This window comes from Lolium perenne, chromosome 3 (assembly GCF_019359855.2).
Source record: "Lolium perenne isolate Kyuss_39 chromosome 3, Kyuss_2.0, whole genome shotgun sequence".
Classification (NCBI taxonomy): domain Eukaryota; kingdom Viridiplantae; phylum Streptophyta; class Magnoliopsida; order Poales; family Poaceae; genus Lolium; species Lolium perenne.
The window spans coordinates 45,945,837-46,017,925 of NC_067246.2; the positions used below are offsets into that span (position 1 = coordinate 45,945,837).

General features: G+C 47.5%; 2 protein-coding genes across 3 annotated transcripts; both read left to right on the top strand.

Moving 5' to 3' along the window:
- Positions 1 to 24,290: 24,290 nt before the first annotated feature.
- LOC127341390 (uncharacterized) lies at positions 24,291 to 27,608 on the top strand. Its single transcript, XM_051367224.2, has 3 exons — positions 24,291 to 25,738; positions 26,603 to 26,697; positions 27,242 to 27,608. The coding sequence occupies exons 1-2, from the start codon at positions 24,400 to 24,402 to the stop codon at positions 26,653 to 26,655; spliced, it is 1,392 nt and encodes a 463-aa protein (XP_051223184.1). The 5' UTR covers positions 24,291 to 24,399; the 3' UTR covers positions 26,656 to 26,697; positions 27,242 to 27,608.
- Positions 27,609 to 29,134: 1,526 nt separating this feature from the next.
- LOC127341388 (disease resistance protein RPM1-like) lies at positions 29,135 to 34,505 on the top strand. 2 transcript variants are annotated; one of them, XM_051367223.2, is made up of 2 exons: positions 29,135 to 29,337; positions 31,577 to 34,505. In XM_051367223.2, the coding sequence occupies exon 2, from the start codon at positions 31,660 to 31,662 to the stop codon at positions 34,411 to 34,413; it is 2,754 nt and encodes a 917-aa protein (XP_051223183.1). In that variant the 5' UTR covers positions 29,135 to 29,337; positions 31,577 to 31,659; the 3' UTR covers positions 34,414 to 34,505. The 2 variants fall into 2 exon arrangements, with proteins under 2 accessions (XP_051223183.1, XP_051223182.1); XM_051367222.2 differs by lacking the exon at positions 29,135 to 29,337 and adding an exon at positions 30,090 to 30,272.
- The last annotated feature ends 37,584 nt before the right edge of the window (positions 34,506 to 72,089 follow it).

Consider the following 72,089-nt stretch of genomic DNA (forward strand, 5'->3'; position numbering starts at 1 on the left):
GGCCAGTAAAAAAAAACACATCAACATAGTGGGTATACAGCCGATGCATGGCCATCGACTCAAGATGTACAGCTGATGTAAGCAGTTGTTGAGTTACAAGGAGAGGCCCTATTGGATGAATTCCTTCTCAAAACCTCCAACTCCTTCTGCAAGTCTTCAAGATCAACTGCATCAGTCTGCCAAAGATGATGAACTAAGAGGAATCGGAAAGCCGTTTGAGGTTTCTTAGTTCAAGGGACGGATTTGTTGGTCTTTCCGAGCCCTTTCAGTGCGTCGGTCCTTTGGGCGTGAGCTTTCCGGCCATGTTTTGATGGGAGCTGAAGAGGCTCGGGGGGCAGCTCGCCCTAAAAAATCCTTGCTTTGGAGTGCCGATTTTATTGGAATCGGCTGGTTATGCATTATAACTTGGAAGCCGATGGTGACACATTTGGCTGATTCATTACTATTCTCGCCTTGATTAAGGCTCGGGGGGCAACTAACTTGGTAGATGCTCTGTTTTTGGAGCCAATTGGAGTTGCATCGGCTGACACTGCACCGTAATCTTCTCCGAATGCGGTGAGGCGTTGCAGAAGAAGGCTGCTAAAGCTACGAAGAGGAGCCGGAAAAGGGAGCCGTCGGCTTTTACGGGGTTTGGACCGTCCTGTTGCTGCGAGAAAAGGAAAGAGACTGGATTCTCAAAATAGCCGATGAATAGTCATTGGCTATGGGATTGCGAAATTTTATGGTCAGGTATCAAATCGCAGTCTGAATTTGAGAAGTGCTTGACTGATGGTCTAAGCGATATTTGAGTCCGGCTTCATGGGCGTCTAAGGAAAAAGAATCCGATACGTTGCTATCGGTCTTGGTGTGGCAAGCGGAAGGGTTGGAATTGGATTAATTGAAAGATGAATTGGAAGAACAATTTTCATTAATTCAAAGGAGCGGCTTTACAGGAAAGAGCCGATGGCTCTCAAAAGGGGGATCTGGTGCCTAGTGCACTGCTACTACTAGTCCTACTCTACTAGTTGTCGCTGTCCTCATCGTCGCCGTCGTCGATGTCGTCGGCGCTGCTCCCAGGAAGTTCCTCGTCGCTGCTGCCCCAGCCCTCGGCCGGAGCTTTGTCTTCCTCGTCATCATCATCATCCTCGCTGTCCGCCCAAGAGCGGAAGCGCTTTGTCGGTGGGTACCCGATGGAGGAGGAGGATTCATCCTCCTCCTCCTCCTCCTCCTCCTCGTCATCATCATCGTCTTCGCTGTCCGCCCAAGCGCGAAATCGCTTTGCCGGCGGAAGCTTAGCGGGGGAGGAGGGGCCGCCCTCCTCCTTTTCCTCTTCTTCCTCTACTTCTTCTTCTTCCCCCTTCCCGTCGGAGGAGGTGGGGTTTACCCAGGGATGAAGGTCGTCCTCACTTTCGCTTATCAGCTCCCCTTCGATGAGGAACTTGAGGTCGTCTTCCCCATCGGTCAGAGGCAGGTCGCCGTCTGGTCCGTAATCGGAGTTCCACTCCGGCTCGCTCGAGGAAAAAGATTGGAGGGAGAGGCTGGAGGAGACGGAGGAAGAGGAAGACATTGCTACAGGGGAAGAGGGTTTTTTGGTGCCGATAGCTAGAACAGAGGAAGGGGATGAAGAGGGCTAATCGAGCGGCACGGTTAAATAATGAGGAGCCTGGTGGAGATTTAATGCCATTGCAGTTTCCGAGGAGGTGATGCTAAAGCTATCGAATTTTGCAGAGAAGCTGAGAAGACAGGGCATCATGATGAAGGATACTGCAACGGTTCTGCTCTGCCACGACATGACCCTTCGAAGGAAAAACAGAGTGGTTTTAAAATTATCATTACCAAAACCAGGGGGGCATGTGTTATCACCAGAATTTGACCGAGTCAGAGGTGGGCCGCGATCAAGATGGGCTTAAAGATTATACATGGAAGAATATACGTGAATCGGCCTTATGCACAACGTTTGGGCTAGCGTGCCCGTGTATCTGTAATATAGTAGATCGCATCTTAGATTAAGAGATAGAGTTTTACCCGTGCACGGTTAGGTGCACGCCTAAATTAGAAAGTCCCCTGGACTATAAATATGTATCTAGGGTTTATGGAATAAACAACAACCAACGTTCAACCACAAATCAATCTCGGTGCATCGCCAACTCCTTCGTCTCGAGGGTTTCTACCGGTAAGCATCATGCTGCCTAGATCGCATCTTGCGATCTAGGCAGCACAAGCTTATGCTCGTTGTTCATGCGTTGCTCGTACTGAAGCCTTTTTGATGGCGAGCAACATAGTTATCTTAGATATGTTAGGGTTAGCATTGTTCTTCATATCATATGCTATCGTAGTGCAACCCTTGCATATCTAGCCGCCCTTACACCTATCTTAGGTGTAGGGGCGGCACCCCGCTTGATCATTATTTAGTAGATCCGATCTGTTACGGTTGCTCCTTGTTCTTCAAGGATTAGTTTAATATATGCAATAGTTAGGCCTTACAAAGGGTTGGAGGATCCAGCGGCACGTAGGGTGTCGTTTGCTAGTCCTAGACAGGATGTTCCGGGGATCAACCTCGTGTTGGTTTTTAGGCCTTGTCTAGGATCGGCTTACGATCACCGTGCGTGGCCGCGAGGCCCAATCGTGAGTAGGATGATCCGATTATGTGGTGAAAACCCTAAATCGTCGTAGATCGCTTTAGCTTTATCTTGATCAAGCAGGACCACCATATATTCGTGCACCTCGTACGAATCATGGGTGGATCGGCTCCTTGAGCCGATTCACAGGATAACCTGAGAGCCGATCGAGGCTCGTATTTAATGTTTACGTGTATGCCATGCAGGAAACTAAGCGAGGCATCTCCATCACCTTCCTGACCAGGTATAGGTCAGGTGGCACGCCCTTGCACCAGCATCGGACGTGTGTACCAGAGGCTTTGCGGGCCGTCGCTCGGAGGGACCAGGGCCAGCCGCAGCCCTAAGTTGTTCCCGGCTCTACTGTGTTGCCCGTCGCTGCCCGCCGGGTGTGTTATCACCAGAATTTGACCGAGTCAGAGGTGGGCCGCGATCAAGATGGGCTTAACGATTATACATGGAAGAATATACGTGAATCGGCCTTATGCACAACGTTTGGGCTAGCGTGCCAGTGTATCTGTAATATAGTAGATCGCATCTTAGATTAAGAGATAGAGTTTTACCCGTGCACGGTTAGGTGCACGCCTAAATTAGAAAGTCCCCTGGACTATAAATATGTATCTAGGGTTTATGGAATAAACAACAACCAACGTTCAACCACAAATCAATCTCGGCGCATCGCCAACTCCTTCGTCTCGAGGGTTTCTACTGGTAAGCATCATGCTGCCTAGATCGCATCTTGCGATCTAGGCAGCACAGGCTTATTTACGTTGTTCATGCGTTGCTCGTACTGAAGCCTTTTTGATGGCAAGCAACGTAGTTATCTTAGATATGTTAGGGTTAGCATTGTTCTTCATATCATATGCTATCGTAGTGCAACCCTTGCATGTCTAGCCGCCCTTACACCTATCTTAGGTGTAGGGGCGGCACCCCGCTTGATCATTATTTAGTAGATCCGATCCGTTACGGTTGCTCCTTGTTCTTCAAGGATTAGTTTAATATCTGCAATAGTTAGGCCTTACAAAGGGTTGGAGGATCCAGCGGCACGTAGGGTGTCGTTTGCTAGTCCTAGACAGGATGTTTCGGGGATCAACCTCGTGTTGGTTTTTAGGCCTTGTCTAGGATCGGCTTACGATCACCGTGCGTGGCCGCGAGGCCCAATCGTGAGTAGGATGATCCGATTATGCGGTGAAAACCCTAAATCGTCGTAGATCGCTTTAGCTTTATCTTGATCAAGCAGGACCACCATATATTCGTGCACCTCGTACGAATCATGGGTGGATCGGCTCCTTGAGCCGATTCACAGGATAACCTGAGAGCCGATCGAGGCTCGTATTTAATGTTTACGTGTATGCCATGCAGGAAACTAAGCGAGGCATCTCCATCACCTTCCTGACCAGGTATAGGTCAGGTGGCACGCCCTTGCACCAGCATCGGACGTGTGAACCAGAGGCTTTGCGGGCCGTCGCTCGGAGGGACCAGGGCCAGCCGCAGCCCTAAGTTGTTCCCGGCTCTACTGTGTTGCCCGTCGCTGCCCGCCGGTGGGTTTTGACCACAACACATTCTGGCACGCTCGGTGGGAAATATGTATCTAGGGTTTATGGAATAAACAACAACCAACGTTCAACCACAAATCAATCTCGGCGCATCGCCAACTCCTTCGTCTTGAGGGTTTCTACCGGTAAGCATCATGCTGCCTAGATCGCATCTTGCGATCTAGGCAGCACAAGCTTATGCTCGTTGTTCATGCGTTGCTCGTACTGAAGCCTTTTTGATGGCGAGCAACGTAGTTATCTTAGATATGTTAGGGTTAGCATTGTTCTTCGTATCATATGCTATCGTAGTGCAACCCTTGCATATCTAGCCGCCCTTACACCTATCTTAGGTGTAGGGGCGGCACCCCACTTGATCATTATTTAGTAGATCCGATCTGTTACGGTTGCTCCTTGTTCTTCAAGGATTAGTTTAATATCTGCAATAGTTAGGCCTTACAAAGGGTTCGAGGATCCAGCGGCACGTAGGGTGTCGTTTGCTAGTCCTAGACAGGATGTTCCGGGGATCAACCTCGTGTTGGTTTTTAGGCCTTGTCTAGGATCGGCTTACGATCACCGTGCGTGGCCGCGAGGCCCAATCGTGAGTAGGATGATCCGATTATGCGGTGAAAACCCTAAATCGTCGTAGATCGCTTTAGCTTTATCTTGATCAAGCAGGACCACCATATATTCGTGCACCTCGTACGAATCATGGGTGGATCGGCTCCTTGAGCCAATTCACAGGATAACCTGAGAGCCGATCGAGGCTCGTATTTAATGTTTACGTGTATGCCATGCAGGAAACTAAGCGAGGCATCTCCATCACCTTCCTGACCAGGTATAGGTCAGGTGGCACGCCCTTGCACCAGCATCGGACGTGTGTACCAGAGGCTTTGCGGGCCGTCGCTCGGAGGGACCAGGGCCAGCCGCAGCCCTAAGTTGTTCCCGGCTCTACTGTGTTGCCCGTCGCTGCCCGCCGGTGGGTTTTGACCGCAACAACTATATGCAAAAAGAAAAGTTTTTGTTGGTTTGAAATTTTGCTTTCTGGAATTCTCTAACTTTCTTTTTATTGAAATTTGGGGTGTTACAAACCCTTCCCCCTTACAAAAGATCTCGTCCCGAGATCGAAAAGAAAGTTAGGTACTAAAGAGATCTGGGTACTCCTTCTTCATGAAGTCTTCGCGTTCCCATGTGGCTTCATCCTCGGTATGATTGCTCCATTGGATCTTCAGAAACTTGATGCTTCGGGTGCGGGTGGTTCGGTAAGCTTCTTCCAGGATGCGAATCGGCACTTCGCGGTAAGTCAGATCCTTGTTGATATCCACCGATCGGTGATCGATGTTATTGAACACTTCGGTCTTCTCCGGGACTTCAAGGCACTTCCGGAGAAGTGAGATGTGAAACACGTCGTGCACCGCCGACATTTCTTCAGGCAACTCCAGTTGATAAGATACTTCACCTCGGTGGCTGAGGACTTTGAAAGGTCCGACATAGCGGGGTGCAAGCTTTCCCTTCAGTTGAAACCTCTACATTCCTTTCAAGGGGGATACCTTGAGATAGACGAAGTCTCCGATCTCAAAGGTCATCTCCCGACGTCTTTTGTCGGCATAGCTTTTCTGTCGGGATTGCGCCGTCTTGAGGTACTCGCGAATCTTGTGTACTTTTTCTTCGGCTTCACGAAGGACATCTGGGCCAAAAACTTGGCTCTCTCCGACTTCCGACCAGTTCAGGGGGGTACGGCACTTCCTTCCATACAAGGCTTCAAAGGGGGCCATCTGTAGGCTGGCTTGATAGCTATTGTTGTAAGAGAATTCTGCGTAAGGTAGGCAGTCTTCCCACTTGGATCCGTATTCCAGTACGCGTGCTCTAAGCATGTCTTCCAGTATCTGGTTTACTCTCTCAGTCTGTCCGTCGGTCTGAGGGTGATAGGCGGTGCTGAAATTTAGGCGAGTGCCTAGTCCTTCATGCACTTTCTGCCAGAACCTTGAGGTGAACTGTGAGCCTCTATCTGATACTATCGATTTGGGGGTTCCGTGCAGAGCGACTATTCTGGAGATGTAAAGTTCAGCTAGCTTTGGGCCTTGATAGGTGGTTTTGACGGCGATGAAATGGGCGACTTTGGTCAATCTATCGACAACTACCCATATTGAATCATTGCCTTTGCTGGATTTGGGCAGTCCGGTGATAAAGTCCATTCCTACGGAGTCCCATTTCCATTCCAGAATCTGGAGGGGTTGTAACAGTCCGGTGGGTCGTTGATGTTCTGCCTTGACTCTCTGACAGATGTCACACTTAGCGATATAGCTACCGATCTCTCTCTTCATTCTGTGCCACCAAAATTGTTCTTTTAGGTCTTGGTACATCTTGGTACCTCCGGGGTGGATTGAATAAAGGGTGTCATGGGCTTCTTGCAGGATGACTTGTTTCAAGTCAGAGTCCGATGGTACGCAGAGACGTTCTTTGTACCAAAGAACTCCGGCTTCGTCTACGGTGAATCCGGGGGCTTTTCCTGCGGCTATCTGTTTCTTGATTCCGTCAATGCTAGCGTTGTCCTTCTGGGCTTCCTTGATCTGACCAACCAAGGTGGGTTGCAGTTCTATGCTGGCTAGGAATCCTTCACTAACAAGTTCAAGTCTGAACTGTTCAAACTCTTGATGCAAGCTGGGCTGTTCAGTTGCGAGCATGGAGTTCAACTGGCACGGCAGTCGACTCAAAGCATCCGCTACCACATTGGCCTTGCCGGGGTGGTAGTGAATCTCCATGTGGACATGGAAATAATCAATTCGATCCATCGGCGTTGTCTCATGTTCAACTCTTTCTGGGTGAATATGTATTTGAGGCTTTTGTGGTCGGAGTAGATCTCGCATCGATTACCCATTAGGTAATGACGCCAAACTTTCAGGGCTAAGACCACGGCTGCAAGCTCGAGGTCATGGGTTGGGTAGTTCTGTTCATGTTGCTTGAGTTGTCTTGAAAGGTAGGATACAACCTTGCCTTCTTGCATAAGCACGCATCCAAGTCCAGTCTTGGAGGCGTCGCAATATACGTCAAAGGGCTTTGCGATATCTGGCATGATCAGGATTGGGGCTGTTGTCAGTCTACTCTTGAGCTGTTGAAAGCTCTCTTCGCATTTGTCGGTCCACTCAAACTTTCTGTCCTTTTTCAGCAGTTGGGTCATTGGTCGAGCGATGCTCGAAAAACCTTCTACAAATCTGCGGTAGTATCCGGCTAATCCAAGAAAAGCGCGGACCTCGGTTTGTGTGGTTGGGGCTTGCCATTCCATAACAGTTTTGATTTTGGCGGGATCTACGGCAATTCCTCCTGCAGACAAGATGTGTCCCAGGAACCCAACTTCTTCCAGCCAAAACTCACATTTGCTAAACTTGGCATACAACTTGTGTTGTCTAAGGGTTTCTAGGACAATCTCCAAATGTTGTTCATGTTCCTCTTCGGACTTGGAGTAGACGAGGATGTCGTCGATGAATACAACGACAAACTTGTCCAAAAAGTTCATGAAGATCTTATTCATGAGATTCATGAAATAAGCGGGGGCATTGGTTAATCCAAACGACATGACGTTGTACTCATACAACCCATATCTGGTGGTAAAGGCAGTTTTTGGAATGTCGGTGGCTCGGATCTTCAGTTGGTGGTATCCAGTTCTAAGATCTATCTTGGAGAAAACTCTGGATCCGGTGAGTTGGTCAAACAAGTCTTCTATCTTGGGTAGGGGGTATTTGTTTTTGATGGTGACGTCGTTAAGCTTACGATAGTCCATGCATAAACGATTTGCACCATCTTTCTTGTCGACAAACAAGACGGGGGATCTCCAGGGGGATGCACTTGGTCTAATCAAACCTTTGGCCAACATGTCATCTATTTGCTTCTTCAGTTCCACAAGCTCCGTTGCGTTCATGCTGTAGGCTCTCTGGGCTATGGGTCCAGTTCCGGGGATTAACTCGATGATAAACTCAATATCCCGATCCGGGGGCATACCAGGTAGATCATCCGGAAACACATCAGGGTAGCGACAAACGACCCTGATTTGATCCAGAGTCGGCTTGGATACACTTTGGTTGCAGGTAAATTTTCTGGGTAGTTTTTCAGAGACGTGCTCAACTACGATACCGGTGCTGCTAGTCATGGTTATGGCTTTCTTGGCCCAGTCTATCAATCCATTGTGCTTGGACATCCAGTCCATTCCTAGGACAACTTCCAAACCTTTGGTTCCAAGTATGATTAGATTTGCACAGAAATCTACATCATGGATTTTGATTGGCACATTTTTGCAAAATTTTCTAGCTTTGGTGGTTGATCCGGGGATTTGGACTATCATAACATGCTTCAAACTGAGGGGTTGAATTTTACTTGTTGATGCAAAGTCTTCGGTGACAAAAGAATGAGATGCTCCGGAATCAAACAACACTCTGGCAGGGATGTGGTTGACAGAAAACATACCCAGTACAACATCTGGTGCTTCCTGGGCTTCTTCAGCGTTCATGTGGTAGAGGCGGCCGTTGCTTTTGTTGGGGTTGTTGGGGGCGAACTTCTTGCCGGTGGAGACACGGCGTTGCTGCTGAGCAGGTGCAGCGGTGTTGCCGGCGAGCTTGGCAAGACGCTTGGGACACTCGTTGGAGTAGTGCCCCACTACACCACACTCATAACAAGTGATAGTGGTCTTGTCCTGCTTGTTCGCAACGGGCACGGCATTGCTTCCAGTTCTGGGAGCGGTGTTGGTGTTGTTGTTGTTGTTGTTGTTAGGGGCTCGGGGTGGAGCGCGGTTGTAGTAGTAGTTGTTGTTGTTGTAGCCTCCTGGCTTGGAGTTTCCTCCACTCCGGTTCTGATAACCGGGGCGAGAGTTCTGCATCGGGGGTTTGTTGTTTCTCGGAGTGAAACCTCCGCTTGAGCTAGGGCGAAACTTCTGGGGGCGGCTTGATCCACTCTGATTTGCCATGCGACGCTTGCGGTTCTCATTGGCTTGGTTTAACTTGCCTTCCATCTGGATGGTGGAGTCAACAAGGGCTTCGAGGTCGGCGAAGGGAATGTTGACGAGGACAGTCTGCATCTCATCATGCAGTCCGTTCAGGAATCTCTCCTTCCTCTTCTCAATGGTGTCGGTCTCATCAGGGGCATACGTCGACAGTGTGAGAAACTTGTCGCGGTATTCAACCACCGTCAAGCGACCTTGTTTCAGTTCACGGAACTCATCCCTCATCTTCTTGATAAGACCCGGGGGTACATGGTACTTGCTGAACTTGAGTTTGAAATCTTCCCAAGTCATGAATTGACCCCCGTTCATGGCACGGGTGCTTGTCCACCAAGCGCGGGCTGGTCCAGCGAGATAGTGAGTGGCGAACAAAACTTTCTCGTTGGCTTCCACTCCGGCTACCTCCAGATTGTTCTCCATTGTCTGGAGCCAATCGTCGGCGTCGAGGGGCTCCTCGGTCTTGCTAAACACCGGAGGGTTGGTGTTTTGGAAGTTCTTGAGCTTGGATCCGGGGTGGTCATGATTTCCATGGCCTTGGTTGGCGATGTTCTGCAGGGCGATGAGGTTGGCTTGGCGTTCGGCTCTTTCGGTTTCCCGATCTGCAAGCATGGTTTGCAGCAGTTGCAGCATCGCATCGTTGGTGCGATTGGGAGGGGCCATCTGAAGATATAGAAGATCATGAGATGAGAGGGAACATTCTAGGGTTCATTTTGGTTAAGTTTGAAAAACATTTGAAAACTTGTAATCTTTTCATGACAAACATAACATTCATTCATTCATGCAACACATAGTACAAACTACACACATACTCCAATGGTTTTAAGAACCATTCACATGCTACGATACAAGGGACGGGATACAACTCACACCTACTATAAGTGGAACTAGTGCAACTACTCCTCATCATCGACATCGATCGGGACGTAGTCGTCGGGTCCTGCCTCCAGGAACTCGTAGTCCTCCTCCTCGGTGTTCTCGTCCTCCTCAAAGTCGTTGTCGTCGCTCAGGAAGGCGTCTCCTCCCTGAATGTCGATGCCTCCATCGTCATCCTCCAGCTGACGAATCTGATCCTCCTGGGCCTTGACAGTGGCCTCAAGTGACGCGATCCGGGCGCGAAGGCGACGAATCGTAGCATCCTTCTTGGCACGCTGCTGGCGAAGGCTCTTGCGGTCGTTGTTGAGTAACTTTATCGCCTCACCCTGCTCGGTGATGTGAGCATGGGTCTGGTTCGCGTAAGCGCGAGTGGCGTCGAGGTCCCTCTGAGTCTGGTAGAGCATGAAGTCCAGGTGCTCAGCATGGTGCCTCAACTCCGGGTGCGGCTGCAGCTCCATGGGCACTCCCGCAGCATCACGCCTCACAAGGTGGGCGTAGCGAGAGGCGAGGATGCGCACCACGTTCTGTCCACAGAGGCGTGCAAGTGCCTCCTGTAGGCCACGTGCGAGTCCGTCGAGCCAGTTGCTCTCGCGGAAGGAGAAGAGGATCCTCTCCGAGGTGGGAGGCTCCATCTTGCCCCTCAAGTCAGCAGTGATCACCCACTGCAACTCTCCTCCGGGCGTGTCGTCCAACTGAATCCCGTGGAACTCGGGGTGTGGGCGCCCAAGGAAGTCAGAGACGGTGTTGAGGTCGTGCTCGAAGATCAAGCTCCCTCCGTTCCGAGGCTGATAAAACTTGGTGTTGATGGGTTCATTCGGCTCCATCTGAAAGAGAATTGGATGAGTAAGTTCGAGAGTGCAAAGTGTGGCAAAATTTTAAGTTGATTCAAATAAGATAGAACATGATTCATCAAATTTTGGCAAAGTCTCAAAGACCAGAGTGTAGGAACTTTTCACAAATATTTTCTTTCATTTGATTTCAAAGTTTAAGTTTTTCAGAACGCCCATTCTAACTAAGGTCTTCTAAGGTCAAACAATGGCTCTGATACCAACTTGTCAACACCCGGATTTTTAAGTCCGAATGCCTATTATGTCATACATCGCAATCCCAGGAATATTGTTGTTGCGAGGCATAATAGTTAAGTATCACAGTCATCATTCATTACAAACCATAAGTCTTACAAATTTGGAATCACATGATCCATATTACACGAATAGTTGATCTATCGATCAACGAACAAACACAAGTTCATAGTTCAACATAGCGGAAGCGTAAGTTACACGGACTTTCTAGTCCACAGGCCAACGCTTGACGTCGGAAGGCGCTTAGTTGTCGTAGGCATCCTGCTGGTCATCTCCTTGTTCATCTTCATACTCTGGCCATTTGAATAGCCAGGGACACAGCCGTGAGTACTTTAAGTACTCGCAAACTAATACTAATGTAAGTGCTAGACATTCTAGTATGGTTTGCTAAGCTCTAGTTTATTTGCATAAAGCTAGTTTTAGTTCACACCAACATCATTCAAACCAACATCATTGTTTATCAAAAATCACCATCTTCTCTTGGTCACATTCACCTTCAAAAATCATTCAATGGAATGTATCTTTATTCCAAGGTTTCAAATCCATTTCAAAATCACATTGTTCCCATCTAGAGTAGTCAAGTTTTATTTCATTAGCACTAGCTCTAAATCATGAGGGGTGCTACCTTGATTTGCTTGGAAGAGACTAACTCATTACTCTAGTAACCAACTTGTACTTTGACCAAAGTTAACTATAAAAGTAACTCATTTAGAAAACAAGTTAAAACTTGTAATGTAAAAACTTGGGATAGGCTCATGTAAGAAAAGGTAAGAATCATGGTGCCTTGCCCCAAGGGGCTTTGCACTTTGCAAGAATATTAGCTTGCCTTGGTAGTTCTCAAACTGTTCCTCCTCTTCCTCTTGGTAGCAACCTTCTTCTTCGGCGTACTCTCCGGTGCTACCGTCTAAATTTGAATACGAGTATAATTACTCACTAATTTAATGGCTATTCCATACATCACATATAAACACACAAACTATTCTATGCACACAAAATAATCTACTTAGGTGCATGGGTGGTGTTGTTTGAAAAGAATTCACATCTTTGTATTTCATATGTAAATGATAGTTTCCATAGGGTTCTTGAGAAATAATTTCCTCTCATTGAAATCTTCTTAAGATTTAATTTCTCAAACAATCATTTATGAACTCATATTGACCTGGGTCAAATGTTCATCATCATCATTTGTGAAAATGATTTAAATGAGGTAGATCACCTCATACTATTTAAAATAACACTATATTTGATTTAAATCTCAAGTAATTCATATAAGAGAGTTTGGGACTAGGGGTCCAAACATACCATGAACTCATGTGAGACAAGTTTAAGTGAAGTATAAGACTTCACATAATTTACTTTAATAGTTTTGGACAATATCAACTAGTTAAACTAGCCATAATATCCATTTATTGAACTATGGCATGATCATACAAAGTGACCACACCATTTTATTGCAGAAACAATTAGTGTAAGTCAAATGTGAGCTATTAGAGTTGGAACTAACTTAATATCTATTTTGGTTGATTTTTAAGAATTATTTGAATAGGGAAAAGTCCCTGTCTTGTTATTTTTATCACATTTATTCTACAAAGAATCTGGCCATGAGGCCAGTGATATTGGCTAGATAATTTCTCTAGCTTTCCAACCATATAAAGTTCATCAAATTTGGTTTAGCCAATTTGATTCTATTGAAATTCAAAGTGGCAGCAGTATTCAAAATTATTTGAAATAATTAAACCCAGTTTGAATTAAAAGGCCGGCGGGAAAAGCTAGTTGGGCTCAAAGGTTTAAAAACGGCCCAAGGCAGCCCAGCCACGGTCCAGTGCCGCGCGGGCTGCCTGACAGAGGGTCCCGCCTGTCAGCGAGTGTTAAACGCCGAAGCGGTATGGGCGAGTCTGAGGCGTTGGATTAGAACGCGATCAAACGGCTGTGGTTCATCGTCCCGCCGGCGAGAGGGGAGTTCACCGGCGGCTCAGGTAGGGGGTCGGAGAGCTCACCGTGGCTCCAGCTAGGGTTGGCAATGTGCGCGGTGAAGGTGTGGACGACGGCGAGTCGACTGGTAGCGGTGGCTCGTCCTGGGGTGGCTCCAATCGACGGCGGCGTCCACCAGGTACTGGCGGCTCCGATCTCCAAATTGGAGCAGCTCCGGTGACGATCGAGTGAGTGGAGTGGTGGTGGCGAAGCAGTGAGAGGTGGGGAGTGAGATGGTGTGGTTGGTTTGGTCCAGGAAACTCCCTATTTATAGAATCGCATGAGGGTTGCGGGGCAGTGAGGTGGTCGACATGGGCGCGGCGTCTCCGGCGGCTGGTCGAGCTAGGCGAGGCTATGGCGATGCTCTACGGGTCCTGGCGGTGCTACTGGCAGCGACAGCGTGGTCGGGGAGCATCGGAATCGTGCGCGTTGCTTCCGCGTCTGTCGCGCCCGCGGCGGAGCAGGGTCTCCTTCTCCGGCGGCGGTGGGCGCGGGTCGTGGTCTTGGCCGTGTCTGGCGGTGTCCAGGTGGCGAGTGCGTGCTCAAGGCGTTGCAAGCGGGGCCAGGGCGAGTGCAGGTTGGCGGCGCGGCGCGTGTACTGAGCGTGTCCGCGCGCATGCATGTGCGACGCGAGCGGCGTCCAGGGCGTGTGCTGGCGCGTGTCGTCCGGCGTGTGGTCGCCGTTCCTTCGACCATGGCGGTGCTAGGGCATGCTAGGGGATGCGTTGGCGCACGGTGGCGAGGTGGTCCTGGCAGAGAAGCAAGGGGAGAGAGGGGAGGTCGACGAGCTCGGGGACATGGCCGGCATGGCCATGCCCTAGCTTTCTCTCTCTCTTCCTTAGCCTCACTATGCTTCACTTATGGTTTAAGGGAACCAGGGAACATAATGTGGTAGGTTAGGGTAGATTAGGTGAGGTAGATTCACTATTTGCAATAGTTGCAAATAGTGCCCGAATTTGGAAAATGCAAAAATAACCAAATTTGAAATAATTCAAATGGTGAAAGTTTTTGAAATGTGAGTGTTTATATAAGTTGTAAATGACCAGAGAGGTTTTGAGGTGGTGGTGGAAAAATTAGAAATCAAGAATTGGCCAAAATGGCTAAGTGTAGAATGTTGCATATGTGAAAAAGTTGGAAATTTGGATGAGCCTTGCTCATGATCAAAGATGAATTTGACATGATGATCTTCACCAAAGTTGTTCACCTTGATGTTGACTTTGAAATGGTACAAAGAGTTAGCAAGAGTTGGTTTGAGAAAATTGAATGGCAAGGGCTCAAAGTGGTGACCAGACTAGAATTGTCAAAATTGACCATTATCATATGTGAATTGGATTTGTGTTTGAATTTCATTTGAATTGTGAATCTTTGATTCCAAAAGTTGTAGTAAGTGTTTAATAACTTTACTCAACTAATGGTGAAGACCAAATAGGTCTAGGGTCAAAATTTATAAAAATGCCATAGGGCATATGTGAGGGTTTTTAGGGTTTTGTATTTTATGGAATTTCTTCCTTTTTGATTTATTTGGTTGGTGATCTTCATATGATCACACTAGGGTTTTAGAGCATATCAAATACAAGTAATAACAATCATCATGGCATATCACTCAAATGCACAAGTCCTATGCATGGTACTATATGCAAAAAGAAAAGTTTTTGTTGGTTTGAAATTTTGCTTTCTGGAATTCTCTAACTTTCTTTTTATTGAAATTTGGGGTGTTACATCCTCTGAGGTCTCCGGCCTCATGTCGGTGGCGCTCTTGGAGATCTTAAGCGCAGGCCTAAAAAGATGAAAAAAGTTCAGAAGAAGCAACCAGAAAAAGAGAATCACGAAACAAAAGGAAAGTGGAAACGGAAACTTACCCGGAAGCAACCGGCATCTCCCGCTTCTGGTAGTGCTTCGAGGTGACCTTCTTCCCGCCGATCTCCATCCGGGAGCGTTTGGCAGGAGGAGCACCACTTGAACCGGCTTCAGGAGTGGGCGCCTTGTTCTTTCGGCCCTGGGAGGCAAGTTTTTCAAGAAATTCATCCCCGGCCTCGGCTTGCAGCGGGGTGGCGCGCTCCACAACCTGTGGGTTGGTGCTGGCTGAGGGAGCGTCTACAGAAAGATGATAGATGAGAAAGCGAAAGAGCAAAGTACCTCAAAAATAGTGACCTCATCATCGGAACCGGAGTCGTTGGTAGAAAAGTTACCGGGGCGCGGAGTGTGGGTGCGGCCCATCTTGTTCTTGGTCCAAACCACGTACGGGTCCGGGTCCACCTCGTCCAAATCGCGCTTGCGGCAAGGGCCTCGGGCCTCTGCAGCAATGCGAGGAAAGCGCTCGCAGGCCTGAAAGAGAGATAAGTCAGTTAGTTATGCATTGAAAAGCTACCGGAAAAACAATCCGGGTTGCTTAAGTTCTTACAGCAGCAGATGGAGGATTCATGGAGCTGAGGGGAAGATGGCCCCACTCCCAATCCGGTGGCATATCAGTATTGCAGATTTGCCTGGCCTTGAGGGCTATGTCCTTTTTGCTTGGGGCCAAGCCGGTGATTTTGGTGGGATCACGAGGGCCGCACATCTGGCTCATCTTGTGAGCTCGACGCTGGAGGGGAAGCACCCGACGTGAGATGAACGCACGGATAATATCGTCGGAGCAGATGTTCATCTCCTTCTTGAGATTCTCCAAGAACCGAACTATCCGGTTGGTCTCGATATGGTCTGTTCCCGGATAGTAGCCCCAGTTGGCCTTCGTGGGCGTCGCCGGATTGTAGGCCGGCAGGTTGATAAAATCCGAGGAACCCTTGTTCCTCACGTAAAAGAAAGTCTCCTGCCAGGCCCGGCATGAATCCAGGCCGGAGAATTTAAAGAAGGGGCTCCCCTGGCGGGAGCCCACGATGCAAGATCCGCACTGCACCGGAGGTTTGGGCTTGGGGATGTCTTTGCCTTGGACCGAGTTGATCCGAAGGCTGAAGAAGCGAGCGAAAGCTTCTTTTGTGGGAAGGAGGCCAACATAGGCCTCCATGAAAGAAACATAACAAGAAAGATAGAAGATGGCGTTGCCAGGAAGGTGATGGGGTTGAGGTTTGTAGAAATCAAGAAATTGGCGGAAGAAATCGGAGGCAGGGAGGCCGAAGCCGCGCTCGAAGTGAGCGATAAAAACAACGAACTCACCGGGTTCGGGCGCGGGTTCCACCTCGTCACGTGGAATCCGGCAAGATACCTGTGCCGGTATCCTCCGGGAGCGGTACAGCCAATCGATGTCCGGCTGCGTAACATCTGAGCCCTTCCAGGCTCCGCGGGTGATGTTAGCCAGGTCCATTCCGGAACCTTGGCGGAACTGCTGGCCTCCTGGCCCCTCCTGGAACCGGCATCCAGAGCGGATGAGGAAACTTCCATCCGGTCCAGTTCGGCTTCGAGCCCGTCAGAGGCCTGGCTGTGATGGCTGCTGGCGGCTGGCTCGGAAAGATACTCTTCGGTAGACATGCAAGTCAAAAGATGCCGGAATCTACCTAAAAACAGGTTTCCCAAGATCTAGCCCCGCGCGAAGATCTACGAGCAAGAGAAAAACCAAAAGAAAAAGGGAGGGTAAATCCCCAACCGGCCAAAGAACTGAGAAGCAAAAGAGAAGAGGGAAAAGAGGCATTGAGGCTAACCTGAGGCGGCGGAAGATGCTGAGGACGACGGTCGCTGGAGACGCGGCGAGCTCATGGTCGTCGACAAGGACTGACGAGGAAGAAGAGCGGAGGTTGCCGACGGGCGCCCGATGCAGCAACAGCGGAAGCACGGCGGAGATTCTTTGCGGGGCGGAGACTCTCTGCTCAGCGGGAGTAGATGCGGAAGTTCGTCGGGGAGCAGTGCACTGGCGACGAACGGCGGCGATGGGAGCGCAAGGGGCGAGGAGCTCTGAGCGTGTGCGAAGAGGCGAATGCGGAGAAGAAGAGGAGAAGGAACTGCCCCGCCCTTAAATAGGGAGGAGGAGTAATGGGCTGGCAACCGCTGGGCCACGGCGGTTCATTTCGTGGGTCGCCACGTGGCGCAAGGATACACGCGTAGAAAACAAAAAGACACAGGGAGGCCACACGGATCCGGAACGGCAGCGCGGATCCGGTGCGGCGCCATAAATGCTAACGCAGAAGTCCAAGGGAAGTGACCCCTGACACTGTCGCGCCAGGCACAGTGCGCATGTCACTGACATGCGCTGTACCCGAGATATTCTCGACTTCGTCGAGGAGAGGTTTAATGACAAAGATACCGGAGGAAATCGGTAAGATGATATAAGTTTGGCAAAGACGCCGAAGAATTTGAGCTGATTGCCGGAAGGATTAAACCGGTACCTTGAGTAAAGAGAACCTGGCATGGTCCGTTGGATAGGATCCACCGGACTATACCAGCTTCGGGGACTAATGTTGGGGGGATGACCCCCCGGTATGCCAAAGGCATGCCAAACCGGATGGTTTGAGCCATCGAAGTACCGGTTTAAAGGTTATTACGGATAACGAAGGTTGGTTCTGTGAATCATATCGGTATCCCAGGAGGGGGATACCGGAACCGGCTAAGAAGGTACCGTAGTACCGGTACAGGCTACACTATAGAACGTCGGCAAGACTGGTCAAAGATGCTCTCAGAGCTAGAAGACAAAGATGAGCAAAGCACTTCAGCTTTAATCGAAGTCCTGACGCCAAAAGAAAGTGGTGACGTAAAAGGTACCGGAGGATGTCACCGCTCCAGATTAAAGACATACCGGCGTCACCGGTAGCCAAAGTGGCTTTGTAAAGTAGTTTGTCTAGTCAAAGATCCCATTAGGGTTTCCTAGGGTTTCTTCCCCTGTAAGCCACCCTCTCCCCTATATAAGGAGAGGGGGCACACCCCATCGCGGGCATGTTGGAGAAGCTACCTTGTATCCAGAAACCTGTAATCTTACATGATCAAGAAATAGAGAGATCTAGAGGTGACATTGTCCTTGTGTTCTTCTTCTTCTACCTCTGGCCAAGGCCAAGTTCTTGAGGAATCCATCCGGAAACATCTTCATCCATACCAAAACCCTCCCCGAATCCTCTAGCGCACATTCGGCCCCAAGATAAGCCATCCCATGGCATCTGTCTGTTCACCACGATGACAACTGTGGTAACCGTGCGCATTTAATTTATGCACGAGTGATCCTTGTGGCCATCCGTGTGGCCGGATATTGACATGTATCTGAGCGCCACGTGTAAGGTTTTTGGGATCGTGGGTTGGCTAAGACCTCTTCAGCAGTTAAGCCACCGTTGATCGAAAATTCCATGATTGGCTTCACCCAAGATGGTGCTTCCCAAACAACGAAAACCGGCATGTCAATCTCTATGCAATCCACCAACATAGCTTCCTCTGGCTTCGACTGCGAAGTCCCCAGGTTTGCTTGGTCAACGTCCATCAGAACAATATGTGATTCCGGAACAAAGGTTGATTCCGATTCTAGACTTGGCTTGATTGAGGGCTTCCGGAGATGAGCCAAAGCTATTCCGGGGGGAATTTCTTGCCAGGATGAGCCTAACTTGGACAAAGTGACGGCTGCTTCATTTTTTGCCCGTGGTACATGATGGAACTCACAACCTTCAAAGAATCCGGCAACTTGCTGTACGTGAAACCAGTATAATGCCATGTTGGTATCCTTTGCGTCCCAATCACTGGAACACTGTTGTACCACGAGAACCGACTCACCATAACATACGATCCGGCGTACACCAACCTCCTTTGCCACCTTGAGCCCGTGTACAAGTGCTTCGTACTCAGTGACATTATTTAATACCCTGAAATGGATCTGTAGCACATATCTAAGATGATCTCCTCTTGGTGAGGCGAGAACTACTCCGGCACCAAGAACTTCCTTGAGCTTTGAGCCATCAAACTGCATCCTCCAATAATCGGTCTTCAGTTTAGGTGGCTTGTACTGCATCTCGGCCCAATCCACAAGGAAATATGCCAGTGCTTGTGATTTGATGACATCTCTTCTTTCGTAGCGCGACACATAAGGAGATAGCTCGATCGCCCATTTGGCTATCCTGCCACTGGCATCCTTGTTGCCGATGATCTCCAAGATAGGAGCTTTGCATACCACCGTCATTGGGTGCTCTTCGAAGTAGCGCTTCAGCTTCCTGGCGGACATGAACATGCCATAGGTCATCTTTTGGTAATGAGGATAATTATTTTTTGAGAGGGAAAGCACTTCGCTCAGGTAGTATACCGGTCTCTACACGGTTTTTCCTTCCTCTTCACTTTCCACCACTACCACAACACTTACAACTCGGTTTGTGGCTGCTATGTAAAGCAACATTGGTTCTTTGGGCAATGGCGATGCCAATATTGGTGCCATGGCCAACATTTTCTTCAGTTCCTTGAATGTCGCATCAGCTTGTGAAGTCCAGATGAATTTGTCGGTTTTCTTCATCAATACGTACAAGGGCAAAGCTTTTTCGCCCAACCGGTTTACAAACCAGCTCAAAGATGCTAAACATCGGGTAAACTTTTGTACATCATTAATAGTTTGGGGCAACTCCATTCTTTCAATTGCCCGGATTTTAACTGGATTGACTTCTATGCCGTGGCTCGAAACAAGGAACCGAGTAACTTCCCAGCCGGAATGCCGAATGTGCATTTTGCTGGATTAAGTTTCATCCGGAATCTTCTTAAGTTATCAAATGTTTCTCTCAGATCCTCGATTAATGTGTCTTTTTCTTTTGTTTTTATGACAACATCATCCACATATACTTGCACATTTTTACCGATTTGGTTATGTAAGTATTTTTGCATACATCGCTGATATGTCGCGCCGGCATTTCTCAAACCGAATAGCAAAGTGATATAGCAATAAGCCCCATGAGGGGTGATAAATGTTGTCTTTATTTGGTCTTCCTTTTCAGGGGAATCTAGTGGAAACCAGAGTAAGCATTAGGAAAAGATAACAACTCACACCTAGTAGTGGAATCGATCACTTGATCAATCCGAGGTAACGGAAACGGATCTTTGGATCAAGCCTTGTTCGGATGGGTGTAGTCAATACACATGCACCAAGCTTTCGAAGCTTTGGGGGTCTTCCCTTCTTCTTCTCGACCAGGATTGGATTAGCCAGCCATTCGGTATGCATAACTTCCACAATGAAGCCAGATACAAACAGTTTGGTGACTTCTTCACCGGTGATCTTCCTTCTGTCTTCAGCAAAACGACGCAAGTGCTACTTCACTAGCTTAGCGTATTTCCAACAAATATCATTCAACTTTAAAACCCTAACTCCATTAAGCAACGATGATGGGGCGATCGGTCACGATGCCATCTCATTAAAAACCTTCTTGTTTAAAAGAGCATGCATTGTTATGCAGCCTAAGGCTCTTTGGCCACCATCCCTAGCCACCTAACTCTACACCGTACCCTATGATACCCCTAGAAGCATGGATTCTTATATTCCGACCTCCAAAAGCCTGTGATTTAATAAGTCTCATTTTTTCATGCTGAACTTTTATACTTAATGATTTTTTTGTTCTAATATTTTATATTAATTTCATGATGTTCCATGTCAAATCCTTATTTTCAAATATAACTACCATGGTGAATGTGATCACTCATTATATCAAAAAAACGTAATTTGCATTGATCTCTCATACACAACATTAAAAATACATTTTCTCATTAATGTGAAACTATGTTTTTTTTTGTCATACAAGGATTCATTTTTTTGTTTTCATTTCGGATACTTAAGGAAATGTCTTATTACGCGTGGTTATCTATCGATCCTTGAGATATTTACATAACTTGGTAAAGCGAATGAAACTACTTATCAAGATTTCTAAACCGCGATATTACTCGTAGGTGTAACTAAATAGAAAACTCTAGAGCTTTGAAGTTTTAACAATTACTACTTTTGTCCTCGAATCCCCTCCTCCATCGTCACTAGTTGCCGTGCCTTTGTCGAAATTTTTATTTTGTTCTTCGAGGGAATCATAGTTAGTTATCACCATATATATGCACACTTCATACATTTTAGGCGAAAGCAATGGGTGATACGCATTACACGATGGAGATGAAGGCCTGGCGGATGGGATGCAGCAAGTTCTATGGGGGCACATCATGATGAAAGTCTGGTTCGGAATATGGAGGGAGCTTCCACCGAGGTGAAAAACTTGTTCTACGGCCGCCAAGACCTTGATGATGGGCTCTATTGCTCCGGATTTTGTCATTGCAGCCGACATCTGTTGCTATTTCTTGTAAGTAAGTTAGAAGCACGTTCCAAAATGCTCCACCACAGCAGATAAATACAGTGATTTATAGACACCATCTTAACTTCTAGCCACAGAATCTTTTTTAAACAGAAGGCTCCACGAGCCCGATTTTGAATTAACAAAGCCATCAACCGGCCAGGCGTACAACGATACAGCGAAACAATCGAAGGAAAGAAAAAGAAAACAAAACTGGGGTTACCAGCTAACGATACAAGCACAAGTGATGCAAAGCTATAGCCTAAACCAAGATACAAGGGCGCCCAAGACTACAGCTAAACATCGGCAGCTCGGCTGGAACTTCAAGCAACGAGCCGCCACGGAATCTCGACTGGGTCTTCCTAATTGTGTGACATACTATGAAGATCCATGTTGCAAAAGATGGCTTGAAGCTGTCGTTAGTAGTAGAGGTGTAAATGGATAGGATAATTTTCGCGCTAAAATTGACCTCGAATCCGTTTTAAGGTGTTAATATCCGATTTTAAAGAATCCGACGGATAAGGATATCCGATTTCGTGGTGGTGCTCCGGATACGATATAGCATATGGTATAGCAAATAGGATGAGAATATGTATTATCTAAAATTTAATTAGGATAATTTGAAGGTTTTAAACTGGATAATCCATTTTTGAGTCAAAAGCCAATGCCAAAATTCAGAAGGTTAGTAGTTGTTGAGTTACCGAATTTATTTGGAAAGCATATTTAGCTCAAATTCTATCAATTCTTGAGTTTTTACGTAAATTATGTCTTTTTTTTTAACTACACAAGATTAAAAATTTAAATCCCTCTCAAGATTTATAGTACTATAACTATCTATCGATAAGAGCATATATCCAATTATGTTTGTTTCCGGTCCGGCTCCGTCTAATTTTCGATTCGAATCCGCTGTCCAATATATCCGCATTCGAATCCGAAACCGGTCAATATCCGCTCCAATCTCCAATAAAAATATATGATATGAGTAAAATTCGATATGATCCATTTACATCCTTAGTTGTTAGAATGCTCTATCCGAAAGACCGAAACTGAAAACCCGTGCATGCTGCAAAAGTTGGCTTGAAGGACGAACGAGCTCAATACCGGTTTGTAAGAGCATCTCCACCGGCGCGACCCATAGCGGCCCCGTTTTGGGGGCCGGCAGCGAAAATGGGCTCACACCGGCACGCCTCAAATATCGCCGGCGCTTTTTCGAACCCAATAGAAGCGCCGGCAACCTCGTGCCCACCCCTTCGCGAAGGGCGCGAATCAGACGCGCCGGCCTCGCGAGACGAAATTTTTTGGGCATGGGAGCCGCCTGTCAGCCACATATCTCAAAAGTATACATTTTTCCTACCAAAACCCTATTCCCTCCGCCGCTCATTTCTCCCGCCTGCCGCTCTATCTCCCATCTAGCCTCCAACCCGAAAAACTCTCACAGCCGCTATGCCACCGAAGATAAAGGCTCCGGCGAAGGCAACGACGACGCCGATGAAGGCGCCGCCAAAGCCGCGCACCGTCGCGCCGAAGGAGAAGCCAGCGAACATGTCACAGGAGGAGTGGGAGGACGAGAAACGCCGTTGCTCCTTTGCGACGGCCGACCGCAGGAGGCGCCGCCTCGCAGCTCTAAGCTGCGAAAGCGGCGTCTGCTGCGGAAGTGTTCCTCAACTTGGGTGGCGGCCAGCCCGAAGGGAGCCAGCAGCCCGTCGGCCGCAACTTTTCGAGCTCACTATCGTCGCCGGGGCACTACGCGGGGTACTACGCGGAGGGGTCGCCGATCTCGCAGATGCGGCTGTCGCAGATGGACGGTCGCACCCACTACTCCCCCGAGTACGCGGACATCGACATGACCTTTAACCCCAACACGTCGTTCTCGCCAAATTTGGCGCCGAGGGGCAGCGGCGAGCTTGGATCCTGTTGCAGCGTTGAAGCTGCCGCCGGGGCTCACCGACACTGAGGAAGTCGTCGAGGTTGAGCCGCCCATGACCCCGTTCATTTGATTAGTTGGCTTGGAAGCCGAAGTTGTTTTTTGCAGCCGAAAACGGCGATTCGGTGGACGTATGTTGGCCCAAACTTCACATTTGAAGGCCGTGTGTTGGCTAAAACTTTAAATTCGAAAACTTATTTGAATTTCTATACTTTTGTTTGAGTTATTAATTCAAATCAATCGGGCTGTCGTATATAGCGCACCGGTGTAGGAGCAGGTCCCCTAAATGAAGGATGTGGTGCCGACGCTCCTTCCATACGAAAGTGCTGGCGCTTTTGCCCGACAACTATTTGGTGCGAGATGCTTAGAGCATCTCCACTCGTTGGAGCTCCCCGGGGCGAAATTTCCATCCGGATGAACCTAATCCAGATGAATTTTTGCACCGGGGAAGAGGGTTTTCCCAGCCGTGCCTCGCCCAAGCCTCCTCTTCGCCGCCACGCGTCGTCCTTCTCCGAGCTCACCTCGACGCCACGCGCATGGACCTGCCGGGCTCGCGCTTCTTTGACTCCTGGGACGATGCCGTCGCCACTCCGTGCGCCTACGCCGATGTCGTGTGCGCGCCCGACGAGGAGGACCCGTCTGTCCTCACGCTCGGCAGCGGCAGCGCGCGGGGCAAGGGGCAGCGGTGGCGCGCAGGACCAAGGCCGGCGGCGCACAGGTGGCTCCGGCGACGGCGCACCAGGCAAGGGGCGGGCGGCGGCGCACCGGGGCCGTGGCGGGAGTTGGAGCGCGGGGGCCGTGGGCGGCGGCGCGCGGGGCAAGGGGCAGCAGCGGAGTGCGGCCCCGGCGGCGAGCGTGGGCGTGGCAATTATTTTGCTAATGGCCACTGACGATGGGCCAGACGACTTGGTTTCGTCCATCCGGAGTCCCCGAGAGACCCCCGGGAAACCGAGGATGGCATGGGGAATCCGGACGAAAATAGGCTCAAATCCGGACTAAAACGAGGAAGCGGGAGCCTGACTGGGCCGTTTTTCGCCGGGATGAAAAAAAGGTGATCGTGGGGGACTTCTCGCGGAGATGGCTGGGATGCTCTTAGGGGCCCAATGGTATGAATGAACAAACAGGTAGCAGAAAGAAAGAGGATCTCGTTCCCTCCCCTCTGTGACTGTGAGTGTCCTCTAGCTAGGTCTTGGCTCCGTTCCCAAATCCACGCGAGCGAGGAGTTCGCCGGAATGGCCCGCCGCCGCAGCACGGGCCTCCGTTCCCAAATCCACGCGAGCGAGGAGTTCGCCGTCGGAATGGCTCGCCGCCGCAGCCTGCGGCTCCATCCCCAAATCCAGCCGAGCGAGGAGGGTGCCGGAGTGACACCACGCCGCAGCCCGCGCCTCCATCCCCAAATCCAGCCGAGCGAGGACTGCGCCGGATTGACACCACGCCGCAGCCGTCGCCGCCGAGCCACCTCGCCGGCGGAGCCTGCCGGCCTGCCGGACGACGACGACATGCTCCGGGAGATCCTCATCCGCCTTCCCCCGGAGCCGTCCTCCCTCCCGCGCGCCTCCGCCGTCTGCAGGCGCTGGCGAGGGCTCGTCACCGACCCCAAGTTCCACCGCCAGTTCCTTGCGCACCATCGGAAGCCGCCCCACCTCGGCGTCATCTTGTGGTTCAGAAACCAGGGGATCGTGTTCAACTCCATACTTGACCCTCCTGACCGCATCCCTCCTGCGCGCTTCTCCCTTGGGCGCTACAGCAGCCGCGGCGACGATTGCAGTTTGCTCGATTGCCGCCACGGCCTCGTCCTCATTTCCGACTGGGCACGGCATGAGGTCGCTGTGTGCGACCCCTTCACCGGCGAGCAGCGCTGCGTGGCTGTTCCGTCCGAGATGAGGATTGGCTACCTCGAAGGGGCGGTGCTCTGCGCTGCCGGTGACCATGGACACGTGCACGGCAGCTGCCGCTTCAACTCCTGCAAGCTGGTCTTGATGTCCGGGGGAAACCGTACTCCATGCATTTTCTGTGTTTACTCCTTGGAGACCGGCGTATGGGGCAATCTCATCTCAACAGAGTCTTCATGGGATCTTTTTGATGGTATCCCTGGAAACCTTGCTGTTCCTGCAACCCTTGTTGGTGATTGCCTTTACTGGTTACTGGGTTATGACATACTAGAGTTTGATTTCGATAAAGAGAACCTAGCTGTGTTCATGGGGCCTCCATGTCCTCCTATTATATTCCACGGAAACCATCAGATCATCCAGGCTGCGGATGGCGCTGTTGGCTACGCCGCATTGTCGTATCCTCGCCTCGAAATGTGGCAGAGGAACATCGATTGTCATGGTATTGCCACATGGGCGCCGTGGAAGACCGTCGAATTGAACACCATTCTCCAGCTCCCTTATCTGCATTTGGGAAAGGGGGTACAGCTGCTGGGGTATGATGGGGATGATGCTGTATTTTTATGGCATGCCTCAAGTGTCTACTTGGTTCAACTTGAACCGATGCAGGCCAGGAAACTTAATGGAATCTCTTGTCCCATCATGACTCGCTATCATCTTTTCAAGAGTTTCTTTCTGCCAGGTGATTCTCATTCTTAGCCCTTGTAGTGTAGGAATAACCTAATCTAGCTACCTTTGTCACATGATTGCTCGAATACCTTATTTCTGTTTTTTAAGTGTTTACCAACAACTTCAACTTACCAATTGCCCTTTTGACGATAGATAGGCAAACTTATAGCTGTATTCCTTAGCATATGTTATCATTAAATATAGTTTTCAGCACTATCCTTATATACCAAATGAAGTATCAAATGAGTAACTCTCTTGGCACATTTGTAACATCAGAGCTAGTTATGTTCTTCTATCCCAGAATGTTTATGGTTCTGATCTTGTTATTAAATAACTCCATATGAACTGCTTTTGTTGAGTACATACTTTATGAATAAATGTGTTTTTGGTCCCTTGTTGATGACTCCTCCTGTAGGTGACTAGTACATTTGTAGCGCACAAAAATAAACTGCATTTCTTGACTGTCAAGCTCCAGTTATTTAGAAGTGAATACCCAATATCACTTTTGTTGTTACAATAATTTATTACTTTTGTCATATTTTAGTTTTGTATGCTTGACAGTTCGTGGGATGAGTTTAACATGAGATAAAGTAGATACCATGTCTTGGTTCTTATCAGCTAAATTCTCAATGATTAAATATCTAAGTATATTGCTCTTAGGACTATTCTTTGCATTTTACAACAGATGGGTATATTTGTTTGTCTATTGCTAGTAATAGTATCAAAAGTGAGCTATAAATCATCTATACAAATGAAGCTATTTTGCTCAAGTTATATATGTCAGCTCATCTGTGTAATTGACTCACCGTTATCTCCTCTTATGCATTTGTCTTTCCCTCTGTATTGTTATTAATTGCATTACTTCTTGTGCTTCTAGGCACAGCCATTGCTGGTGGATTTAATGCAGCTGAATTGTCGCACATAGGATGACTATCTTGTTTGATGTTCTAATGTGCTGAAATAGTTCAACAGGTAAGAAGATCTTGTTGATGTAGTTTGTGAGATCTGATTTCTAGACTGTTTGAGTATGGATAGCATACACCCACAAGGCCACAAAGTAATTTTTCATTGACTGTTGGGATTCACTTATGTAGATAGCACGGAGAACAATTAAAATGATGGTTATGCTGAGATAAATGGATCCTTTTTTAGATTGTAAGTGATATACAGATGATCGAAATGCTGAATATGGTTCTGGTGTTCTTGTGAGTACCTATCTGGACATGTGTAGATCTTTCCTCCGGCTTAGCTGTTTCATAGCCTGTAAGCTCAAAGCAATAGACTGCCCCTTTCTTTTGGCTTCAGCTTGTGCAGAAACTAGCTTCAGAGCTCTGGTGGGAGACGCCCTAAAAAAAATAGTTGTTTATTTTGTTATTAGTTTACTACAACAAATTATATTGTAAACATGCATCAAGGATTTACATTTTGTTGTCATCAGCATTCCTAGGAGATATCAGTAGTGAATTGCAGAGCTCTTTTTTATGTTGATTAGCTGATAATGAGTTCATTTCTCCAGGTGAAGGGATGGCGGCTGCTGCAGTTGTCACCAGTCGGTCGCATTGATCAATGTAGTCGGCAGTGTCTACATGTTATGTGAACAAAAAAAAGTCACTGTGCCATAGTCTAGCTTGATGTCTGGTGTAGCAAGATGCTTTTGAGTACCTAATCTAGGGTCTAGTGTAGCAAGATGCTTTTGAGTACCTAATATAGGGAATTTCAGCTTCCCCAAGTATTATTTCAAGTCGGATTCCGCCCTATCTTGCCCGTTTTACATGGTTGTGTTTGGCCAGCTCCTCATCAGCCATGAGAGTTTCAGCCCCTAGTACATCTGAACTTACATTTCCGTGTGTTCTTCTCGGCTCGCAATACCATCTGAACTTACATTTCAGTGGGTCTAATGTGGTCGTTAACTCATGATTCACCGATACTCCTTTTTTCCCCTGAGATTAATAGCGGACAACTGTAGGTCGACCGAAACAAACTACAATACTCCACTGCAGGTTGTAAACTATCTGAATGCCAGGACATTGCTCCATACTGTTTACTGCAAATCAGCATGTTAGGTGGGCAAAGGTAGCCAAAACATGGTTTGTATGTGTAACATAATTAGATACACAATCTGCATACCATAGCTCGACTAAATGGTGTTGTTGTATATAATCTCGCCTATCTGGACGACTGAACCTGGTTTTAGCCTACAGCTCATTCAACCGAAACTAATCAGAAGCACGCTGGTCTATCCTTTTCTATCCACACGATCATCCAAATAGATAAAGTCGAATCTTGGTGGGCGCGTTAGATATGGCCTAACATTATTCGCCCTGGCCCAATAAAATCAGATCTCATTGTGTATCAGTAAGAGCATGTCTAACAGGCCCCTTACTTTTCTGCCCCGTATAACGCTAGAATTTCGCCCCGTATAAAAAAAATGGTCGATCAGACACCGCTCCGTCTAGCAGAACCCGTATTTGATCCCGTATATTTGTAAATTTAAAACCCCGGGAAACTTTCATTCATCATAGTTCGTCGATCATACATAGGAATCGACGTACCTACATACAAAATGCGCGATCATGGATCGCGACTTCTAGTCGGAGAGGTAGACGATGGTCGCCGCCTGCGCCTGCGCCTCCCGCGCCTCCGCCTCCTGCACGGCGGCGATGGCCGCCGCCTTTTCTTCCTCCTCCGCCGCTTCCTTCTCGGCGGCGTCCTTGAGGGAGTCTTGGATCGCCTTCTCGAAGGCGGCGTCCTCGTCTTCCTCCTCCTCCTCCCCGGCGAGAGGGGCACCTCCGCCGCTGGTGCTCCCGATGGTCGCCCTCCACGCCTCGCTCACCTGGCGCTGGCGCTCCCACTCGGCGAGCCACGCCGAGAACTTCTGCCCGCTCATCGGCTTGAGCGGCGGGTCCTCGTAATACCAGCGGCCGCCCCGCGCGAAGTCGATGAGCTTCTCCGGGACGTACGAGGCGCCGTCGTACTTGCAGGCCGCGCGACGGCTGCCGGCGGCGGATCTTTTGCATTGCCGCCGCCACGCTTCCTCTACGGTGTCCGGCGAGCGGGATCGCTTCGATCCGCTCGCCGGCGAGGCGCTACTGCGGCGGCGGGAGTCCATGCAGTCTTGGGGGTGGAATGCGGCGCGGGGGAGCGGCTAATTGCTCGCCGGAGCAGGAGGAGGAGGCGGCGGCGCACGGCGGAGCTAGGGTTGCGAGTGAGGGGTTAACCCCTCACTCGCACCTGCGCCCACTATATGTACGGGGCGACGGGGCCGATTTCCTGGGCCCCGTATTCCGCCGAAACGGGGCGGCCCGAATACGGGGCCTGCTAGACGGCCCAAACCGCGCCTGCCCCGTATGTCGCCGAAATTTTACGGGGTGGGCGGGTTATACGGGGCCTGTTACACATGCTCTAAGTCTGGTGACCAAAAGAGGCCCAACCAGACGGTTCACCGCCGGCGAGGTTTAGGATCGGGAGAGTGCTTCGTCTCCGCCGCCTCCCTCAACCTTCACCGTCTGGAGGTGCGGCGACGGGGCCTCCCTGACCGTGCAAGTCTCCCCTATCTCGCCGTGGCCGCAGCGGAGTAGACCTTGGGCCGGTGGTGGCGGCGGCGACGACGAGGTAACTCAGCCAGCCAACTTCCCTGCTAGCGAAATCGTCCTTTCAGATATTCACGCCTTCTTGCGTGTCCGTAGGAGTGGAAATTGATGAAATTTGAACTTACAATATCAATAAATCGAAACCGAATCAAGCCTCATTTGCTCTTAGTATCCAGGAGCTCGACCTTAATTAAGCACCGTACAAAGCATTCCATCTTGAGTTGTAAGCGAAGGGCATTCTTTTTGTTGGTTGCGACGAGTTAGCCAAGGACATTGGATTTGATGTTGCTTCCACTGACAAAACGAAATGCCTCATATGGTGGCCAAACCGAATGCTATCTTCAGGAAATGCGCAGATACTGGCACAGAGATTCCAGGCAAAACAATGGATGAAGAACTATTTATTAATGATAGCCGGCCCCGAGTTATGAACCAAATTCAACATTCCTAGTTGCTCAATTTGTATTGCTTTAACTGTTATTAACATGTCTCCATGAGGTCAAGTTGACCATATCAAACTGCTAGCCAGCACCAACTATCATTATTAATTGTTGTCAAGGACATATGGCAACAATTCTAGTGCTGACTTGTGAGCAGATATCTAATACATTATAGGACGGGGACGGCCAGTCGGCCACATTTAATACTAAAGATTCTCTCTACTGCTCAGCTTATTTTGCACACTGATTGGCACACCATGTTTTTCGAAGTTTGCATTAACAAAACTCAATGTTTGGTCATAGCTATTGTGTTGCTAAGAGAAGCAAGAGCAATGTTAAGTTCTTAGAGACAAATGATGAGTTCAAGAGCTTGGGCTGGTTCTTGTAGGCTTTAACAGGACTAGTGTTCCCCACTCACCAAGCCATGACAAATGTTTTGATGAGTTTAGACTCTGAAGTGCACAAGGAGGTCACCAGAGATCCAAGTCTGGCCAGATCTGCATCGGTTTCAAGCTAGGTGGGTTTCCCGTAATTTGGTTTTGTCTCTACTTCCTAGCTCTTTTGGCAATATCCTAGATTGTACCACCAGAACTATCACCCTAGCAGATCAAAAGTAAGCAGTTTTCCTTGTCATTACAAGCCGGGTATGTGGCTGCTCTCCGGTTTTAATGGGTAAAAGGAACAAGGAGGACACCTCAAGTTGAAGATCAAATCTAGCTGCTTGTCATCAGCAAGCTAGCACACTCAGTCATACCCATGACTCCATGAAAGTTTAGGATCTCTATGAGACTATTCTAAGGGTTTCAGATTCTGAAATGCACAAGGTGTTCATCAAGATTGATCAGATCTAAGCCATCACAAGACTGGTGGTCCATGCTTCCCTAGTTTTCTGCCAATCTATTCTTACGTTGTACTTAGAACAATCTCCCTCAGTGCAAACTTTTTTTTTTGCGGGGAACCCTCAGTGCAAACTAAAATCACTACTGATGTATATCTTTTGAAGTTGGTAAGCCTACTATACTTTGAAAGCAATGCATATACATTTTTCTTCCTCCACCACAAGCACACTAAAGATTTTTCCGGGAAAAGAACCAGATTGTTAAATTATGACGGCGCTAAGGTTTTCCAAGCTGGTAGTATGTTCAGCTTTTAGTTGTCGCCCATCGTTTCTCTTGGATTAACAAAATATCTTGAATCATTCCTTAGTGTAGTTGCTGGTAATGATTGTTACTTACGATATACTTAACCCATGATGGACATATGTTCTTGCACTGTAAATTTTAGCTAGATGAAAAATATATTGGTTTTGCCTAATGACTCCTGTGACATTATTATAGCTTTGCCTTCTTACTTATTTTGTTGTTTGCGGTACTTCTTGCAGCTTAACGAACAACTCTAGTCATTTGTATCTCCATACATCTGGCGATACTATTAGATGGATATTGAGAAAAAATGGAATTTAAGGCCCGAACTGTCAATTGACCAACTGTCTGAAAGTAGTATATTCACATCCGTGAGCTGGCAGTTTGTCAGATTTGCTTCCCTCTTTCTTTTACTTAGTTTGCCGCGGTTGACTATAGCACATTCTCAAGTGTTTTGAAATTCTCATGGACCTGCCTGTCATAAGTACTGTTATTTTTTATTATGTAAGTTCGAGTTAGACAGGTCAACACTATAAACTAAGATTTTAGGACTATACTTTCAAAGATTCTGCCCGTTTAATTTTACATTCTGGTTCGAGAGTTTTGAACTGTTTTGGCAAGTGCTTGCTACTAGCACAATGCATTAATAGTCTAATTTATACATGAATTCATTTTGCAGTCGCCACTCTCATGATATTGAGGAAATTATACAACTAGGCGGCCACCACCCAACAATGAGACAGTAGCAATTCTTAGAATGCAATGGCAGAGATTGTGATTCTTCTAGCCATTAAAAAGATAGGAATCGCCTTGGCAAATGGAGCAGCAGACCAGGCTAGCGCACAGTTTGCGAAGTACGGGACACAATTACTAGAGCTACAGGGCAGCACAAGACGCGTTGCCCGGGAGCTTCGAGTAATGCATGATGTTCTTTGTCAAATGGACATTCGAAACCGCAACAATCAAGTATATGAGGGCTGGTTGCAGGAGGTACAGAAAGTAGCACATGTGATGGAGGACATGGTCGATGAGTACATGTATCTTGTTGGTTGGGAACATAATACAGGTCTTATCTTTTACCTGAAGAAAGGGTTCAGAAAACCAAGATCTCTGCTCTCTTTGAAACGGATAGCTTTCAAGGTGAAGGAAATAGAGAAAGACCTTTTACACCTCTCAGAGGCAAAACACCGTTGGGTTCCCATGATAAACATCGGGGATACTGGCAGTTCAAATTACATTGTCAAGATGTCCCAAGATCTAGCAAATATTTCACGTTCCCTTGACGAAGAAGATCTAGTGGGGGTGGATAAAAACAGAGAAAAACTTGAGCAGTGGTTGGCAGGTGATGATTTGGAATGCTCTGTGATAGCGCTGGTTGGAATGGGAGGGCTTGGTAAGACAGCTTTAGCTGCAAATGTCTACAAGAAGGAAAGAGATAAATTCCAATGCCACGCCTGGGTATCCATCTCCCAAACTTATTCTAGAGAAGATGTTTTGAGGGATATAGTCAAGGAACTTTTCAAAGATAAAGTCAGTGATCTATCTAACACTGTGGCTATGGATGTCACATGCCTTGAAGAAACATTGAAGAAATATTTGGAGAAACAGAAGTATTTGGTCATATTAGATGATGTTTGGAGTCCCGAAGCATTTGATGACTTGGCTAGGGCACTTATTCATAATGATAAGGGCAGTAGACTGATAATCACAACAAGGGAAGGTGGTGTGGCTACACTTGCCTCTCAAGGACATATCTTAACACTGGAAGCTTTACCAGAAGACAAGGCCTGGGACCTATTTTGTATTAAAGCCTTTCCAAAAGATACAAATCATCAATGTCCTGCAGAGTTGAAGCCTTTGTCTGAGAAAATAGTTAGCAAGTGCAAAGGGTTGCCTCTTGTTATTGTGTTAGTTGGTAGCCTCTTGCGTGCGCGTGAGAGAAGCGTGGAAGAATGGAGAAGAATAAAGGACCAACTGAGTTGGGAACTAAAGAACAATTCGAGGCTCGATCACCTAAGGAATGTTTTACATCTGAGCTTCATCTACCTTCCAACACATTTGAAAAGTTGTTTCCTGTACTGCAGCTTATTTCCGGAAGACTATCTTTTCAGAAGGAAACAACTTGTGCGGTTATGGATAGCAGAGGGTTTCATCGAGGAGAGGGGTGAGAGCACATTAGAAGAAGTCGCAGAAGGCTATCTAAAGGAGTTGATTGACAGAAACATGCTACAACTTGTTGAGAGGAATTCATTTGGTAGGATGAAGAAATTCAGAATGCATGACATCTTACGTGAATTGGCACTTGGTTTGTGCCAGAAGAACTGTTTTGGTGCTACACATGAGGCCAAATGTAGGGGTTTGATCGAGACTGATTGTCGTCGATTGGTACTGCACAAACTAGAAAAAGATATTCAACAGTCATTTTCTAGTATACACCGACTTCGAACTGTCATTACACTGGCCAATGACATATCATCATTCACTGTACTACCTCTGTTATGTAAGAAATCAAGATATATGACAGTGCTAGAATTAAGTGGTCTGCTGGCTGAGAAGATTCCAGATGCTATTGGAGATCTTTTTAATCTCCGCCATTTGGGTTTGCGTAATTCAAAAGTGAAGATGCTCCCGAGGTCTGTTGATAAGCTTTCAAATTTGTTGACACTAGACCTTTATAGATCTGAAATAAATGAGCTGCCTAGTGGGATTGGGAATCTGAAGAAGCTTAGGCACTTATTTGCTGAGAAAGTAATTGATCCAGATTGGAGAGAGATTCAATGTTCCAGGGGTATGCGTATCCCCAATGGGCTTGGAAATCTAACAAACCTGCAGACACTACATGCATTGGAAGCAGATGATGAGTCTGTTAGACATTTAGGTGAACTGAGGCAACTGACAAGCTTGAGTTTGCGGAATGTGAAGGGAATCTACTGTCGACGCATCAGTGAGTATCTACTTCAGATGCGGCATTTGTCCAAACTAGATGTGAATGCAAGTGACGAGAATGAGGTTCTGTTGTTGAGTGTCGTCCCACCAAACCTGCGAAAGCTACGTTTGAGAGGACGATTAGCGGAAGGGGCATTGGACGATTCTCCTCTTTTCCAAGCTGTTGTGGGGCAGAATTTGTATTCATTGGCTCTATTTTGGTCACAGCTGAGAGAAGACCCCCTGCCTTCCCTTTCCCGTTTGTCGAACTTGACGCGTCTGCATTTCAGCAGAGCATACAATGGACAGCAGCTTGCATTTCTCACGGGGTGGTTTCCCAAGCTAAAGATTCTCTATCTAAGAGACCTTCCTAATCTGAATCGGCTAGAAGTTCAGCAAGGTGCCATGGCGAGCCTGGAAACATTCTACTTAGTCAACCTGAACAGCATGACGGAGGTCCCACATGGCATTGAGTTCCTCATGCCCCTCGAGTATCTAGGCTTCCACGAAATCTCTAGTTACTTCTTGATGTTGCTACGCCAGTGTTCTGCACTTCGAGGGACACAGTTGCGCTATACTCTTCGAGATTGACCTGCCACACTGGTCGGGAAATGTGTAAGTATGTAAGCTATAGACACTCGCTTCTAGTACCACTACTTGTTTCCTCCTTCATCTCCAATCTTACTTCCTTAACATGTTCAGATACAATATTGGTTATGTAGGTCATATGGAAAAGGAAGTGTTTGATTCAGTGAGTTATGGCGTCAGTGCATCTGAAGAAGTGAAGATGCATATCCAGTGTTCGTATACGTTCCTGCAGCAGCTGATGGACTACATCCCGTCGAGGTTTCCTCTGTTTTTCAAAGATGTACAACTGCACCATTTTGCTGACCTCCACCTACGATACTCTTCACTTCTGCTGCTCCTGCTACATGTGGCTGTGTTTACTGCTCCTGCTACCTCTGTTCATGTCCTTTTTCTTGTCACATGTGATTATAATTGCCTATGGATTCTGGCTGTTGCCTTTAAATAGCACATCACTTACTGTTGTTTCTGTAATCTGCTAGTTGGGGGACCCTTGAAATGATGTCGACCAGATAGCACATCCGTTTTAGAAATCTCTCTTATTCTGGAACATGCATGTACATGACTTTTTCCTTCTGGATTATGTTCCTTGTGAGCAATACATATGTGCAAGGAAGAGAGGGGCCTATAGATTATCATTACAGTGTTTTATGAGTGCTGAGGTAGAAACGAATGGCTAGCATACACCCACACAAGGCCACAAACTACTTTCCATTTGGCTGTAGGCATTCACTCATGTAAATAACACGGAAAACAATCAAAGTGATGGTTATGCCAAGTATCATTTGAAGCCGGGTTCTGCTGTATCCTGCCCTTTTTACCTGGTTGTGCTCGGCAGCCCCTCATCAGCCATGAGTTTCAGCCCCTAGTACCATGATACCATCTGATTCTGAACTTACATTTCTGTGTGTTCTTCTCGGCTCTCAATACCATCTGAACTTACGTTTGGTCGTTAACTTATGATTCACCGCTGGGTGCTCCTCCATCGAGATTAATAGCGGACAACTTAGGCTGGCCGAAATAAACTAGTACACTGCAGGTTGTAAACTACCTGAATGGGCATTGCTCCATACTGTTTACTGCAAAGCAGCATGTTAGGTGGGCAAAGGTAGCCAGAACGTGGTTTGTATTGAACATAATTAGATCCACAATCTGCGTACCAAATGGTGTTGTTCTATATAACCTCGCCTATCTGGACGACTGAACCTGGTTCCAGTCTACAGACTATAGGTCATTCATAGTCCTACATGACTGTAAAGATCGGAACGCAGAGGCAGCAAACTCGCCTATCTGGATGTCTTTGTAATGGTCACCAGAGTAGACGGCTCGTGGTTCTCAGGGCCATTTAATGCTGGTGAATGGTGATACGTGACCGGCGGGCCCGCCATCTCAAGAACACGGCAGAAGAGAGTAGCACTCCTAGTTGGAAACTCTGAATTGCTCCACTGAATCTGTCTGGTACCTGCAAACTCTTTTTCGAGCCGTGTAACTGTCGACATGGCACAAAACCTCGTGGCATGTACGCCTAAGAGATGAACGCACCGACAATAAAAAAGTGCAGTGGACAGTAATATCAGAATTTGTTTTGGACAATATTACACTGCCACGCAGTTTCTGAAGGAGGCTAGTCTATATTTCTTAGATCATGCAATATTCATGCAATCTCTACAGAAGTTGAAAATATCAATCCAGCTTTACACAAGCTACTAGGGCAACTCCAAGTCTAAGGAGTCTAAGGAGTAAGAAGGCGACCCATTTCTAACCCAAATTGTGTTCGTTTATGTCCGTTTTGGTGGGTGGAGCACACGTATCATTTTGCGTCTCATGCATATTGTAGTTGTTGTGGGTATACTTCATGGGTGTACCATCGACAGTGCTTAGGTCCGGCAAGCCCGGGTGGCCCACAGATGGTGATGAGGCATGTGGCCCATCGGGCGGCCCAGTTGCTGTTGATATTGACGGATGATGTCCGGCCCAGGAACAGGGAGCCGGATCCGACCGACCTTGAGGAGGAACCCGGATCTACAACGGCCCATTAAGAAACCCGGATCCGGTACGACGAACAGAGGAGGGCGGATCCTTGACGTGCACGGCAAGACATTGTACCGTAGTTAGGAAACCTGTATCCAGGTAGGACTCTCCATGTAAACCCTAGATCCGTGCGCCTTTATAAGCCGGATCCTGGGAGCCCTAGAGGCGGAACCTCAACTCATTGTAACATCGCGAAAGCGCCCAGATAATTCCAGACAAGCAGCAGTAGGCCCTGTCATCGTGCAGGTGTTCCGAAGCTGGGTAAATCGCGTACCACCGTCCCGTGTGCACTCCGCCCTATGGCCCCTACTTCTTCTCCCCCTCGTGAGGATCCCTCCTCCGAGGTACCGTCGATTAGGCAACGACAGTTGGCGCCCACCGTGGGGCCTGCGGCGTCTGGAGGCCGGAACCGGGAGGGTTCCGCCATGGGAAGCTACGACGACACCATCGCTGTGGGGCGCGTCCTTTACGCCGGAAATCTGCCGTTCGTTCCTCCGGATGAGTGTTGGATTCCGGCTAAGACAAACCCCGTCAAGCTCTCCATCGTCCCAGTTGGCGGCATACACATCTTCATCGGGGAAACCGTCGATTCCGACGGAAACCCACTGGTAAGTAACGCAGACGCGACCGCCGCCGAGCTGGACGCAGTCGCGAAGATCCGATCTGAGATGCAGGAGCTTCCCAAGGAAGATTCCGCCTTGGATCTAGAATTTTCAAAACCCACCCAATCCGCCCCTGAGCAGGAAATAACGGTGGAAGACCAATGCAGATCCGCCTGGGTCTCCCAGGTGTTAGAAAAGCAGAGGTGCCACTTCGTACACTTCTTGGCCCACACCGCCGGAACCGCCCCTCAAGAAGACGGAGCTGGTCCCGAGCAGGTCGAGGCACCGGAAAACGACACTGTTCCGGATCAGACCGAGCCTGTCGGAGAAAGCGGAACTCCGGCTGAAGAGTCGATTTTGGGCAATCTGAGCCCAATTTCCGGGGATACCCCCTCCATGGATACTGACGAGTTCAGCCGCAAGCTAGGGGAATACGGTTTCGGTGATCAGCCTGAAGTTGAATCCGCCCAGCCTAAGCAGGTACTTGCGACTGTAGCGGCGCTGGGAGAACCTGGATCAGAAGGGACAAACACCCAGTCCGACCCTCAGCCATCCCGTCAGGGATCTCCAATGTCGCGGGAGCGACCCCGTAAGGATTCTTCCTCGGAGGACCTCCTATCGCCTGAAGAGATGGTTGCACAAGCAGGCATGGATGCAGTTTATCGCTCGGATATTCTCAACAAACCCATCACCCCCGAAGACGTAGAAGCGTTAGAAGCTAAGAGACTGGAGATGCTGGCCACAGCCAAGAAGTTTAAGGACACTGCAGCCGCCATGCTGGAGGAAAGGAAGCACGCCGCAGTTTTTGTGGAAGACTTCATCCAGCGTGAGCAGGAGGTAGACGAAGGACTGGCAAAGGTCAAGGAACTCCGAAAGCATTGGGAGGACAAGATCGTTGAAGCTCATCACAAGGTCGAAAGGGTCCGGCGTGAGTTGATAGCTCCCCGCAGGATCACCTTCGCAACTCCAACGGAGCAGCAGCCGTTCGCAACCCCAAAGGACAATATGACAAAGGCTGCAGAGATCTTGAAGAAAAAGAACGAGGAGATCGACATCGACTACGTTCGCACGCTCGTCGCTTCAGCAATGAGGCAGCAGAGCAAGGCAGACACTTCGCGCAAGTTGGAATCTAACCCGGAGCATTGCGTCTCCACTGCGCAGAAGGACGCCTACGACAATCGCCATCGAGATGACGAATCGCGAACCGGATCCTCGGAGCGTAGAAGGAAAGCCAGAGAACACCCAAATCCAATCCCCGTCCCATCAAGGACGCCTCCGTCAGATCCAAGAAAGGGAAAGGATGCAATGTACTCTGGACGGGACAAGTACCGCAACCCCTCTCCTCCGCCCAACGGTTACCCGCGTCCCCCTCGCCGCCGTAGTCCAGCCGGAAACACCAGGCCCCAGGGGCATGATGGAATTGTTATCCGCGACAACGTGCTGCCCTCAAGAAACAGAAACAGGGAGCGCACGCCGGAACCTCGCCGGAACCAGAACAACGATCGTGAGCCCGAGCCTAGGAGGAGCCGGAATGAGGAGTGCGACCCAGAGCCTCGCCGGAGCCGGAACGACCAGGGCAGCCAGCACCAAGGCGAAGGTGGCCACAGGAGCCGGAGCCAGCACCGGGAAGGCCGAGGAGAATCAGAAGGAGGAAGCAAGAAGTCGGATCGACCCCCTCGCAGGTCTCCCTCACCACCACCTAGCGGTGGCGGCAGAGGTGGAGGCGGAGGCGGCGGCCGGAGATCTCGCTCTCGCTCACAATCTCCTCGCCACGGCCCGCGCGACGCGCGGGAACGCCTCAACGAATACAGAACCGACTACATCGGTCCGAAGTGCTTTGGCAGGATGATTCGAGAGGAACCAAAGCCAAGGATGAACCTCAAGCTACCCGGAAACCTGAAGCATTACGATGGCACCGAAAGGTCGGATACCTGGATAGAGGATTACTATAATGCAGTAACCTTTGCCGGAGGAACCCCTAATATCGCCTGCCGCATGATCCAGTTGTACCTTGTAGGTCCAGCCAGGATCTGGCTCAGCGACCTCGAGAAGAACTCCATCTTTTGCTGGTTTGACCTGAAGACTGCTTTCGAGAAACACTTCAGAGGCACCTACAAAAGACCTGCCACAGCAAGCGACTTACAAGCTTGTATCTAGAAGAAGGGAGAATCCTCAAGACACTTCCTCACACGATGGTTGGCATGCAGGAACGAGTGCGAAAATGTCGACCACACCACTGCCATGTACGCCTTCATTGGTGGACTGTAGAGAGGAGGATTGCTGAGGCATAAGCTCACTTGTTTGGCTAACGCAAATAAACTGACTTTGGATGAAATGATCTCCATTGCCAGTGATCATACTGCCGCCGATGATGACGCAGGCGGTGACCTCGCAGCTACAGCAATCCCCCTACATCAACAAAAGAAGAACCGTGATAACGGCAACAGCAGCAGCCATAAACGCAAGAACCCTGATGACCAGAAGAGTGGCGGATCCGAGATGGTCGCCATGGTGTTCCAACGCGGAGGTCCAGGAGGCGGAAGAGGACGCGGCCGTGGAGGCGGAGCCGGCAGGGGCCAGCAGCACGGCACTAAGGTCACAGCTGGCGGATCCCGCGCCCCGCAAACCTACGAAGAGTACAGAGACATGCCCTGCCTGGTCCACCTGGATCCGGTTACAGGGAAGTCCACTCACACCAACCGCAACTGCAAGTGGGTCAATGATTTGAAAAACGACCCGGAGGCAGGATACAAGCGAGCCCGGAAGCACCGCCCACGCGGCAAGGGAGGCAAGGGCAAGAACAAGGACAAAGAGGAGGACAGTTCCGAGGCGATGGATGAGGATGATAACTCGCCGGATCCCAAGGCAGGGTCCGTAGGTAAATCCAACCCATTCGAGAAAAAGAGCGTGGGGGCTTACCACACTTTCCTCGGAACCCCAACAGTCCGTGCTACCAAATCAGCTATCCGGATCCTGAACGCCACAGTTCCGGCTGTGCCGCAGTATGTCAGGTGGTCGGAAGTCCCGTGCACATTTGACAGGGAGGATCATTCTACCATTGTGCCAAAAGAATGCTACGCCTTGGTTGTAAGTCCCCGCATAGACGGGTATGACTTCTCCAAGTGCCTCATGGATGGCGGAGCCAGTTTGAACATCATGTACCTGGAGACTCTAGAGCGGATGAACCTCACCAAGGAACAGCTCAAACACAGCAACACTGAGTTTCATGGCGTGGTTCCGGGTAAGAAGGCGAATTCCCTCGGCAGCATCACACTTCCCGTGGACTTCGGCGATGTTCACAATTTCCGCGAAGAGAAGATCACGTTTGAAGTTGTGCCCTTCAAGAGCTCCTACCACGTCATCTTCGGCAGGCCCACCTACCACAAGTTCCACGCAAGAGCGTGCTACATCTACAACAAGCTCAAGATTCCGGGTCCTAAGGTATGATTACCGTATCCGGAGACTACAAAAAGGCTCATGAGTGCGAGTTGGGCGAAGCCGCCTTCGTAGAGTCTGTGATATCTGGAGAAGAGCTGAAAGGCTACAGAGCCGCGGTGGATCCGACTGAAATGCAGACCACCAAGAAGCAGATCTCCGAGCACAAAAACTCCTTCAAGGCCGCGATAGAGACCAAGAAAGTCAACTTCAAGGAAGGCGACGATTCCAAGCAGGTCTCAGTCGGAGCCAACATGGACCCCAAATAGGAAGACGCGCTCGTCGAGTTCCTCCGCGCTAACATGGATATCTTCGCATGGAAGCCTTCTGACATGTCCGGAGTACCAAGGGAACTCGCCGAGCACTACCTCAACATAAACCTGGGGGCCAAACCGGTGAAGCAAGCTATGCGACGCTTTGGAGACAAGAAGCGCCGCGCCATAGGAATGGAGTTAGCAAAGTTACTAGAGGCAGGTTTTGTAATAGAAGTTATCCACACTGATTGGATCGCAAATCCCGTCCTTGTACCCAAAAAGAATTCTGAAATACTAAGAATGTGCATCGATTACTCTGGCTTGAACAAACATTGCCCGAAAGATCCGTTTTCCCTGCCGCGCATTGACCAAGTCATTGATTCGACGGCAGGGGCGGAACTTCTGTGTTTTCTTGATGCGTATTCCGGGTATCACCAGATCCGGATGAAGAAGTCCGACCAAAAGGCGACCTCGTTCATCACCCCATTTGGCACTTACTGCTATGTTACTATGCCTTTTGGCTTGAAAAACGCAGGTGCCACCTACCAACGTACGATGCAGCGGTGCTTGAAGGACCAGATTGGTCGGAACGTACACGCCTACGTCGACGACATCGCGGTCATGACCCAGAAAGGATCCGACTTGATCAGCGATCTCACAGAAACCTTTGAGAATCTCCGTCGGTACAAGATGATGTTGAATCCGCTAAAGTGCGTCTTTGGCGTACCAGCTGGAAAACTCCTTGGCTTCATTGTCTCTAACAGGGGCATTGAAGTTAACCCGGAAAAAATCAAGGCAATTTTGTGCATAAAAAGGCCAACTTGTCTCAAAGATGTGCAACGGCTCACAGGTTGTGTCGCAGCAATCAGCAGGTTTGTTAGCCGTCTTGGCGAGAAGGCACTTCCCCTGTACAAGCTATTAAAGAAAACAGACAAGTTTGTCTGGGACGAGGCAGCGGATGCAACTCTTCAAGGGTTGAAGGACATACTCACCTCCCCACCTATCCTACCAGCTCCAGGAGAGTCAGAGCCTATGCTCCTTTACCTGGCAGCTACCAACAGGGTCATCAGCCTCGTCATCGTGGTGGAGCGACAGGAAGAAGGTCACGAGTATGGAGTCCAAAGGCCAGTTTACTATATTAGCGAAGTCCTTACGGAGTCCAAACAGCGCTACCCTCACTTTCAGAAGTTAGCCTACAGAGTATTTCTAGGCAGCAGGAAGCTGAGACACTACTTCCAAGAACATCCAGTAAAAGTCGTGAGCAAGGCTCCGCTGTCAACCATTCTCAACAACGCTGACGCAACAGGACGCACATCAAAATGGGGCATCAAATTATCCGCCTTCGACATCAACTACAAAGCCAGGACCGCGGTCAAATCTCAGGTCTTGGCAGATTTCATCGCAGATTGGACAGAAGCTCCGGATATGAATTTGGAGCCGGAACCTGAGACATGGGTCATGCACTTCGATGGATCCAAGCAGCATCAAGGCTCAGGAGCCGGAGTCACCCTGAAGTCCCCTACCGGGGAAGAACTGCAGTATGTTCTGCAGATACACTTCGAAGCTACAAACAATATGGCGGAATACGAGGCTCTACTACACGGATTGCGCATCACCAAGGAGATAGGGATCAAGCACATTATATGTTGCGGAGATTCAGACCTGGTGGCACAGCAAGTAGCCGGAACCTGGAACGCCAGAAATTCCGTCATGGCGGCCTACAGAGACGAAGTTGACGAGATCGCTAAACATTTCTTCGGATACAAAGTCAAGTACGTCAGGCGAGATGACAACACATCGGCAGATATGCTATCCAAGCTCGGATCCGGCAGGAAGCCAATTCCGCCTGGTATTTTCCTGGAGCATCTACGGATACCCTCGGTGAAGGGCGCTAACCCGGAATGTAGGGATTCGTTGCATAGAAAACAAAAAATTTCCTACCGCGAGAACGCAATCCAAGCCAAGATGCAATCTAGAAGATGGGAGCAACGAGGGGATGAACGAGACTAACCCTTGAAGATTTCCAAAGCCTATAAGAGTAGGCTCTTATTTCTGCGGCAGACGATCACTTGCCGCTTGCAAAAGCGCGTAGAAGATCTTGATCATGGTGCCACAATCGGGCAGCACCTCCATACTCGGTCACACGTTCGGTGTTGATGAAGACGACGTCCTTCTCCCCGTTCCAGCGGGCAGCGGAAGTAGTAGATCCTCCTTGGAATCCCGACAGCACGACGGCGTGGTGGCGGTGTCGATGGAGATCTCCGGCGGAGCTTCGCTAAGCATATGCGGGAGAGGTGGTGGAGGAGAGGTAGCTAGGGTTTGGGGAGAGGGGGCTTGGGCGCCGGCCCTCAAAGGGCTGCGGCCAAGGCTGAGCCAAGAGTGGCCGGCCACCCTCCCCTTGTCCCTCATTATATAGGTGGAAGCCCCAAGAGTTGGAGTCCAAGTCTTCGAATAAGACCCCAACACCAAAACTTCCCAAAGGTGGGAAACCTACTCAAGGGGGAAATCCCACTCAAGGTGGGATTCCCACCCCTTCCTTGGGGGGTTGGCCGGCCACCCTTGGGGAGTCCACCTTGGACTCCTCCCCTCTAGGGTTGGCTGGCCATGCAAGGTGGAGTCCCTCCGGGACTCCACTTTCCATGGTGATTTCTTCCGGACTTTTCTAGAACCTTCTAGAACCTGCCATAAATGCACCGGATCATTTCCAAACTTGGAATATGACTTCCTATATATGAATCTTATTCTCCGGACCATTCCGGACCTCCTCGTGATGTCCTGGATCCCATCCGAGACTCCGAACAAAAATTCGAACTCCATTCCATATTCCATATCTACTTAAACGACATCAAACCTTAAGCGTGTCACCCTACGGTTCGCGAACTATGTAGACATGGTTGAGACTTCTCTCCGACCAATAACCAATAGCGGGATCTGGAGATCCATAATGGCTCCCACATATTCAATGATGACTTACTGATCGAATGAACCATTCACATACGATACCAATTCCCTTTGTCACGTGATATTTTACTTGTCCGAGGTTTGATCATCGGTATCACTCTATACCTTGTTCAACCTCGTCTCCTGACAAGTACTCTTTACTCGTACCGTGGTATGTGGTCTCTTATGAACTTATTCATATGCTTGCAAGACATTAGACGACATTCCACCGAGAGGGCCCAGAGTATATCTATCTGTCATTGGGATGGACAAATCCCACTGTTGATCCATATGCCTCAACTCATACTTTCCGGATACTTAATCCCACCTTTATAACCACCCATTTACGCAGTGGCGTTTGATGTAATCAAAGTACCTTTCCGGTATAAGTGATTTACATGATATCATGGTCATAAGGACTAGGTAACTATGTATCGAAAGCTTATAGCAAATAACTTAATGACGTGATCTTATGCTACGCTTAATTGGGTGTGTCCATTACATCATTCATACAATGATATAACCTTGTTATTAATAACATCCAATGTTCATGATTATGAAACTAATCATCCATTAATCAACAAGCTAGTTAAGAGGCATACTAGGGACTCTTTGTTGTTTACATATCACACATGTATCAATGTTTCGGTTAATACAATTATAGCATGGTATATAAACATTTATCATAAACATAAAGATATATAATAACCACTTTTATTATTGCCTCTTGGGCATATCTCCTTCAGTCTCCCACTTGCACTAGAGTCAATAATCTAGATTACGTTGTAAAGATATAACACCTTGGCCTTCCGATGTTTTATCATGTTTTGCTCACGGGAGAGGTTTTAGTCAACGGATCTGACACTCTCAGAAACGTATGTATTTTGTAATTCATTTGCGTCTCAACGCATCACTCATTTCCAAATGAGTCGGTATTAAATATGTTTGGTCTTTTGGTGGAACCTTAATTCCGCGGTCTGAAATATGTCACTAATATTGTCACACACAATATAGCTTCAAAGTTTTGACTCTGTCGGAACTACACCAAGTTCTCAAAGAACCTCTTGACTTTAACATCCTTTGTCATTGTCAAAACAATGACATACTCTACCTTATTTTGCAGAATCCGTCACAATATTTAGAACTCTTCTAAATCTAGCATAGACAACTTCTAGCTCATTGTGCTACCTTTTAAATAACACTTAGTCTAATTTGAGATTGAATTTTATTTTCATATGTGACAAAACAAATATCGGTGCAACATCTTACAGCGATTTGTTTGTCATTTCTCCATACAAAATATATATATATATACTTGGTTCTTCTTAAGTACTCAAGAATATTCTTACTGTTTTTCAATGATCATCACATGAATCATTCTGGTACATGCTCATAACACTTTTAGAGCATAGGACATCTAATTGTGTACAGATTATTCGTGATCTATAATCACTCATGTGTTTTTACTCATTGAGTGTCAGATACACTCAAGTCTTGTTAAACCTTCACATGACAAGAATATTTTCTTAATATTTCTATATTGAACTACTTCAATATCCATCCTATGTACTTTGACTTAAACTTATTTATGTGTTTCAATCTATCTTCATAGATCTTGGCACTAAATTTGTTTCAGTCCATATCCTTTCATTGAAGTTAATTCTCAATGAAATCTTTTAATCAAGTATATAATTACATCATTTATAACCAACTATATGTCATCTACATAAAGTATTATAAATATGTCTCAGCGCTCCCACTTAATTTCTTGCAAATGCAAGCCTCTTCATCATCTCTGATGAAATCAAAAACTCTTTGAAGATTTCATCTGGTGAAGATTCCAACTCCGTGATACTTACTTCATCAAATTGAAGTTCGTATACCTATCTAGTATTCCACGGACTAGCAAAACAATTGGTTGTATCTTGTATACACCTTTAATACACACTTCTGTTAAGTAGTGTATTTTTCCATCCTAATAGCATATCTCATAAAAGAAATATGTAGTGATTACTAGAATAATCCACATAGACTATAAGCATTGCTACGGAAGATCTAATCTTATCGTAGTCAACTCTTTGAACTTTGTCGTAAACAACTTTTCGACAAGTTGAGCTTCTTCAAGGATATTTCATCCAAGTCCATCAATTTCATAGATCCATTTACTTTCAAAAAGTATTCATCTATCTTGGATTTCATGGCGTATAGCCATTTTAACGGAGTCAGGGCCCATCATAACTTCTTTGTTTGTAGTTGGTTTATTATTGTTCAAAATCAATCCTTTATCCACAAATCATTTATTTGATCACAAAGTAAACCATACCTACAAGGTTCAATATGTACTTCGATCTCCATGGCTAAAACACTTTGTAGTCATGGGAGCCATGATCGTCGTGGCCGCTTCCGAAACCAATTCCGATGATGCTCTACTCTGATCATTATGCTCAGGTTCATAAGCCTTATCAAATTATATTGTCCTCCCACTCAAATACTTCACTAGAAACAATTTCTCGGAAATAAGAAACATTGACAAACACTTTTGTTTTTGTCTCGTGGGAAGAATTCCCAATTAAATCTCTGGGATAACCAACAAAGACATTCATCCGATTTTGGTTGTAAACTCTTAGACCAAAATTTAAAGAAAAGACTATTAGGGTTTATACTCATACCATAACTTGTATGGTGTCATTTCAACGGATCATGATGATGCTCTATTTAGTGTAAAAGCGGTAGTCTCTAAAGCATAATCCACAAAAATTATAATGGCATTAATATTTTATCTCATCATTGACCCAACAAGGTTTGGATACATCTCTTGGATACTTCATCATCACTATGATACTTCAAGAAATATGAGTTGTAGAACAATTTCATAACTCTCTTAGATGTTCGCTAAAACTTGTAATTCAAATATTTCCACTATGATCCAATCATAGATATTTGACTTTTCTATTACGATAATTTCCACTTCATGCTGAAATTTATTTGAATCCATTCAAATGTTTCAAATTTCTTCCTTATCGAATATATCCACATATATATACTCAATTCATTGTTTGAAGTTTTCATGAAGTAGAAGAATCTCCCGCACACAACTATGCCCAGTGAACCATATACATCATCATGTATGTTTCCACTAAGTTAGTTGCCCGTTCAAAACTTGGCCTATGAACGGTATTTCAGTCATTCCTTTTAGAAGAGATTTGCAAGCGCCAAATGATTCATAAATCAAATGACTCCAATAATCCATTTGCATGGAGTTTCTTCATGCGTTCCTTTCCAACATGACCTAAATGGCGGTTCCACAAATAAGTGAATTCAAATCATTTGCCTTACGGTATTTTAGCGTCAGTGTTATGTATGTGTGTTTCACCATTAACATTTATAATAACTTATCCATCGTACATGGAGTAATGTCATAATTTGAACAACTCATTGTTTTTATTTGACAAGAGCAAAATAACAATTATTAAGTTCTTTATTATAAATTCTAAGGGTTAGATAGAATGCCAACGATGAACATAATAACACTTTATTTTTGTTCTAGACGTGCATTCCTATCATATTCCTTGTCAGTCACTTAGGCCATTGTATTCTTGTATTGCGTTGTTTTGTATGACACTTCATACCAACCAATATGGTACAAATACCCAAGAATTTCATTGTGTGACCAAACGAGGAATACATCCATAACATGTATATCTTTTATATACTCCTGAGCTAGACTTTCTAGTATTTCCTTTCTTTCTGCCAATAATCTTTTGTAGTTTCTCTTTTAGCTTTCCTCATTATTCAGAAACACACTTCAACATCAATAACTTCTAGGTTTGTTGGTCAAATACCAATAACTTTGAGGTTCTTACTTTGAAGTTGATCATCATATGACAAGTGTTCCGGATTTCACTATTAGTAACCTTTTAATATGATGAACAATTTCACTCATAATTTTATCCATCATATCATGACGACTTTTCGAGACCATGTCTGTACATGCTAGGCTCGTAAAGTATAACCTTAGTATTCGCATGTGCAAATCTGGCTTGCACCCGTTGTATGCACACGTAGAATCTATAACACCCGATCATCACGTGATGCTTCGAAACGACGAGTCTTAGCAACGGTGCATACTAAGGACGATCACTTCATGGATATGCGAATATTGTTAGTGGCCCAATAGTTGGAGGATTGGGACGCCTGACGTCTTCAACCTTCATACATTCCCATAAAACTTATGAGTTTATGTAGTCTCACCAAATTATATTCTATCATCTTGTAATAAGGTCTTAGATATCACATATATCTCATACCTTGATTATTTCTGAAAACTAAATTTTTAGCTCCTTACATTTCAAACAGATTTGAACGGAGACAAGATAACTTTAGGTACTAATTGAAAACATAGCTCTTTGAATCAACAATGTGAGGTTTACTAAAAGTTTGCTATAGGACTTAATCACTTCTTGATTCTTTAACAATACGGTACCAGTCCGTAAAGTTTCTTGTCAGATTTTAACAGTATTTCTATCTCAATAACAAGACTAGCGCATGGTAGAAAAACGGATGCCAATACTACAAAATTAATTCAAAATACTACTCAGACTATGTTAATGGTGATTAGTTCATATTTTAATCTAATTACTAATGAACTCCCACTTAATACAACATCCCTCATAGTTGTTAAGTGGTACACGATCCACATCCACTACACCAAAACCGATCATCACGTGAGATGATGTAGCTTCAATGGTGAACATCAACATGTTGATCATATCATCCATATGACTCGTGTTCAACCTTTCAGTTTCCGTTGTTCCGAGGCCATGTCTGTACATGCTAGGCTCGTCAAGCAAACCCAAGTATTCCGCGTGCGCAACATGGCTTACACCCGTTGTATATGAACGTTGAATCTATCACATCTGATCATCACGAGATGCTTTGAAACGACGAACTTTGGCAACGGTGCATACGAAGGGAGAACACTTTATTATCTTGATATTAATGTGAGGGATCATCTTATAATGCTACCGTCGCGTTCTAAGCAAAATAAGATGCATAAAGGATTAACATCACATGCAATTCATATGTGATATGATATGGCCCTTTTATCTTTGCGCCTTTGATCTTCATCTCCAAAGCACGGACATGATCTCCATCATCTTCGGGCATGATCTCCATCATCGTCGGCGTAGCGTCAAGGTCCATGGCGCTGTCTTCATGGTTGTTCACCTCATGTAGCAACTATTACAACTACTTTGAAATACTACTCAACATGAAATTTAAAGACAACCATAAGGCTCCTGCCGATTGCCACAATACAATAATGATCATCTCATACATATTCATCATCACATTATGGCCATATCACATCACCAAACCCTGCAAAAACAAGTTAGACGTCTCTAATTTGGTTTGCATATTTTACGTGGTTTAGGGTTTTCGAGAGAGATCTAATCTACCTACGAACATGAACCACAACGGTGATACTAATGTTGTCAATAGAAGAGTAAATTGAATCTTCACTATAGTAGGAGAGACAGACACCCGCAAAGCCTCTTATGCAATACAAGTTGCATGTCGAACGAGGAACAAGTCTCATGAACGCGGTCATGTAAAGTTAGTTCGGGCCGCTTCATCCCACTATGCCACAAAGATGCAAAGTACTCAAACTAAAGACAACAAGAGCATCAACGCCCACAAAAACATTGTGTTATACTCGTGCAACCATCTATGCATAGACACGACTCTGATACCACTGTAGGGATTCGTTGCATAGAAAACAAAAAATTTCCTACCGCGAGAATGCAATCCAAGCCAAGATGCAATCTAGAAGATGGGAGCAACGAGGGGATGAACGAGACTAACCCTTGAAGATTTCCAAAGCCTATAAGAGTAGGCTCTTATTGCTGCGGTAGACGATCACTTGCCGCTTGCAAAAGCGCGTAGAAGATCTTGATCACAGTGCCACAATCGGGCAGCACCTCCGTACTCGGTCACACGTTCGGTGTTGATGAAGACGACGTCCTTCTCCCCGTTCCAGCGGGCAGCGGAAGTAGTAGATCCTCCTTGGAATCCCGACAGCACGACGGCGTGGTGGCGGTGTCGATGGAGATCTCCGGCGGAGCTTCGCTAAGCATATGCGGGAGAGGTGGTGGAGGAGAGGTAGCTAGGGTTTGGGGAGAGGGGGCTTGGGCGCCGGCCCTCAAAGGGGTGCGGCCAAGGCTGAGCCAAGAGTGGACGGCCACCCTCCCCTTGTCCCTCATTATATAGGTGGAAGCCCCAAGAGTTGGAGTCCAAGTCTTCGAATAAGACCCCAACACCAAAACTTCCCAAAGGTGGGAAACCTACTCAAGGGGGAAATCCCACTCAAGGTGGGATTCCCACCCCTTCCTTGGGGGGTTGGCCGGCCACCCTTGGGGAGTCCACCTTGGACTCCTCCCCTCTAGGGTTGGCTGGCCATGCAAGGTGGAGTCCCTCCGGGACTCCACTTTCCATGGTGATTTCTTCCGGACTTTTCTAGAACCTTTTAGAACCTGCCATAAATGCACCGGATCATTTCCAAAATTGGAATATGACTTCCTATATATGAATCTTATTCTCCGGACCATTCCGGACCTCCTCGTGATGTCCTGGATCCCATCCGAGACTCCGAACAAAAATTCGAACTCCATTCCATATTCCATATCTACTTAAACGACATCAAACCTTAAGTGTGTCACCCTACGGTTCGCGAACTATGTAGACATGGTTGAGACTTCTCTCCGACCAATAACCAATAGCGGGATCTGGAGATCCATAATGGCTCCCACATATTCAACGATGACTTAGTGATCGAATGAACCATTCACATACGATACCAATTCCCTTTGTCACGCGATATTTTACTTGTCCGAGGTTTGATCATCGGTATCACTCTATACCTTGTTCAACCTCGTCTCCTGACAAGTACTCTTTACTCGTACCGTGGTATGTGGTCTCTTATGAACTTATTCATATGCTTGCAAGACATTAGACGACATTACACCGAGAGGGCCCAGAGTATATCTATCCGTCATCGGGATGGACAAATCCCACTGTTGATCCATATGCCTCAACTCATACTTTCCGGATACTTAATCCCACCTTTATAACCACCCATTTACGCAGTGGCGTTTGATGTAATCAAAGTACCTTTCCGGTATAAGTGATTTACATGATCTCATGGTCATAAGGACTAGGTAACTATGTATCGAAAGCTTATAGCAAATAACTTAATGACGTGATCTTATGCTACGCTTAATTGGGTGTGTCCATTACATCATTCATACAATGATATAACCTTGTTATTAATAACATCCAATGTTCATGATTATGAAACTAATCATCCATTAATCAACAAGCTAGTTAAGAGGCATACTAGGGACTCTTTGTTGTTTACATATCACACATGTATCAATGTTTCGGTTAATACAATTATAGCATGGTATATAAACATTTATCATAAACATAAAGATATATAATAACCACTTTTATGATTGCCTCTTGGGCATATCTCCTTCACGGAAAACCCAGAGGTGGCAGTATCTCCGGCTAGAGAAGTGATGGCTATCATTCCGGCTTGGACACAGCCTTTCCTGGAGTACCTCATCGATCAGAAGTTGCCAGAGGACTAGGTCCTCGCGCGACAGATCATCAGACGAGCAAGATCCTACACAATTGTTGATGGACAGCTCTACAAAAGAAGTGCAACAGGGGTATTTCTCAAATGCGTCTCCAATCAAGATGGCCTTGTTATCCTCAGAGAGATCCATGCAGGGGATTGCGGCCATCATGCCGCTCCCAGGTCACTCGTTGCAAAAGCTTTTCGGCTAGGTTTTTACTGGCTCACAGCTAAAGAAGATGCTGACAAGATAGTCAAGACCTGCCGAGGTTGTCAGTACTACGCTACTCAACCAAACGCTCCAGCCCAAGAGCTGAAGACCATACCTATCACCTGGCCGTTTGCGGTCTGGGGGCTCGATATGGTTGGTAAGTTAAAAAGATCATCTCCTGGCGGTTTTGAATACCTCTTGGTCGCTGTTGACAAGTTCAGCAAGTGGATCGAGGCAAAGCTAGTGAGAAAAGCCGACGGTGCTACGGCACTAAAATTTGTCTGCAGCCTCGTGATGAGATTCGGCATCCCACACAGCATAATCACAGATAATGGCACAAACTTCGCACAGGGAGAATTGAAGGATTATTGTGAGACAGTAGGGATTCGACTGGACCTTGCATCTGTGGCTCACCCACAATCCAATGGCCAAGTTGAAAGGGCTAACGGCCTCATATTATCAGGAATTAAGCCACGCCTTGAAGAACCGCTGCGACGTGCAGCTGGAGCTTGGGCTGACGAGTTGGAAGCTGTCTTGTGGAGTTTACGAACTACCCCTAACAGGTCAACAGGGTTTACCCCATTTTTCCTGGTATACGGATCCGAAGCCGTGCTTCTCTCCGACATCATCCACGATTCACCGCGAGTTTCCGCCTTCAATGAAAAAACAGCTGACGAGGCCAGACAGCTATCTGTGGACCTGATCGAGGAAGCTCGGAACTTAGCTGACCAGCGCTCCGCCATCTACCAGCAGAAGCTCCGACGTTATCACAGTCATCGAGTTCGGAATCGCTCTTTCATGGCAGGAGACCTGGTCCTCCGCCTTCGGCAGGTGAAAGACCATAAGCTGCAGTCTCCATGGGAAGGACCCTTCGTCGTTAGCAAAGTGCTTCATAACGGATCGTACTACCTTGTTGATTTCCGAGAGCTGAAGGACAGACCTGCTAATTGGCACCGGAAACGCAAGCGTGAGGATCCGAATGACATCTACGACGAGACAGATCGCCCTTGGAACATTGCACAGCTACGTCCTTTCTACACTTAGCGTATTTTTTCCGAGTTACAAACTCTGTAATAGTTATACATGATCAATGAAATAAAGCTTGTGGTTCACTCTTTGAGTCTTTTACCTCCTTTACTTGTTCATTTTTAGATCGTGTATGTTTTCCGACTAAAACCGCAGAGCTGGATTTTTTCGCCTAGGCGAGTATAAAAGTTGTGATTTTTCAAAAATCGTCCCTTGGACGTAAGCTTAAGTTTGCTGATTAAATTGTTATCTGTTGCGAACTCGTGGATTCCTAGTAGCGATTTCCGGCACCTATGCTTGGGAGCTTGTTTCCGCTGTTATTGATGGATTGCCATTGGGCTTCGTCGCCACTGGCGAGTGTTTCCGGCTAAGGTCTTCCGGCTCGCGGAAGGTCAAGCGGGCAAGCCGGAAAACAATGAAGTCAGCACTTGCTTTCCGACACAAAACGAAACATGCACATAATATTAAAGGATAGCAGGATAAGTGTTTCCGCCCCATGCATAGTTGTTTCGTTCCTAGCTACTTAAGAATTTAACGTCTTATTACAAACCCACTCCGGGGCCAAAATGATGCAACTCTGTCTCATTGTTCAAACAGGAACTCTACTCGGAGTCCTCTTCTTCAGATTCCTGGTAGGCGGAGCCATCGCCGTCGCTGTCGCCGGAGCCGGCCTCGGAGTCATCACCGGAGCCTTCTCCGGAACGCTCGATGCTTGATCCGGAGCCTTCCGCGTAATACTCCGGCTCGCCTTCTTCCTCCTCTGCGTCGGAAAATCCCTTCGGCAGATCATACTTGTTATACCAGAATGAGTGGTTCACTCGCCTGACAAACAACTGCTCGTATCCTTGGGTTTCCGAGAGGATGGCGCCCATGTCGGAACCCTCTGGAGTTCCGCGCGCAACATCCGCGAAGTTGAGCGTGGGGAAGTGAGCCTTGCAGGTGGCTAAGACCAGGGAGGCGACTCCGCGTGCGGACGATTTCTGCCAATCCTTGATGAATTACGGCACTTGCTCCATTAGCTTGGTCATCGTGTAGATCACGGAAGTTTTGGCCTTCTTCAGAGACAGGGTCTTGGCGATTCCGCGACAGGCTTCAAATAGCGAGTCGATGGAAATCCGCGCTTCGTCATATGCCTCCGTCCTCTTCAGGTTCGACTCTTTCGACCACTCGAAGCCAAGGCTCGCTGTGGAAGAAGGAGGCTCAATTCCGTTACGGAGAGCACAGCATATGAAGTAGTCGGAGAAACAACAAGGAATAAGCGCTTACGGAAGATGAGTTTGTCAATGGCCTCCGCCTCCGCCTCTAGAACTTTGTTCTTGGCCACTAAGGAAGTTACTCGACTTTGGCTCTTCTTTAGTTTATCATTCAGTTCCGCCAACTCGCGAGCATGCTTCTCGGAGAGCTCCTTCCTCTTCTCATTCTCCTTGTCGGAGGATTCTTTGATGAAGGTTTTGAGAGACTCGTTCTCCGCCTCCAGCACCTTGACTTTGGCGGACAAATCATCGAATGAGGAGTGCTTGGCAGTTTCTTCTGCAGGCGGAAAATTGCACATGTTATGCATCATGAACAGTTGTATCAGCATGCTGATCAAAACTCGGATATCATACCCTGGAGGCGGGTTTCAAGAAGCTGGATAGCCTTTTGGCTGTTTTCCGTGTTCTGGCGCAGCCCTTCGATCTCCGTGATCTGCTCCAGCACATGAACGCGCAGATCTTCGTGTAATTTCCGCGTGGTCTGAGAAGCAGAGAAGAGTTAGTCGGATATTTAAAATCCTGGGGGCTGGCGAGGAATTCAAAGTCTTGAAGGTATAAAATTTTAAATTTCCGCCTAATGTACATCTTGAGAAATCATCGGCTAACACATGTTACACGGAAAATGTCTGACCCAATGCTTGGGGGCTAGTATTACCTGCCGCACCTCCTTGTGCTTGGCGAAGAACACTCTCAGACCGTCCTCCAGATCGGTGAGCTCTTGCATCTCCTCGTCCGCCTTCCCCCAAACCTTGTTCAGCATGGCGGAAATTTCCGCGTGGCGTTCCGCGAGGGAGCGTTTTTGCAGAGACTGAGTTAGTTGAGGGTTGACCCGAATCGCGTTGGAAGCTTGAACGAGCCGTACCTTTTGCTCATGCTCTTCCTCTGTGGGCTCCGCGAAAGTGGCGCCTGGTTGATCTTGCGGAGGAGCAGACGAGGAGGTGCCCTTGGCGGAATCGCCGTGGTCGGCGGGATCTTCCGGAAGGTCATCAAGGTTGATGACATCCTTGGGATCCGGCTTGGAGGCAGACGAAGCCTTGGGTGGAACCTCCACCTCAGGAGTAACAGGGACTGAAGCCGGAGACGGCTTGACCTTCTTCTTGAAGACCCTTGGAGCCTTGGGGGGCTGGCTTCCGGAACTTCAATAAAAAGAAAAAAACATAACCACTAAGTAAGGGTTTGCTTGTGAAGCCAGAACTTGGATCTCGGAAACAGACACTTACCCGGAAGGCTTGAAGAAGTGCTGGATGGCGGGCTGCCCCTTGTTGCTGGTGTTAATCAACATGAGGCGCTTCTTTTCCGCCTCCGCTTTCCGGGTAGCCGCGGTGCTAGGCACTTTGCGGGCGCGCTTAGCGGCGGGGCTGGAGGGAGCAGGCCTCTTCCTCTTAGGAGGGCGCGGAGCGTCGTGAGCTTCCGCCTCTGACGCAGCTTCCGGATCCGTGTTGCTAGTGGAAGGAACCCGGACGAGAGTTCCGAGTTCACTTTCTTCGAGGGCCTCGAGCTAAGGCACAGAGTTAACACTTAGACAAAAAGTTTGAATGCAAAGAAAAACAATGGACTAAGCCAAGGCGACGTACCACGGTTCAAGATCCATTCGTGTGGATATCTTTGTTACACACGTGAACGTGAAGTTCACGCGGAATCTTGATGAGGAGCCGGATCCTCTTGTCGATGGCGTCGGCGGAAAGGTTATCCTTTGTGGCGCGCATTGGGTCCTCGCGCCCCGTGTACTGGAACATCAGGCGGTCCCTGTGTTGGAGCGGCTGGATCCGCTTGGTGAACCAGGAAAGGGTCAAGTCCTTCCCTGTCAGCCCCTCCGCCGTTAGCTTGCAGATCCGCCTAACGGCGCGTGTGAGCTGGAGCGACTCGGAGAGGTGGGGGCAGTGTGTCCATGACGGAATTTCGGTGGCGGGGCAGTTCTTGAATGGCGGCAATCTCCTTTTGCTCGCCAGGTCGGAGACGTCCTTCAGGTAGAAGAAACCCCCAGACCAATACCGCGCGTATTCGTGGCGGTCGGTGTGAGGGTAGATGCGGCCCGGGCGGATCATGAAGGTGATGGATCCGCATGTTGCTAGCTCGGTGGACTGCCGGATCCTCTCCTTCTTAACGGAAAAGTAATACTGGAACAAAGAGATGTCGGGGGTTACCCGGAGATGGCCCTCGCAGAGGGTGACATGGTTGCTAATAGCAAGCACGCTGTTCGGAGAAATGTTGTGGGGTTGGAGCTCATAAACCTTCATGATCTCCAGGAAAAAATCTGAAGGCGGAAATGAGAAACCTCGCTCCACCAGTGCTCTCGTCAGCACCATCTCGTTGTCCTCCGGAGCTGGAGCTAAGGCGTTCGGAACTGACCTCCAGCTTCCGGGTAGCAGGAAACCCTCCGCCTCAAGGTTCTTCAGCTCCATCTCAGTGGTGGTACAGGGCCACCATTTTCCCTTGGCTTCAGAATCTCGCTGACGAGCCTTCGACTTTTTGGCGGCGATCTCTTCCGCCTTGTGCTCTGCCTGATCCGCCCCGGAGGCTTTCTCCGGGTTAGCGGAAGTCCCTTCAGCCTCTTTGCCGGAATCCTTTGAAGGATCCAGCCTGACTGGGACGAAGGGTGGAGGGGCGGAGGAGATTGGGGTTGCCAGGATCGGTTCAGAGGTTGGAGGCGGAGTCGTTGAAGACATCTGAAGAAGAGACAAATGGCGGAAAACATTGCTTAGTCGGATCCAACGTCGTCATCCTAAAGTTCATCCCTACCGACTACGGCGCGAGGACGAAGCTCGAGAACTCACCGTGATGGAGTCCGCGGTGGTCGGAGTCGCCGGCGACGAGGTTTGTGCGCGGTGGCTCGCTGAAGTTAAGAACAGGACGAACTTTGTGCGGTGGCGAAGCAACTCCGGCAAAACTCCGGCGAGATTCTGGCACGGCGGAGAGAGAGCTCGAAGGTGGCGCTTTGCAGAGAGGTAGAAACGGGGGTGAATGGGAGAATGGGGGTCGACGGCGGATATTTATAGGCCGGGGGGACGAGATTCGTGCTCCGAATCCTGTGGTCGGAATGCAAGCGTTGCACCGTTGGATGTGTGACACGTGTCCCAACCCTAAACGGTAAAAATGGCTAAGGATAAGTTACCGCGCAAATCGCGCGAAAATGGCGCTAGGATTGGCGGAACCGTATGAGTCTTATAAGATTCCGGGTAATCGCATGAAGATAAATAGCTCTCATTCGCAAGCAGGGAAGTAACCCAGAAACGTATCTCGAATCGTCGATGGATGAAGTCCCGCAGGATGGTAGTACTTTCCGACTAAAGGTTGGGAAAGAAGAAAATGTGAAGTTGGAGTTCTTCAAGTTTCTCCGCGTTACCAATGTTGCCGGAGACTATGATGGACCAGCGAGGCGGAAACAGCAGGCGAAACTCGGAGAACTCTGGGGGCTACTGTTGTGGGTATACTACATGGGTGTACCATCGACAGTGCTTAGGTCCGGCAAGCCCGGGTGGCCCACAGATGGTGATGAGGCATGTGGCCCATTGGGCGGCCCAGTTGCTGTTGATATTGACGGATGATGTCCGGCCCAGGAACTGGGAGCCGGATCCGACCGACCTTGAGGAGGAACCCGGATCTACGACGGCCCATTAAGGAACCCGGATCCGGTACGACGAAGAGAGGAGGGCGGATCCTTGACGTGCACGGCAAGACATTGTACCGTAGTTAGGAAACCTGTATCCAGGTAGGACTCTCCATGTAAACCCTAGATCCGTGCGCCTTTATAAGTCGGATCCTTGGAGCCCTAGAGGCGGAACCTCAACTCATTGTAACATCGCGAAAGCGCCCAGACAAGCAGCAGTAGGCCCTGTCATCGTGCAGGTGTTCCGAAGCTGGGTAAATCGCGTACCACCGTCCCGTGTGCACTCCGCCCTATGGCCCCTACTTCTTCTCCCCCTCGTGAGGATCCCTCCTCCGAGGTACCGTCGATTAGGCAACGACAGTAGTGTAGCACGTGTGATGCATGCCGGAGCTTGACACTCGGATCCAACACACCGCCATACTTCAGCAACTCCACGGAGAACAACATCTCCGACGCGCGCGATCGACCCATGCTTCTTAGCGGATGTAGGCCTGCCGTGGACAATAGCAGCAGCTACTCGCATCCGTAGAGGACTGGGAGCAGGGGCCGGCAACAGAGAAGAGCAGGTTCACCACTGGAGCGAAGAAGCTGAGGAGCAAGCAACCGTGACGGTGGAGAAGCAAGCAAAACGGTGGTGGCCACTATGTCAACTCCGAGGACGTCTTGCGGCTCCAACCGGTGGCACGGCGAGCACACTGTAGAGGTTTCGAACCAGCAGCGCACATAGATGACGGCGTGAGTTTTTTTTTTTGGTGAGAGAGATTCGGGAGAGAAGTAGTGGAGACCGTTGGATTTGTTTGACTGACGTGGGAGCGGACAAGCTGGCAGACGAACACATCCATTTGGACTTAAATTGACCCCAAATTTGGGCCCGAACGGACAAAGAACCGGAGACCATTTTTATTTGGGTGGTGTGTTGACATATCTTTCTTGTTTGTCTGGACAAAACAGACAAATTGGTCATAAGAGCATCTCTAGCAGAGCCCGTAAAAACGCGAACTGAAAACGCGGAGTTCAGTTCACCGAACTCGTGTTTACGGGTCGAAATATAGCTGGCGCAGAACAGAACCCGTAAACGAAAACTGTAAAACAGCATATTCCCTAAATATACCAAAACGATCCACATGTCAGGTTTTTTTCTTTTTTCCTCATTTTTCTTTTTTTTCCCTATCTTCTTCTTCCCTGCCTTCTTCTTTCCTGGAGGTCTTCCCGGCTGGCCAAGACAGCACCACCACGTCCCCTGCCCCGCCCCCGTGGCGCCGCGACTGTCCGGGCGCCCCACACAGCGCCCGCCGTCGCGCCGCGCCGGCCGCGCGCCCGCCCAACTCCGCCCGCGCTCCGCCCGGCCCCGCTCGCGCCCGCCCGCGCCCCGCCCGCCCCGCCCTGCCCAGCTCCGCCCGCGCCCGCCCGCCCGCTTCGCCCGGCGTCCGGGCCGCCCAGCTCCGCCCACCTGCCTTCGCCAGCGCTGGCGTGCCCTGCCCCGCCCAGCTCCGCCCAGCTCCGCCCAGCTCCGCCCAGCTCCGCCCAACCACGCCCGTGGCCTGCCCCACCCTGCCCAGCGCCGCCCGGCCTGCCCCTTCCCCGCCTGCTTCGCCGAGCCCCGCCCGCGCCCTGCTCGCGCCGCCCCTGCCCCGCCCTAGCCAGCCCCGCCTCGGCTAGCCCCGGTCCTGCTCCGCCCCGCCCTGCGCCGCCCCACACCGTCGCGAGCTCGCCGGAATTTGGTTGGATTCCGGCGAATTTAGTTGAACTCCGGCGACTGTACCGACGGAAGCAGTTATCTCGTTCTGAAATTTCAGCGCGCCAAGAGTAGAGGTTCACGTTCAGTTCGATCCCTCAGCCCCTACAAATACAGGTCGAGTTGGGTTTTCGGTCTCGGCCTGAAAAAATAAATTCGATTTTGCCTCGTTTACGGTAACTGATCTGCGCCGTTTTTCAGCCCGAACTTATTTTTCGGTTTTGCCCCTTTTACGGGCTCTGTTAGAGATGCTCTAAATGGGGTACCTCTAAATTGCTATTGCTCACCTAGTAATAGTATATGTATCCTAGGTAGATTATTACATTTTAGCACTTTATAATGGATAGAGCGGCAAGACTTGTCTAGTAATATTTGTATCCTACCTAAAACCAGATCTTACCCAAGTTGCCCGAAGCCCCTACGCTGCCGCTAGCTTGCCTGCCATACAAATGGCAGTACTGGGCTGTGGCTATGGACCGAGGCAGCCCACACAACATTCGCCCTCCAAAATCCCCACCCCGACCCCTAAAACCCTAGCCCTCCACCAGAAACCAGCTCCTCGGAACCGGTCGGTGGCGAGGCGATGAGGGCGGTTACAAGAAACTCTTAACTGTTGCGAGATGGGGAACTGTAGCCATTGAATTAATGAATCAAGAGTATGAAATACGGAGTGACTCTCAGCTTCGGATGTTACTCACCACTAATAGTTCTGGTTAAGTTGTGGGGACAATTTTACAGATAGTTATATGGGGCAGTGTTAGTTCTTATGTTTCCTTTTTGACCTATATGGATAAGTTGTCTATCGATTTAATTAAGTTGTTTTACCACTATGTTTAAGTTATGTACTTAAATAAATTAAGTTGATTCCTTTCACTAGTAGGAAAAGGCTCATCAGTGGCGCACCAAAAATCGATTCTGTGGCGCATGGGCGGTGCGCCACAGAATTCTCGCCACAAAAATAAGGTTTCTGTGGCGCACCGGCCCATGCGCCACAGAAAGTCTTATTTCTGTGGCGCACCGGCGGTGGTGCGCCACAGAATTTTTTTTTGAAATTCAAAAAAAAAATGGCGGCCAGATCTAGATCTAGATCTGGGGCCGCCGAATTTTTTTAATTTTTTTTTAATTTCGCTGGAAGGTAGCCGGAGGTGGGTGGGTGAAGGAGAAGGATGGCCGGAGGAGGAGGAGGAGGTGGTGGTGGTGGTGGTGGTGGTGGTGGTGATGGAGGTGGTGGTGGTGGTGGTGGTGGTGGTGGTGGTGGTGATGGAGGTGGTGGTGGTGGAGGAAGAAGAGGTGATGGAGGAAGAGGTGCGGTGACCCAGCATACCACTGCATGTTGTAGTATACAAGTCGTTGATATGATCTTTGCGAAGGGACTTCTTCACAATTTGCCATATCCCTCAGAGTGGTACAACAGAAACATTGCAGGTCATAACACTCCTTACTTTATTACAAACATTGTCTTAACAAGTTGGTATTCTCACAGGTCCTATGAGAACACCCTAAGATACTACTTAAGTACGATTACAACTCATAACAAATATAAAGAGCTCAACAACTTATTTAGGTAAGTTCTACGCTGCTCGGCTCTATGATGCTAGGGTATGTCACTACTCCTCCACCTCCGTGTCATCTGGTCCGTAGACTATCCCGTAGTCTACGCCTTCCACTCCGCTGGTAAGATCAGGTTCTTCGTAGACCAGCTCGTAGCTTCCTTCTGGTGCTCCATCGTTGATAGCCTCCACTTCCGGCTCACAGTCTAGCAAGGGTGTCGAAAGAAAGTGAGTACAAAGGTACTCAGCAAGTTCTAAAAGAGTAAAAAGGTGTTTGATGCACTAGCTACGACCATTGATCAGGAAATCGCAGGTCAATGCAGGTTTTTGAAATCATTTCTTCAAAAGGTTGCTTTTATTATGAAAACTATGCCCGTCAGTCTTCACAGGTTGACTAGAACTTCATGGAGTTCCTTTCCTGCCGCGTTCGCAGTTCCCTTCCCGGAACAAGGAGTGACAGCCACAATTTGATACACTCTGCAGAGGTGCATTACTTTTCCCACAAGAGATCTCACCCTTTTTGCCATCCGCAGGGACTTGCCCCCGTTCACACTTCCTTTGGTGTGAGGCCAGGTATAAAGATCCAAGCCCACACCGCCTTCTCCGCGACTGCAAACCCACCCTTTTGTCCACCCGCACACCTCCAGTAGACTTCCCCCGATATTACGGCTTTACTCATGGTGTACTTTGGACAATCCTTCATAGATCGTAGAGCCATCATCACTAATGGATGGGGATTTAAAAAGGCTATCCCAACCTACGGCAGTGCCTCCAGCACCCCGCCGGCTCTACCAATCCGTTGGCGTGCAGAAGGGAAAAGATACGACTGGCTTCCCCAGAGCCATTATAGATCTCATGGTCAACGCAATTTGTACGGCGCTAGAATCACTGGACGGCATTGGTAATTTAATCCTAGGGTGATATAACCCATTGCAATGGAACCTCCACCATATCAACACATACCATGGTTCCATTGCCAGCCACATAGTCATATTCATAGTTGTAAAGTAATATTTCATTTGCGATGCAAGAATGATAAGTATATAGTTTTGCATTAAAGTAGTATAAAATACTCAAGTTGACATGAGCAAGGGTGAACTTGCCTGTGGACTGCGAGATAGTGCAGTTCAATGCAGTTGATGGAACCTGGACCTCGGGTTCTGTAAGAAGCATCATTGTCCGGTAAGGACAATGTTATAAAATCCAAATAATGCAATCATGGATGTATTATTTTATGTTGAATCCCTTTACCCCGTTGAGTTATTACAATTTAGGGTTGTATTTAAGATTTATGTCTTTGTGATAATTTACAATTGATTTAAAAGTATAAACCATTTTAATTCACACAAAGTACAACAATTCAAAGTAAAACTATTTACTTGGTGATTTCTTTAATCATTCCAAAAATAGTTGAAAATTATAGAGTTACCTCTACAGTTTTTGGAAATAAAAGGAATATAGTATTTTTCTGAGAAAAATACCCTTTTTCAGAAGAAATGACTTGGAATAGTAGAATTTCATTTTGAAATGTTTGAAAATAAGTATTTGAACTTATTTGAGATTTTTCCTTGAATTTTAAATACAAGGAAATAATAATTTTAAATTCCAAGTTATTATTTAAATTCTGAAAATTCATAATTTTGAATTTGTTTCATAAATTCCATTTCATATTTTATTCTTGTTAAGATTTATTTTTCATTCATAAATCCAATTTTTATTGGATTTTTAGAGTTGTTTTTGATTTACTAAAATTTGGTAAAGTTTTGGTCTTTTATTAAATGTAAAAAGACCAAAATACCCCCCTGGACCCATATTGGGCCCAGCCCAATAACTTAAACCCAGGGACGGCCCAATAAGGCTGGTCCCCTTTTGGGTTCGGTGGCGCCGAAGCGGCCCACCTCACTCTCCTCACTCGGCCCTCTCACTCGCTCGCCTAACCCTAACCTCTGGCGACTCCCGTGGCGATGGCGTCGCCGCCATGGCCGCCGCCTCGCTCCGGCCATCGCCGTGCTCCCCCGCCGTAGCCACCTACCGATCCTGAACCGCCGCGTGCAGATCTATCGATCTGTCCGCGCAGTTTTTCCCTTCTCGTCCTCTCCTGGCGAATCGCCTCCGATCTGAATCTCGTGGAGAATCGCCTCGACGAACTCCGGCGAGATTTCGTCCTCGCCGACGATGAGTACGCGCCTGGGGTTGACCTGGCGCGGGTGCTGCTTGCAGTACTCGTGCCGTCACCTCAGGTGCTGCTACGGTGGTGCTGGTTCGTGTCTGGGTTCGCCGGCGTAACGTCGGCGCCTACCCTGGACTTGCAGCTGTTAGGGCCGCGCGAGCACTGCCTCGCCATGCCCTAACCTCTGCTTCCAGGCGCAAGTAAGTGTTGCATCTCCTCTTCTCTTCTGTGCGCCTCCCCTCGTTACTGTTCTTCTTCCTCCTCATGCTCTGCTGCTCTCTGGTGATCCTGTGATCACACAGAGCCATGCTATTCCTACGCAATTTGCCTGTGCTTACGTTAATTGCAAGTTCATGGCCCAATTACCATTTCTTGATGTTGGCACATCTTTGCTTTGCTTGCTGTTCATGCTGTGCTTGCTTCTCTGCTGCTCCTAGCATGCTCTACACTTGCCATGCTCTGTTGTACTTGCTCAAGAGCTAACTATTCCATGCTATGCTTGGTTATGACTTGCTTATGCTTACTGGTCTATCATGCTTGCTTGTCTAGGTGTACTTGTGATGCATCTGTGACACTTGTGTGTGTGCCAGTGGTGCCTGTGATATGCTTCAGTGCCACCTCTGTAAGCTAATGATCCATTGGATCATTCCTTGCTTGTTGGCTAACCTCCCTGTGTAGCTTGGCTTGCTATAATTGACCCATTTGATCAATTGATTGTCAGTGATAGCTTACTGGCTAATACTGTGGCTAAATGAAATTATCTGGTGATGCTGATGCTCAAGCATCACTGTGCTGTTGCTTACTTGTGCTGTTTCTCATCTTAGCTATCTAGACTTGCTCTAGTGGCTATAGATTAACTGTGTTGCTCAACAGTGTGCTACTGTCAGTGCTTAGCATGGATCTGTGATAAATTCATGCTTGTATTAATTAGATCATGATGAACTGCTTATGCAGTGATGATTTAAATGACTTGCTTGTATATGAATTTGCTGTTCATGATTCTTTTACAAACAATTAGAGTCTGAATCCATTTCTGGATAGTGATGTGATCTATTGGCTTTCTCTTTAATTGGTGCTAAGTGTGATGTGACCTCAGTAGCCTTGCTACTGACTGGTTGCTCACATGGTTGGTTGGATCTTGTTGGCTACTCATCTTTGCTTGCATATTTGGGGATCATAATAAATATGAATGCCAATATGCTTGCCTGTGAAGAAATCTAGGGTTTCTGATGGTTGTATGCTTAGGATTTACTGTGTAGTCTTAGCTGCTAATCTTTGCCATCTACTGGTGCTATCTATGCATCAAATCTGGCTAGTGTGTGCATCTGTGCATATGTGCTAGTTTCTGTGTATAAGATCTGTACCTAGATGCTTTTTATTTTAGTGGCTTTTGACTGGCAGTAATCCTTGGTGAAAACCAAGTGATGATCTACCCATATGAGCATCTGCTCATCCCATGCTTATTCATGCATATGATGGATCAGATCCCTTGGATCTTTTCCAGGAACTAGGTATACCTTGTTCCAGCTCCTAGAAAGAAATGTTTTGTTGATGCAGACTTGGGTTTGTGTCACAGCCCTTCACCTCCAGGTCTTGGATGATCTTCTCAGGTCACCATGATTTCTGGTGGTTGAGTGGGTGTGTGTGTTGGTTTTGTTCTTGCTCAAGAACTGGATGAACTGAGCTTGTTCTTGCTTCACCCTTACCTGGTGAATCCTTATCTGGTCGACTGGTCACTGTTTCTAGGGTTTGTGCCCCTTTTATATGAACCCTGCTTCTATCCTTGCATTGACTGTAGGATAACGTTGCATAGAAAACAAAAAATTTCCTACGGCGAACACGCAATCCAACCAAGATGCAATCTAGAAGACGGTAGCAACGAGGGGGTATCGAGTCTCACCCTTGAAGAGATTCCAAAGCCTACAAGATGAGGCTCTTGTTGCTGCGGTAGACGATCACTTGCCGCTTGCAAAAGCGCGTAGAAGATCTTGATCACGATCGGTTCCGGCGCCACGAACGGGCAGCACCTCCGTACTCGGTCACACGTTCGGTTGTTGATGAAGACGACGTCCACCTCCCGTTCCAGCGGGCAGCAGAAGTAGTAGCTCCTCTTGAATCCAACAGCACGACGGCGTGGTGTCGGTGGCGGTGAAGAAGTCCGGCGGAGCTTCGCTAAGCTACGCGGGAGATATGGAGGAGAGGGGGGCGGCTAGGGTTTGGGAGGGGGTGGCCGGCCACTTCAAGGGGGGCGGCCAGCTTGTGGTCTTGGGGTGGCCGGCCCCCTCCCTTGGCCCCTCATTATATAGGTGGATCCCCAAGTGTTGGTGTCCAAGTCTTCGAATAAGACCCGAACCAAAAACCTTCCATAAGAGGGGGAAACCTTGCCCAACTAGGACTCCCACCAAAGGTGGGGTTTCCACCTCCCATGTGGGGGGGTGGCCGGCCCCCTAAGGGGGAGTCCACTTGGGACTCCTCCCCCACTAGGGTTGGCCGGCCATGGAGGTGGAGTCCCATGTGGACTCCACCTTCCTTGGTGGTTTCTTCCGGACTTTTCTAGAACCTTCCGTAGAACCTTCCGCGACATTTTAATTCACATAAAATGACATCCTATATATGAATCTTATTCTCCGGACCATTCCGGAACTCCTCGTGATGTCCGGGATCTCATCCGGGACTCCGAACAAATATTCGAACTCCATTCCATATTCAAGTACTACCATTTCAACATCCAACTTTAAGTGTGTCACCCTACGGTTCGTGAATTATGCGGACATGGTTGAGTACTCACTCCGACCAATAACCAATAGCGGGATCTGGAGATCCATAATGGCTCCCACATATTCAACGATGACTTTAGTGATCGAATGAACCATTTACATATAATACCAATTCCCTTTGTCTCGCGATATTTTACTTGTCCGAGGTTTGATCTTCGGTATCACTCTATACCTTGTTCAACCTCGTCTCCTGACAAGTACTCTTTACTCGTACCGTGGTATGTGGTCTCTTATGAACTCATTCATATGCTTGCAATACATTAGACGACATTCCACCGAGAGGGCCCAGAGTATATCTATCCGTCATCGGGATGGACAAATCCCACTGTTGATCCATATGCCTCAACTCATACTTTCCGGATACTTAATCCCACGTTTATAGCCACCCATTTACGCAGTGGTGTTTGGTGTAATCAAAGTACCTTTCCGGTATAAGTGATTTACATGATCTCATGGTCATAAGGACTAGGTAACTATGTATCGAAAGCTTATAGCAAATAACTTAATGACGAGATCTTATGCTACGCTTAATTGGGTGTGTCCATTACATCATTCATACAATGATATAATCTTGTTATTAATAACATCCAATGTTCATGATTATGAAACTAATCATCCATTAATCAACAAGCTAGTTTAAGAGACATACTAGGGACTTCTTGTTTGTCTACATATCACACATGTACTAATGTTTCGGTTAATACAATTATAGCATGATATATAAACATTTATCATAAACATAAAGATATAAATAATAACCACTTTATTATTGCCTCTAGGGCATATCTCCTTGATCTCCCACTTGCACTAGAGTCAATAATCTAGATTACATCGTAATATACCTAACACCCATGGCATTCGGTGTTGGTCATGCTTTGCCCTAGGGAGAGCTTTAGTCAACGGATCTGCTACATTCAGATCAGTGTGTACTTTGCAAATCTTTACTTCTCCATCTTCGATGTACTCGCGAATCGAGTGGTAACGCAGCTTGATATGCTTCAGCCTCTTGTGTGACCTTGGCTCTTGTGCATTGGCGATGGCACCCATGTTATCACAGTAAATGATTAATGGGTCCAATGCACTAGGAACCACACCGAGCTCTACAATGAACCTCTTCATCCATACCGCTTCTGATGAAGCCTCTGAAGCCGCTATGTACTACGATTCTGTTGAAGACTTCGCCACCGTGCACCGCTTCGAGCTTGCCCAGCTTACTGCAGCACCATTCAATATAAACAAGTACCCAGATTGTGACTTAGAGTCATCAGGATCGGTGTTCCAACTTGCATCGGTGTAACCGTTTACAACAAGCTCTTGGTCACCTCCATAACAAAGAAACATATCCTTAGTTCTTTTCAAGTACTTCAGGATATTCTTGACCGCTGTCCAGTGTTCCATTCCTGGATCACTTTGATATCTGCTAGTCAAACTAACAGCATGTGCTATATCCGGTCTATTACATAGCATGGCATACATGATAGATCCTACTGCCGAAGCATAGGGGATATTACTCATCCTTTCTCTTTCTTCTGCCGTAGCCGGTCCTTGAGTCTTACTCAATACCTTGCCTGGTAACATAGGTAAGAACCCTTTCTTACTTTCGTCCATTCTAAACTTCTTTAGAATCTTGTCCAGATATGTACTCTGTGATAGCCCTATTAGGCGTCTTGATCTATCTCTATAAATCTTGATGCCTAATATATATGATGCTTCACCAAGGTCTTTCATTGAAAAACTATTATTCAAATAACCTTTAACACTGCTTAATAGTTCTATATCATTCCCGATCAATAATATGTCATCTACATATAATATCATGAATGCTACAGAGCTCCCACTCACTTTCTTGTAAATACAGGCCTCTCCATGACACTGTATAAACCCGAAGTCTTTGATCACCTTATCAAAACGTCGGTTCCAACTTCTTGATGCTTGCTTCAGCCCATAGATTGAACGCTGAAGTTTGCATACTTTGTCAGCATTTTTAGGATCGACAAAACCTTTGGGTTGTACCATATACAACTCTTCCTCAATGTCTCCATTAAGGAACGCCGTTTTGACATCCATCTGCCAAATCTCATAATCGAAAAATGCAGCTATTGCTAACAAAATCCTCACAGATTTTAGCTTCGCTACAGGTGAGAAAGTCTCATCGTAGTCAACTCCTTGAATTTGTCGGAAACCCTTTGCGACAAGTCGAGCTTTATAGACAGTAATATTACCATCAGCATCTGTTTTTCTCTTGAAGATCCATTTATTTTCGACAGACCTTTCGGCTATCGGGTAAGTCTACCAAAGTCCATACTTTGTTATCATACATGGATCCCATTTCGGATTTCATGGCTTCTTGCCATTTGTTGGAATCTGGGCTCATCATCGCTTCTTCATACGTCGCAGGTCCTCATCATTGTTATCCACAATCATGACATTTAGACAAGGATCATACCAATCAGAGTGGCACGTTCCCTTGTCGATCTGCGATGTTCAGTAGTTTCCACGTTCGAAGTTTCATGATCATTATCATTAGCTTCCTCTGTTGCGGTGTAGGCGGTACAGTGTACAACTTCGATGCGCTACTCTCGATCAACGAGTATAGATTCATCAATCTCATCGAGTTCTACTTTTCTTCCAGTCACTTCTTTAGTGAGAAATTCTTTCTCAAGAAAGGTTCCGTTCTTAGCAACAAAGATTTTGCCTTCGGATCTGTGATAGAAAGTGTACCCTATAGTTTCCTTAGGGTATCCTATGAAGACGCATTTCTCCGTTTTGGGTTCTAGCTTGTCCGGTTGTAACTTCTTTACATAGGCTTCGCAACCCCAAACTTTTAGGAACAATGAGCTTAGGTTTCTTATTAAACCATAATTCATACGGTGTCGTTTCTACGGATTTTGATGGTGCTCTATTTAAAGTGAATGCGGCTGTCTCTAATGCATAACTCCAAAATGATAACGGCAAATCAGTAAGAGACATCATACTACGAACCATATCTAAGAGAGTTCGATTACGACGTTCGGACACACCGTTTCGTTGAGGTGTTCCCGGCGGTGTCAATTGTGAAAGTATTCCGCATTTCTTTAAATGCATGCCAAACTCATAACTTAGATATTCACCTCCACGATCAGATCGTAGAAATTTGATCTTCTTGTTACGTTGATTTTCTACTTCACTTTGAAATTCCTTAAACTTCTCGAAAGTTTCGGATTTATGTTTCATGAAATAGATATACCCATATCTACTCAGATCATCTGTGAAGGTTAGAACATAACGATAACCACCGCGCGATGCTACGCTTATTGGTCCACATACATCGGTATGTATGATTTCCAATAAGTCAGTAGCTCGCTCCATCATACTGAAAATGGAGTCTTTGTCATTTTTCCCATTAGACATGCTTCGCATCTATCAAGTGACTCAAAGTCAAGTGATTCAAGTAATCCATCGGTATGGAGTTTCTTCATGCGTTTCACTCCAATATGACCAAGACGACAGTGCCACATATAAGTAGAATTATCATTCAATTTAATTCGCTTAGCATCAATGTTAGGTCTATGCGTATCACTACTATCGAGATCTAATGAGAAATAAGCCATTCTTTTGTGGTGCTCGACCATAAAAGATATTATTCATAAAAATAGAACAACCATTATTCTCAGACTTGAATGAATAACCGTCTTGCATTAAACAAGATCCAGATATAATGTTCATGCTCAACGCGGGTACAAAATAACAATTATTTAGGCTTAAAACTAATCCCGAAGGTAGATGTAGAGGAAGTGTGCCGACAGCGATCACATCGACTTTGGATCCATTTCCAACGCGCATCGTCACTTCATCTTTCAGTAGTCTTCATTTATTCTTTAGTTCCTGTTTCGAGTTACAGATATGAGCAACCGAACCAGTATCAAATACCCAGGTACTAGAACGAGAACCAGTGAGATAAACATCTATAACATGTATATCAGATATATCTTCTTTCTTCTTCTTGACAAGGCCGCTCTTCAGATCAGCCAGATACTTGGAGCAATTATGCTTCCAGTGTCCCTTCTCCTTGCGATAATAGCACTCAAGATCGTGCTTAGGGCCGTTCTTAGGTTTCATAGGAGGCGTGGCAGCTTTCTTGCCACCCTTCTTGAATTTTCCCTTAGACTTGCCCTGTTTCTTGAAACTGGTGGTCTTGTTGACCATCAACACTTGGTGCTCTTTCTTGATCTCAATCTCAGCAGCTTTTAGCATGCCAAAGAGTTCGTGTAACTCCTTGTTCATGTTCTGCATATTGTAGTTCATCACAAAGTTCTTGTAACTTGGTGGCAGTGATTGAAGGACACGATTAATCCCCAGTCTATTAGGAATCACTATTCCCAAGTCACTGAGTTTCTTCGCATGCCCGGTCATGGCGAGCATGTGCTCACTAACGGAGCTGCCTTCTTCCATCATACAGCTGAAGAAATGTTTCGATGCTTCATAGCATTCCATGGCCGCATGAGTCTCGAATATAGCTTTCAGCTCATTCATCAACTCATGAGGATCATGGTGCTCAAAACGTTTTTGAAGATCGGATTCCAGGCTGCACAGGATGGCTGCCGAACTTGAGAGTACCGAGTTTTCCGAGTCGCGTAAACAACTTTTACTTCATCGGTTTCATCTTCTGCAGGAGGGTCACCTAGCGGTGCATCAAGCACAAATTGCAGATTTCCGCCAGAGAGGAAGATCCTCACATGACGCAACCAGTCGGTGAAGTTGCTACCGTTGCTCTTAAGTTTCTCTTTCTCTAGGAACTGATTAAAATTGATTGGGGACGCCATCTCTACAACATATATTTGCAATAGTTTAGACTAAGTTTATGACAAATTGAGTTCAAATTTTAATTCAACATAATTAAAAATCTAAGTGAACTCCCACTCAAAACAACATCCCTTGCATTGTCTTAGTGATCACACGAACCAAATCTACCGCACCTATGTCCGATCATCACGAGACAAGGTGTGATTTCAATGGCGAACACTCAAAGTGTTCATCATATCAACCATATGATTCATGCTCTACCTTTCGGTATCACGTGTTCCGAGACCATGTCTGTACATGCTAGGCTCATCAAGGCCACCTTAGTATCCGCATGTGCAAAACTGTCTTGCACCCGTTGTATGCACTTGTTGATTCTATCACACCCGATCATCACGAGATGCTTCGAAACGACAAGTCTTGGCAACGGTGCTACTAAGGATGAACACTTTATTATCTTGAGATTTTAGTGAGGGATCATCTTATAATGCTACCGTCGCGATCTAAGCAAAATAAGATGCATAAAAGGATTAACATCACATGCAGTTCATATGTGATATAATATGGCCCGTTTGTCTTTGCACCTTTGATCTTCATCTCCAAAGCACGGACATGATCTCCATCATCTTCGGGCATGATCTCCATCATCGTTGGCGTAGCGTCAAGGTCAATGACGCCGTCTTCATGATTGTCCTCCATGTAGCAACTATTACAACTACTTTGAAATACTACTCAACATGAAATTTAAAGACAACCATAAGGCTCCTGCCGGTTGCCACAATACAATAATGATCATCTCATACATATTCATCATCACATTATGGCCATATCACATCACCAAACCCTGCAAAAACAAGTTAGACGTCTCTAATTTGGTTTGCATATTTTACGTGGTTTAGGGTTTTCGAGAGAGATCTAATCTACCTACGAACATGAACCACAACGTTGATACTAATGTTTTCAATAGAAGAGTAAATTGAATCTTTACTATAGTAGGAGAGACAGACACCCGCAAAGCCTCTTATGCAACACAAGTTGCATGTCGAACGAGGAACAAGTCTCATGAACGCGGTCATGTAAAGTTAGTCCGAGCCGCTTCATCCCACTATGCCATAAAGATGCAAAGTACTCAAACTAAAGATAACAAGAGCATCAACGCCCACAAACCATTGTGTTCTACTCGTGCAACCATCTATGCATAGACACGGCTCTGATACCACTGTAGGATAACGTTGCATAGAAAACAAAAATTTTCCTACGGCGAACACGCAATCCAAGCCAAGATGCAATCTAGAAGACGGTAGCAACGAGGGGGTATCGAGTCTCACCCTTGAAGAGATTCCAAAGCCTACAAGATGAGGCTCTTGTTGCTGCGGTAGACGATCACTTGCCGCTTGCAAAAGCGCGTAGAAGATCTTGATCACGATCGGTTCCGGCGCCACGAACGGGCAGCACCTCCGTACTCGGTCACACGTTTGGTTGTTGATGAAGACGACGTCCACCTCCCGTTCCAGTGGGCAGTGGAAGTAATAGCTCCTCTTGAATCCGACAGCACGACGGCGTGGTGTCGGTGGCGGTGAAGAAGTCCGGCGGAGCTTCGCTAAGCTACGCGGGAGATATGGAGGAGAGGGGGGCGGCTAGGGTTTGGGAGGGGGTGGCCGGCCACTTCAAGGGGG

Bases quoted from the DNA above. Each gene is read 5' to 3' on its own strand.
- LOC127341388 (XM_051367223.2), top strand. From the start codon at position 31,660: ATGGCAGAGATTGTGATTCTTCTAGCCATTAAAAAGATAGGAATCGCC.
- LOC127341390 (XM_051367224.2), top strand. From the start codon at position 24,400: ATGGCCCGCCGCCGCAGCACGGGCCTCCGTTCCCAAATCCACGCGAGC. The intron at 25,739-26,602 runs GTGATTCTCATT...TTGTGCTTCTAG, and splicing joins CAAGAGTTTCTTTCTGCCAG to GCACAGCCATTGCTGGTGGA.